The sequence below is a fragment of the Trifolium pratense genome, linkage group LG3 (assembly GCF_020283565.1).
Source record: "Trifolium pratense cultivar HEN17-A07 linkage group LG3, ARS_RC_1.1, whole genome shotgun sequence".
In the NCBI taxonomy this organism is placed as follows: domain Eukaryota; kingdom Viridiplantae; phylum Streptophyta; class Magnoliopsida; order Fabales; family Fabaceae; genus Trifolium; species Trifolium pratense.
The window spans coordinates 43,898,450-43,968,783 of NC_060061.1; the positions used below are offsets into that span (position 1 = coordinate 43,898,450).

The 70,334-nt window shown below is 34.7% G+C and overlaps 9 protein-coding genes, 1 long non-coding RNA gene and 1 pseudogene across 12 annotated transcripts in view; 4 read left to right on the top strand and 7 right to left on the bottom strand.

Moving 5' to 3' along the window:
• Positions 1-3,156: 3,156 nt before the first annotated feature.
• On the top strand, positions 3,157-9,282 carry LOC123917381 (kinesin-like protein KIN-12F). Its single transcript, XM_045969081.1, has 15 exons — positions 3,157-3,499; positions 3,585-3,707; positions 4,265-4,348; positions 4,473-4,598; positions 4,692-4,751; positions 4,863-4,916; positions 5,025-5,117; positions 5,298-5,393; positions 5,472-5,596; positions 5,897-6,046; positions 6,344-6,467; positions 6,553-7,359; positions 7,444-7,542; positions 7,619-8,437; positions 8,600-9,282. The coding sequence occupies exons 1-15, from the start codon at positions 3,278-3,280 to the stop codon at positions 8,849-8,851; spliced, it is 3,234 nt and encodes a 1,077-aa protein (XP_045825037.1). The 5' UTR covers positions 3,157-3,277; the 3' UTR covers positions 8,852-9,282.
• A 236-nt stretch (positions 9,283-9,518) lies between these two features.
• LOC123915176 lies at positions 9,519-12,946 on the bottom strand (annotated as a pseudogene).
• A 4,261-nt stretch (positions 12,947-17,207) lies between these two features.
• LOC123918037 lies at positions 17,208-18,406 on the bottom strand. The gene is made up of 2 exons (XR_006812679.1): positions 18,044-18,406; positions 17,208-17,262 (listed from the first exon to the last, which is right to left on the bottom strand). It is a non-coding gene; the product is annotated as an uncharacterized LOC123918037 (long non-coding RNA).
• A 3,633-nt stretch (positions 18,407-22,039) lies between these two features.
• On the bottom strand, positions 22,040-25,364 carry LOC123915867. Its single transcript, XM_045967137.1, has 4 exons — positions 25,013-25,364; positions 23,101-23,229; positions 22,772-22,956; positions 22,040-22,636 (listed from the first exon to the last, which is right to left on the bottom strand). The coding sequence occupies exons 1-4, from the start codon at positions 25,229-25,231 to the stop codon at positions 22,240-22,242; spliced, it is 930 nt and encodes a 309-aa protein (XP_045823093.1). The 5' UTR covers positions 25,232-25,364; the 3' UTR covers positions 22,040-22,239.
• A 5,416-nt stretch (positions 25,365-30,780) lies between these two features.
• LOC123915177 (protein MAIN-LIKE 1-like) lies at positions 30,781-32,931 on the top strand. The gene is made up of 3 exons (XM_045966321.1): positions 30,781-31,278; positions 31,369-32,088; positions 32,179-32,931. The coding sequence occupies exons 1-3, from the start codon at positions 30,781-30,783 to the stop codon at positions 32,929-32,931; spliced, it is 1,971 nt and encodes a 656-aa protein (XP_045822277.1).
• LOC123915178 (protein MAIN-LIKE 1-like) lies at positions 31,160-35,673 on the top strand. The gene is made up of 4 exons (XM_045966322.1): positions 31,160-31,278; positions 34,046-34,581; positions 34,660-35,382; positions 35,479-35,673. Exons 2-4 carry the CDS (start codon positions 34,051-34,053, stop codon positions 35,671-35,673), a joined length of 1,449 nt encoding a protein of 482 aa, XP_045822278.1. The 5' UTR covers positions 31,160-31,278; positions 34,046-34,050.
• A 746-nt stretch (positions 35,674-36,419) lies between these two features.
• Positions 36,420-36,812, bottom strand: LOC123915181. Its single transcript, XM_045966323.1, has one exon. It carries the CDS (start codon positions 36,810-36,812, stop codon positions 36,420-36,422), a length of 393 nt encoding a protein of 130 aa, XP_045822279.1.
• Positions 36,813-37,128: 316 nt separating this feature from the next.
• LOC123919075 (PKS-NRPS hybrid synthetase cheA-like) lies at positions 37,129-42,083 on the bottom strand. Its single transcript, XM_045971299.1, has 3 exons — positions 41,739-42,083; positions 39,591-41,410; positions 37,129-39,487 (listed from the first exon to the last, which is right to left on the bottom strand). Exons 1-3 carry the CDS (start codon positions 41,770-41,772, stop codon positions 38,453-38,455), a joined length of 2,889 nt encoding a protein of 962 aa, XP_045827255.1. The 5' UTR covers positions 41,773-42,083; the 3' UTR covers positions 37,129-38,452.
• A 711-nt stretch (positions 42,084-42,794) lies between these two features.
• On the bottom strand, positions 42,795-46,360 carry LOC123912838 (disease resistance protein RPM1-like). 2 transcript variants are annotated; one of them, XM_045963415.1, is made up of 2 exons: positions 43,253-46,360; positions 42,795-43,066 (listed from the first exon to the last, which is right to left on the bottom strand). In XM_045963415.1, exon 1 carries the CDS (start codon positions 44,730-44,732, stop codon positions 43,287-43,289), a length of 1,446 nt encoding a protein of 481 aa, XP_045819371.1. In that variant the 5' UTR covers positions 44,733-46,360; the 3' UTR covers positions 42,795-43,066; positions 43,253-43,286. Both variants share the same exon structure in this region, with proteins under 2 accessions (XP_045819371.1, XP_045819372.1).
• A 1,512-nt stretch (positions 46,361-47,872) lies between these two features.
• LOC123916830 (disease resistance protein RPM1-like) lies at positions 47,873-51,120 on the bottom strand. The gene is made up of 2 exons (XM_045968392.1): positions 48,324-51,120; positions 47,873-48,050 (listed from the first exon to the last, which is right to left on the bottom strand). The coding sequence occupies exon 1, from the start codon at positions 51,118-51,120 to the stop codon at positions 48,358-48,360; it is 2,763 nt and encodes a 920-aa protein (XP_045824348.1). The 3' UTR covers positions 47,873-48,050; positions 48,324-48,357.
• A 14,696-nt stretch (positions 51,121-65,816) lies between these two features.
• LOC123914367 overlaps positions 65,817-70,334 on the top strand; it is a 4,668-nt gene continuing 150 nt past the window's right edge. Inside the window, exons 1-6 of one of the 2 annotated variants that reach the window (XM_045965490.1) lie at positions 65,817-66,232; positions 66,527-67,021; positions 67,545-67,700; positions 67,802-67,858; positions 67,978-68,411; positions 69,439-70,334. The exon at positions 69,439-70,334 is cut by the window's right edge and continues 150 nt beyond it. In XM_045965490.1, the coding sequence (XP_045821446.1) occupies positions 66,166-66,232; positions 66,527-67,021; positions 67,545-67,700; positions 67,802-67,858; positions 67,978-68,411; positions 69,439-70,026 (1,797 nt within the window). In that variant the 5' untranslated portion in view covers positions 65,817-66,165 and the 3' untranslated portion in view covers positions 70,027-70,334. Of the gene's footprint in view, positions 66,233-66,252; positions 67,022-67,544; positions 67,701-67,801; positions 67,859-67,977; positions 68,412-69,438 lie in introns of those variants that run through there. The other variant, XM_045965489.1, reaches the window with a different exon arrangement.

The window sequence follows — 70,334 nt, forward strand, 5'->3', positions numbered from 1 at the left end:
TGTTGTGATTTCCAACCACAACAAGGAGTAGTAGTTTTTGCTGTTAAGGCAGAAGATTGTAATATATATGAATTATTTAATATTAAATTTAATTGATGGTTGAAATTATTTTATTATTTAAAATTTAAACCGTTTGATTTTAAATCAATAATTGAGATTTATATTGCGGTGTGAATTCTTATAGAAAAGCAATATAAGAATAGTTTTATTGTTAGTCTGTTTACTTCTTAATAATGAAGAATTTAAAAGTAATCATTAATCATACATGCAAATTATGGTAAACAATCTTTGTGTGTTTGTTCGGAGAATTGCTCTTCTAAAAATTTATTGATAGATTGATAGTTGATTGAAGAACTACTTTCTTCTTCACGTTTAGGTAAGTTTTGGAGTGAATTGGACAAACAAATTTATTGTGCTTTGGTTTAATTGTGGATTTGCTTCACACATGGTTCTAGATTTGTTCTCGGTTGATTTTACTTTTGCTTAATAAGTTGTTTAGTTTGGTTGTCCTTTGTTATTTGTTCATATTTCTTGTTTGATTCACAACAAGAGTGTTTGAATTTAACACAAGTGGTGCCATATAATCAAAACAAATCTTTCAAGTGAGCATCATAATTACTAAATGGAGAATTGAAGGTTGAATTATTCTTATCTTAATTAGTATGATTACTTGAAAATAGTGGTGGAGCAGTTTAGGATGCATGAAGTTAAGACCGTTAGTACTCTTTTGGGTTATCACACAAAGCTTATAGAAGCTCCAAAATCAAAAGAAGAGGAAGATGGAGAGTACTACTATGCTATTAGGGTATGAAATCATATATGAAAGTATTTAGTCTAGTTGTTAAGATGTAAATTTTAGTTTGTTATCACTATATTGTCTATCGAAAGTTTTAAATGTATTTTTAGTGAGTATTTAGGTATACATCTCTTATATTGAGTTGATGAAATTTACTTTTTTATTTTTTTACACAAGTTGATGAATTAAAACCAAAATATTAGGAAAAAAAATGCCTTGGAGGCTCTAAATAGGTTTTGACCTAACAATGTCTTTCCTTTATCGATTGGAGAAAAGATCGTCATATCATCTTGTCGTTGGGTTGCAGTCTCTTATGCAATTTGCAATGCATCACATGAAGCCATAAATCCATTTAGCCGCATGTCATCACTCACTATGAGGCAAATGTAATTGAGAAATTAATCAAATTCAACATGTAGATCACGTGTGGTCATGGATTCATATGGGTGTGACACATCATTGATTTGAAGGTGTTAATATCTTGCTACCTCAGCTAAGGTATTATATTAAACCATATCTGTCAGAGATCAGTGGGTTGCTTTTTGTGTATCCTATTCGTGGTTGGTGCTCTTAATCTTTGTTTCCATGCTTGCTTATAGATATGCATGTTTCAAAGTTTTAAGATTTGCTTCCATTGTGTCGGTGCCTTCTTATTATTTGTATCAATCCTTGTGATTGATTTCAGATTATTTGCATGGAGTGGATGATACGTGAACATCTTTCTGTATTGACGATCGATTTATTCATCATCCAGACCGAGATGACTTTATTTAGGGGTCGTTTTAGATTACATATATATATATATATATATATATATATATATATATATATATATATATATATATATATATATATATATATATATTTTAATTTACAATCGAGCTGAGGATCGAATCCAGAACCTCTAGCATATTATTCAAACTCATCACCACTGGATCAATCCTCTAGCATACTATTCAAGCCCATCACCACTAGATTCAAACCCATCACCACCAGATCAAACATAGTTGTTTGAATTCCCTACGCTGTCCCCACCCCTCAATAATGCTCTCTCTATAATTTCTCATGGAGCGTTTTACTTTTCATTTGTTGTTCTTCTATTTATTATGACTAAGCAAGTAGTACTAATTTTAAAAAAGTTATTTTTAATTTGGAGTGGCGATTTTGAATTAAAAAAAGTTATTTTTATTTTCTAAAAAAAAAATTTTATTTTCTTTCACATAAAAGAGAAAAGGCTCATGCACCTAAGCTAAAATAAGATTTAAATTGGTTTCTAGTCTTGCAAATATACTATTTTTTTTTTGTTAATACTATTTTTAAATTTTAATCCTTGTAAAAGTATTTTTTGTTTTGGTCCTTAATATTTTGTTTTAAAGGCAACATACAAAAATTAAGTACACAAATAAAAAAAATACATCTCATGAAATCATTCAAACAACCAATAATCAAATGTTCTACTCAACTAGGCAGTAGTGTATATTTAATTTGAGATTTTTTTTCTAACAAGAGAGAAATTTAGAATGTGAGATTATCTTTAAGTGTGTTTGATCAGCTAAAAAATGAGGGATTGAATATGATAATTTTACCTGTACTGTATTTGATTTTAAAATTGTCATAGGACTGAACAAACAGGAGGCCAAAAGATTGGACAAAAACAAAAATTATTGTCCTCAACTAAAGCATGAGACAACTTTTTTATCCTATGCGCAAATTTTCTAAAATATCAAAATAACCTTTTGTCACCAAACTTCGTACAAGATAAAATTTGTTTAATATCGTAAATATTAGTCTTGTGTTTTCTCTCCTCGATTGTTCAATTCAGTACATAGATTTTGCACATCAAACATATCATTTATTTTTTTGTCAAATAGCCTACTAACTAGAAATTTCACCCTTAAAGTGGAGAAGTGGAATGACTGAAATTCGAACCCCGACTCCCTGCATATATAATGCAATGTCCTGCCAAACTGAGCTAAGTTTACGGGACCATTTAAATACCAGTTTTTATTTTTTATGTGAAAATTTGCTTGTAATTTTTTTTTGAATTTTCATTTTTTTAAATTTATTTGGTCAAATTATCTAGTAACTATTTATTTATTTGGTAAAATAATTTAGTGACTATAATAAGGAGATTCAAACTCAAGTATTACGTTTCTACATCCAACCAACTAAACCCACAATTTTTTTATTAAATTTAATTTATTTGTGAGGAACAAAAACATTATCAAACTTCCTTCAAAAAAAAAAAAAAAACATTATCAAACTTAGCTAAACTTTGTTTATTAAACTTTATTTTATGTATTTAGATAGAAACAATATTTATTTTTTGACTAAAAAAAGAACAAATTTAGAATTTCAAATAAAACTTTCATAACGTTCATCTCACTTCAACAGCTGCAAAAACACTCTTCTTCTTCCTCTTCCCTCTCTTTCCAACGTTTGAATCTCTCTCTCTCTCTCTCTCTCTCTCTCTCTCTAACAATGAACATGAAGCAAAAGAACAACAACAACGTAGATAATGGTTTCTTCGGAACCTTCACTTCCACTTCAATCAAAAACCTTCTTCCAATTTCATCCTTCCGCAAAACCATTTCTTCAAACCCAAAATCCAATCTTGAAAACATTCCCCCAATCAATTCAAACATACCCAAAATTCAACCAAACCCTAAAACCCCATTTTCTCATAACAACCCTCATGTCAAGGCAAGTTCAAATTTTTAGTTTCCAATTTAGTTTCATTTCAATTTTCAATGTCCAATTTATACTGATTTGTGTTGTTTTCGAACAGGTTGTGGTGAGAATTAGACCTAAAGAGGGAGATTGTGTAATTAACAAGGTTTCTTCTGATGCTTTGTGTGTTGGTGATAGACAGTTCAATTTTGATCAAGTTTTTTATGCTGACTCAAATCAGGTAGTAGATAGAGAACTTAGCTTAGATTTACAGTGTGTGTGTATAATTGAGATCTTCAATGATTTTTACATGATTTTGAGTAAAGGGCATGGTTATTAATTCGAGATTCAAATTGTGAATTCCGAATTGTGAATCGGATCTTATTATGAATAGTAAATTAACTTACTGATAAAAATGGCATTTTTCAGTAAGAAAAAACAATAGCAAACCTACAAGCTTCATTAGAATGAATCAATTGAGGAAAAATGCAGTTGGCTAGACTAAGTTTAGTTTGTGAATTCATCATAGTGAATCGGGATTCAAAATAAAGTTGATGTCCAAAATCGATACAACATAGAGATTGATATCAATCAGGTCCAATTTTGTATTGAATTGAGATAGGACTTAGATGTTTCGTAAGATATTGATAACCATGGTAAAGGGTAATTGGAAATTTATTGAATTTGCTGTTAAAATGAAGTAATAAGTAAATTGATTCATTTGGTTTAATTTTGTTGCTTCATATACATCAGAGAAGATCAACCATTAATGTGATTTATGGGCTGTTGTTTGTTCAGGAAGATGTTTTTCAGTCAGTGGGTGTTCCCTTGGTTCGAAATGCTTTAGCTGGTTACAATACTTCAATTCTGTCATATGGCCAGGTACATTTGATGCATTGCTTGATGTATTTTTGAATTTTCTAGTGAACAAATGGGTGGCATTTTTTATGAAATATTAAGGTTAATGGTTATCTCCCCCTCCACTTGTACCGTACTTTTTTGCTAGTCTGGAAGCGGAAAGACTTATACAATGTGGGGTCCGCCGAGTGCCATGGCTGAGGATCCTTCGCGTAATAGCCACGAGGGAATTGCTCCTCGGATCTTCCAATTGTTATTCTCTGAGCTTGAAAGAGTATGTAGTACTTCCTACATTAATTGTTAATGTTAGTAAATTTATTTATGCATTATGGTTTTTTAAATTTATTAATGCTTTTTGCTAAATTAGGAGAGACTTGTGTCGGACCAGAAGCAGTTCACATATAAATGCCGTTGTTCTTTTCTTGAGGTAAGTTTGAACTTGAATTTCATTACAAAGCTCCCAAATGTAGTAGTGAGCTTGTCCCTTAGAGTTGCTAATGCATATTTCTGCTCTTTTTTTCCCCTTGTTTTGTAACAGATATATAACGATCAAATTGGGAATTTACTCAATCCAAGTCAGAGGAATCTTGAGGTAGGTGTTTACTGCCATCTTTTGTGGTACAATTTTAATAAGTACCTTTGGCATTTTTCACATATATTAAGAAAAGTACCTTTGGTATTGGTCCGTATTGTATTGCAGATGAAGGATGACTCCAAAAATGGACTATATGTTGAGAATCTGATTGAGGAATATGTCACATGCTACGATGACGTGGCACAAATTCTGATTAAGGTAGAGAAGAATCCATGTATTTACTGTTGAAAGTCAGACTTCTCTGTGCTACTTATAAGAAGCTGAATACTTGTTTATGTTAGCTGATGTATTTTTCAACCAATTGTATGCATTTGCCTTTGTTTTTTTGTTTAATTTATTTGTTCAAATCTTGATCAGCTATATTGATTCGTGCTGCAGGGACTTTCAAGCAGAAAAATTGGAGCAACAAGCTTAAATTTTAATAGCTCTAGATCACATATCATTTTCACTTTTGTCATTGAGTCTTTGTGTAAGGTAATGCCATTTTTTATAACAATTCTACCTAACTATGGTTATGACGCTAAATATGATTTTCATCAACTGATGCTTCAGGGGACCACAAAGGGTTTCAGTAGTTTAAAAGCTAGCAGAATCAGCCTTATTGATCTTGCCGGATTGGATGTGGGTAGTGTTGACGATGGAAGAAGACATGTACAGAAATCATTATCTCAGCTTGGGTAAGATGCCATGACTAAATGACTTCTTAGTTTGTATTTATATATCTTCTACTACAACCTATTTCAATGGGTTTGTCAATAGGTTCAAACCTAGAAGTAATGCATTATCTTAGTTTACTATGTCAAACTGTTACTTGGCTAGTCATATATAAGTATCTTTTTTGTTCTTCTTTGAAATTGAAGAGTAGTGTCCTGCTACCTGTGAATTAGTTGCTTATATCACTACTCACTAGTTAATAACCATGTACATGACCATGATTGTTTTCTATTTGTAATGAGTGTTATATTTGATTGGTGTAGGCATTTAGTGGATGCTCTTGCTGACAAATCCCTGTCTGGAGAAAATGAAGAAATTCCACCAAGAAACTCATCTTTAACTCAATTGCTACAAGAATCACTTGGTGGAAATGCCAAACTCTCAGCAATATGTTCCATCTCCCCTGATAACAAGTACTACATCCGTCACTTTTTATAAGTACCTTTGGCGTTTTTCGCATCTATTAAGAAAAGTTATTAGTGTAATTAATGTGTATATGTGTTACTAAATTATGAAATTGCCCTTTGTGATATGTGTTAAATTCTGTCTTTCCATCTTCCAAGACAAATTACTAAATTGCCCTTCTAATAAATGTATCTATTACAGACAAAGGTAGTATTTACCTAGATCAAAGAGCATAATTTGTTTGTCTATGGAGTAATAGGAAAGTGTTGAGTTCTAGCAATAAAGATTCAGCTTTTTGATTGTAGGAACATTGATGAAACACTCTGCACACTCAGATTTGGGGAGAAAGTAAGATCCGTCAGAAACAATCCAATTATTAATGTTATAAAGGAGGCCGACGATTTGAGTGGTAAAATCCGACACTTGAAGGTAAACTCCTGAACTTTTACTTGAAACAGATTTAGAAGGATTAGACTGATCACCGATGCAAGTCTGTGTTTTTTCTTTGGTTCAGGAAGAACTTGTTAGAGTAAAGGCTGGTGATGCTCATAGCTCAGTTGGGGGTAACAATGGATGCTTCCAAGGACATAATGTGCGGGAAAGCCTTAATCAGTTGAGAGTCAACTTAAACCGTTCTCTACTCCTATCTAACTTAGATAATAATACCGATAAAGCTGTAAATGTCGGCGAGGATGACATAAGGCAATTACGCCAGCAAATTGATGAATATAGTTCATGTGAAGGGAATCTGAAATACATTTCTGTCAGTGAAGATCATGTCCAGTTTGATTCTTTTGATGAAAATTATGATGATGCAGACACAACCATAGGTGAAGAAAATTCTGTTGGTGATAGCATTTCAGTCATTTCATGCAGCAAATCTCCAATACTTAACGGACCAGAGTTGTCCGAGTCTCCAAAATTCAGCAAGAACCAAAGGAAAAGCGTGGCTTTTTCATCGAGTTATCTAGGAAGTAGGAACAACATTTCAGATAGTTCAACTTTTGGGAATGACCTTTCAGGAAAATCAGTTAAACAGGGTGAGCATATGCAGACTTCATTACAGTTAGGCAAAGTTGAGTCCTTGGCAGAAAGTCTGCAGAAGGGATTACAGATAATTGATTATCACCAACAGAACTCCGCATTGAACAAATCTTCAAGTTCCTTCTCCTTTGGCCGTTTAACTTTGACACCTTGTCCAGAAATCAACAAGGTTGAACCTTATGATCAAACAATACAGCATAACATTTCTAGTGATGAAGTCACTTCCTCATTCTTTTGTGCAACTTGTTGCACAGATTTAACAGATGAAGCTCCAAAGGTACGTTTCTACTTAATCTCTACAAATTTCTCTTTTAAAAGTGCTTTTCTATTGACGTTATTTTTCCTTTTTTCTCTCTTAAAGCATTTGGAAAATGTATTGGAAAAAAGCAAGATGAGAGAGAAGGAGCTTGAGAATGTTTGTAAGGAGCAAGCAGCAAGAATTGAGCAACTAAATCAATTGGTATTAAAATTCAGCCTTCCTGATTTATGTTTGCGATTGGTTTTTACATTTACTGACAATGTGGATTTGTCTCCAGGTTGAGAAATTGAAAGGAGAGAATAATCTGAACTCTGTCTCAGGCACTTCCGCAAATGGTGACACACCATATATCATAGAGGAAAAATGTGAAATTAAAGAAGTCCAAGAAGAGTTAGCTCAGAGAGACATCTTTTCTGATTCAACTGAGAAGGAGTCACTTCTCTTGGAAATTCAGAGTCTAAGGAGAAAGCTCCAATTATATAATGATGGATCAGTAAAAATGTCTACAGACAAACTTCGATCTTCTTTGATGTCTAGATCCATGCAACTGCAAAAAAGTGGTATATTTTCTCGTGATAGTAGTAATGAGGATCTGGAAAATGAAAGACAGAGATGGACAGAAATGGAAAGTGATTGGATTTGCCTTACTGATGAACTTAGAGCTGACCTTGAGTCGTACCGCCGGCGTGCAGAGAAGTTGGAAACTGAATTGGATTTAGAGAAGAAAGGCACAGAAGAGATGGATGATGCACTAAAAAGAGCTGTTAACGGTCATGCTAGAATGGTAGAACACTATTCCGATCTCCAAGAAAAATACAACAACTTGGCTTGTAAGCATGATGCTATGATGGAAGGGATAGCAGAGGTGAAGAAGGCAGTGGCAAAAGCCTCGAAAAAAGGTAAAGCACGCTTTGCCAAATCTCTTTCTGCTGAGCTTTCTGCCTTGAGGTTGGAAAGGGAAAGGGAGTCGAAATTATTGAAAAAGGAGAACCAGTGTTTGAAAATTCAACTTCGAGACACTGCTGAGGCTGTTCAAGCTGCCGGGGAACTACTTGTTAGACTAAGAGAAGCTGAACAAGCAGCATCTGTTGCAGAGGTAAATTATATCTTACAAAGAGGATCTTCAATCAACGCATCATAATATGCGCGTGTTAATTTTGATTCATTATATTGCCGAAACCGTTGAGAATATTCAATAAATTTTCTATTGAATGTTTCTGATTCATTTTTTGATTATTACATTTCTTATGTTATACAGGAAAACTTTGCAAATGTGCGACGAGATAATGAAGAGTTAAAAATGCAAGTGGAGAAGCTGAATAGAAAACACAAGACAGAGATTAATACCATGAAGCAGTACCTTACAGAGAGCAAATTGCCAGAGTCTGCATTGAAGCCACTGTATCAAGAGAATTCTGACACAACACACAATGATACAACTTCTTCCTATGCTTATGATGATCAAGCATGGAGAGCAGAATTCGGAGCTATATATCAGGACCATTACTAATTCACGTTGTTAGTATGATTAGCAAATGATCAGTTTGACATCTGATATTGTTCATAAGATCATACTACAACCACCAGTTTGTCTGGAAGTCGATCCTGCTTGGATCGAAAGGAACCCGTAAAAGTAATTTTTAAGTTGTGATCTATCAATCAGCACTGTCTATGGGAATTTTAACTCTGTGTGATGTATACTAATACTATAAGGTAATATAGTAGTACCATTGAATTCTTTTTACCACCTTGAATTTTCTTGTGTAAGTAAAGCTTTCTTCTTAGAAATGCTACAACTACAAGATGTGAACAGAAAGTTCTGATTTTTTTCTGATTCAGTGAGTAAGGAGTGATTACAAATCATATATATGCATGTAATCCAATTTAGTAATTACTAGAGTTGAACATATCATATCTAATCATATGCAATTCGTCCTTCTACTATCTTGTCTTCTCCCCTTTGTCTTTGTTGCAATTATGAAGTTCTATGTTATACGCCTTGTCTAAGTGAAAGCATTATATAAGCAACTAAATTACAGGAATATTTTTTGTCCTTATTTCAAAATGAAGTACATTTTTATTCATGAAAGAGAAATTATCATAACATGATGCAAACATTATATTTTACAAAGGAATCAAATATCAAAAAGCAAAATGTCTCGAATCACTTTCATCTGTCAAGAGATTTCATGATGCTCTTTTTTTGAAGATTGAATCACCAAAGCAGAAACTTAAATATGCAATGTAATCTTTGTTAAAGGCAGCAAGGAGAATCTGAATTAGCACCATGTGTTCCTACATATTCAAAGCACAAATATTATCAATAATATAGAGCATTACAAAGGAGAGACTGTTATTTATTTATTTTTTGACAAAAAGGAGACTGTTATTAATTATATATAAAAGGAAACAAGTTTAATTTTGATTCATTGTCAGTGCTAAATATTTTACTCTGTCAACAAATCACAATCAATCATACATTTAACTTTAGAAGTTGTCAAACATTTTTAATGATATGATGAATATGATTGAGTGACAATAATTTTTTTTATACCGGCAGTGTATATATTCAAACTGAAAAAACACATACCTTTAATTATCAAACAAGTTACACATTTTCTGGTGCCCAACTTCTATCAACTATTCCTACAAATGGAACGGTCTCTATGATCCATTGTTGTTGTCCTCTAACACGATCAACACTTTGCTCAAATTCGTCAGGCATGTTTATAATATGACAAAGTTGAAGCTTTGGCAAGTTGTAGACACCAGAAGGTACCTCCATCAGTTGAGAAGACAATGCTCCTTCACCAATTTTGATGGAATTCAAATTATACAACCTCCTAAGTACTAGTTGCTTGAGGCTCTTAAAACCTTTATCAGGAAAATGTAAATTTTCACTTTCATATGCACAATAGAGCATACTAAGGTACAACAAATTTGGAAGATCTTTCAATGATTTCAATGGATCATGTGTTAACATGGAGTTTGAGAAGGACAACTTAACAAGGTTTTGAAGCTCTCTAATCCAATATGGAAACCTCTCTAACTTCCCTACAAGGCGAAACTTCTGAAGTTTATGTAATGATACATCAAAATCCAAATCAATGACTTCATGTTCATTTATTGCAGCAATGTAAAGTTTCTCCAAATGTTGCTTCTCACTAATTGAAGAACATATAGCTCTTGTGTATTCCTTCTTAACATTAGTCAACCCCAACATTTTTAACTGCTTCAGCCTCTCAAGTTCTGTAATCAGGTTGACTCCACCATGATCTGCTTCGACTTCGCGTAGTGTCTGTAGGGAAGCTATGTCTCCAATTCCATGATTCATTTGAATTCCATATCCAACACCTTTAAACATATCATAAGCTAGAAGGTGTCTTAACTTTGTAAGCTTATTAATCTCTTTTGGTATCTCACACACCAAAGTCCGCCTTAAATCTAAGGTCTCTAGGTTGTGAAGCTTACCAATAGATCCAGGAAGATTCCTTACTTTTGTATTTCTAAAGCTTAAATATCTCAAATGGAATAAATCCCCTAAATTTTTTGGAACGTAATGATGCAGTGCAACATCTTCAAAATCAAGTACTTTTAGTAAATTGTACTTCGAAGGGATACTTGTCACAAAGGAATCTGGTAACTCTTCATTTCGGAAAACATGCAGTGACCGAATGTTCGAGCATTCAGCATTTCTTGACTGTAAAGTGCTGGAACTGGATGATATTGTTAGGCGACGAGTCATCCAACCTAGAACTGATTGGTCATCATTTTCTCGAGCAAAGTGGCAAAAAACTAGATCCTGAATTTTATCAAGGATCATTTGTCGTATTAAATCATGAACACGACTACTTCTATTTTTTCCATTACTTGCAAAAGAAGATACATGAACCAAACTTCTATGGATCAACTCTGCTAAATATTGTTCCGCAACTTCTTCCACTGTTTTTCCTGGTTCCTCTTTGACAAATCCCTCAGCTACCCATTGCTTAATTAGTCTCATGGTGTTAACTTCACAGTCCTCGGGATATATTCCGAAGTATAAGAAGCATTTTTTGAGAGTGTAAGGTAAATCATGAAAACTAAAGCCTAAAATCTTTGTTACAACATTTAAACGGGATTGTTGTCCAAGCCTCAACTTAAATTTTCACTATAACATTCCCATTCAAGTGAATCTCTTTCTTTAGTAGATAAATGACCACCAATAGCCCACAATTGCTAGCGGCAAACCCTTACACTTCTCAACAATTTCAGAAGCTACATTCATAAGATTTTCAGGACACAGTCCATTCAAGTCAAAGAATGCCTTCTTAGAAAAAAGCTCCAAAGATATTCATGATTCAAAGGTTTCAACTCATGCACTTGAACCAAAGAAGATCTCCTGCAAGATGTGGCAACATTGATCTTTCTAGTTGTGATTAGTATCCTACTTCCTTTTTTACTATCAATCAAACAATATTCAAACTCATTCCAAAAGTTTCCATCCCACGCATCATCAAACAAGATGAAATACCTTTTATTTTGCAAGAAGCACCTTACTTCATCAATCAACGAATCTCGATCCATTTCAGAAATACTTGGAGGAGGATTGTCCCCTTTTTGTTTGTAAAACTTTTGCAACATGTCCCTCAACAACCCATCAACCGTGTATGATTGAGACACTGTGATCCATAGACGACAAACACCAAAGTGTCCAATGACTTTCTCGCTATCAAAAACTTTCTTGGCAAGAGTTGTTTTACCTTGCCCTCCCATTTCCACCACAGATACGACAGTGCGCTCTTCTCTCCCCCTTACCAACCAACTAATCAAGTCTTCTCTCGGGGCTTCAAACTCCACAACTTCTTCAATGTAAAATGGAGCCTTTCTAAGGTTATTCAGTGTTGTTTTTCGATTTGCTGCAGAACTACTCGATCCTTCACTCGGAAAAGATTGAATTTGAAAACCATGACCTTTTCCAGTAGTATCCTCCATTGCATTAACTAGTGACTTAACATTCTGAATCTTGTAAGCTATTTGTAGACGAGCACTCATGGTTTTGAGAAAGTCGCCGGTCTTGGGAAGTAAAGCTGCACATCCAGGATCATGAGGTTGTTCTCCCTCACATATGATATATTCATCAATGACATCTTGTATGCGAAAAGAGGTTCTCTTAGCTGTTTGACCTTTGCTAATTTGATTCCACCATGTGTGTTATCTTCTTCAGCTTCTGCCATTCTATCTGCACAGTTGATGAATTCTTCAATTTCTTTTAGTTCATTTTTCATTTCTGCAACTTCTTTGGGGACACCTCTTATCATATTGGTTGCTTCCTTTAACAGTGGAAACAAATGATCACGAGCTATCGGAAGCAACTGATAACGAGCAAAAGAAAGCACAGTGTCACACGTCTCTCCATCTCCTTGTCGATTTCAATCTCGTTATCGACAGCGGTTCTTTGCAAAACAGATTTTTGCTTCAACTTTTGCCCGTTCTCCCCAAGCTCAGGAGAGTAACCAGAGCTACCATGGACGTCACCATCCTCCCTCCCCTTAGTCGGCGATCGAACATGTTTTGAAAGTTCTTTGATATAACGCTTGATCATGTCATTGTTACATACATCCATGCTATCAAGATAGATGTTGAGGTTCTAAAATAATAAAATGATTTACTTAGTTTTTTTTTTTATAAGCAAAAATTGAATTATAAGGAGTACGAGGGTTACCCAACCCTTACAATTCTTATAGCAACCATTACATGCTAATAATGCAATTTAAAGGATCCTTACACCAATCCGAAAAAACACAAGAAGACTTACTAGCTATTTTACCTATAAACCAAAACATGAAATATAAATAATCTTGTCTTCTAAGGCTTTCCAATTAATAGCTTCTCCTCTAAAAACCAAATTATTACGCGCACGCCATGTACACCAAGTGGTGGCCAACCAAATAACGTGACGAGCTTTTTCACATTTCTTATTTTTCAATTCTACATATTTACTTAGTTCTTTTTCAATTCTACATATTTACTTATAAAGACACAAAAATGGATTGAATGAAAACACACAAAAATGATTTACTTTGTTCTTTTTGGATGCTACGTATTCATTTATAAAGACACACAAAAATGGATTCAACGAAAACAACTTTTGATAAACAGATTTGTACCTCTATAGCATCCATTATGTCCCTGAGAGTGATGTCTGTCGTAGATCCAGCATGTGCAATATCTTCAGTAACATGAATCCTCACGCTCATGAACCACCTGTAACAAAAGTTTATTAAAATTTGTGAAACTCGTGATATTTCATAAAGATGACCTTGATTAATCACTAGAACTTTTGATTTAATCGCTAGAACCTTTGATTTAATTACTAGAACTTATTATACGGCCATTACATTGTCATCCATAGGTTCAGTTGAGGAAATATGCATGACTAAGCCAGTACCATCGTTTTGAGGGTGGATGCTACACAAACACTTTTTTTTTTTTTGAGGGTTGAGAGCTTTCAATAACCCACAAATACATTACCGAGACTTAAAAACTTTGGTACAATCTCCTTGTCAGAAGACATAGCTGAAGGATCCAAAGTGAATAAAAGAACAATTAGTAAAGAAACTTTTGTTCGCACCGAGACACAACCAAAGAGGGCGAACAAACACGTAGGGTATTTATCAAATCCAGTGAATGAGGATGATCTCACGAAAGCTAACGATGATAGTCAAACTTACCGACCATTCAACAGTGACTACCGGAGATGTGGCAATGACAAGGTAAAAAACATTTGCATGATTAAGTAATGAATGTAAATTAGCATGTAGATAGTACATAAAAGTTTGCTTGATGTTTAATGTTATATTTACAAATTTAAATTATTAATGAAGGGCACAACACTGAGAAGTGCAACGACAATGCCGAGAAGACTGAGTTTTACAATGACAATGCCGAGAAGGCTGAGTTTTACACCTAGTGAATGCTCAATGTAACAACCCAATATTTTACATGCTTGATTTTCTTAATCTATTATTTGTTCAACTATTTATTTTGTATATAAAGAATTTAGATTTAATTATTTGATAAGCACCTTAATTTTATTTATTTTCATTTTAACTATTTATTGAGTATATGTAATTTGACAAATTTATATTGCGACTATAATTAAAAGGTTATTCTTTACATTGACTTATTCTTATCACTTGATGATTCATTAATTAATTGAGTAATCATTTTTATACTTATCATTCGGTGATTTGTTTTATTTGAAGCAATTGTCAATTTATTGTCAATTGAGTAATCATTTTTATACTTATCATTCGGTGATTTGTTTTAAATGTTTTCTCTATGAGCTACATATTGATCCCATTGATCAATGAAATTTACGGAGCAATTCACTTTGGGAAAGCACACGGCAATAAGCTACATCTCATCCATTGATTAAATCCGGCCGTTAAAATTTTTGTTGTGTATCGGTGCGAGACTGATTTTGCCTGCGCACCGTAGTCGGATCATATTATTCAATTATAAAATTTGATAAATCAAACCGATATACTAAATCTAAGAAGTTACAACCCTGTTATTTAATCATTGAAAATTAGTAACAGGGTCTTATAATTATGGACGGAGCCGGAGGCAACAATAGATCAAAATAAAAGTTTTGACTAAGTTGTGTAATCATGTGTGGGGTGCGTTGGGTATAGGGCGGGTATAAGTGCATTAAATGTGAGTGTTAGTTTTGATTGATTTAATGCTTTCAATTGCATACTTAACTAAGCATAGTAGGGAAAAATGCTACTTGACTTTATAACACAAAAGAAGGAGCAGAGCAAACCATAGTACTATATCTGTTATTCATCGTTTCCACCAGCTTTTCTTCTTCCGTCCTCCAACAATGGATCTCAACAACAAATACATTCTGGTCTCCAGCCTTGCAAGAGGAAGCAATTCGTAAATTCATAACCAACTTTAACTTTCATTTACACGATTTAAAGTTGATAACTTTATCTATATTCCATGATATTAATAAAGAAAAATGTGTTTGTGTAGCATCCACCCTCAAAACGATGGTACTGGCTCGGTCATGCATATTTCCTCAACTGAGCCTATGGATGACAATGTAATGGCTGTATAATAAGTTCTAGCAATTAAATCAAAGGTTCTAGCGATTAAATCAAAAGTTCTAATGATTACTCAAGGTCGTGTTTATGAAATATCACGAGTTTCACAAATTTTAATAAACTTTTGTTACAGGTGGTTCATGAGCGTGGGGTTCATGTTACTGAAGATGTTGCACATGCTGGATCTACGACAGACATCACTCTCAGGGATATAATGGATGCTATAGAGGTACAAATCTGTTTTATCAAAAGTTGTTTTCGTTGAATCCATTTTTGTGTGTATTTATAAATAAATACGTAGCATCCAAAAAGAACAAAGTAAATCATTTTTGTGTGTTTTCATTCAATCCATTTTTGTGTCTTTATAAGTAAATATGTAGAATAAAAAAGAACTAAGTAAATCATTTTATTATTTTAGAACTTCAACATCCGTCTTGATAGCATGGATGTATGTAACACTGACATGATCAAGCATTATATCAAAGATCTTTCAAAACATGTTGTTCGATCACCGACTAAGGGGAGGGAGGATGGTGATGTCCACAGTAGCTCTGGTTACTCTCCTGAGCTTGGGGAGAATGGGCAAAAGCTGAAGCAAAAATTTGTTTTGCAAAGAACCGCTGTCGATAACGAGATCGAAATCGACAAGGAGATGGAGAGACTTAAAAACTCTGGTACAATCTCCTTGTCTGAAGACATAGCTGAAGGATCCAAAGTGAAGAAAAAAACAATTAGTAAAGAATCTTTTGTTCGCACCGAGACACAACCAAAGAGGGCGAACAAGCGCGTAGGGTATTTTTCAAATCCAGTGAATGAGGATGATCTCGCGAAAGCTAACGATGATAGTCAAACTTACCAACCATTCAACAGTGACTACCGGAGATGTGGCAATGACAAGGTAAAAAACATTTGCATGATTAAGTAATGAATGTAAATTAGCATGTAGATAGTACATAAAAATTTGCTTGATGTTTAATGTTATATTTACAAATTTAAATTGTTGATGAAGGGAACAACACTGAGAAGTGCAACGACGATGCCGAGAAGACTGAGTTTTACACCTGATGAATGCTCAATGTAACAACCCAATATTTTACATACTTGATTTTCTTAATCTATTATTTGTTCAACTATTTATTTTGTATATAAAGAATTTAGATTTAATTATTTGATAAGCACCTTAATTTTATTTATTTTCATTTTAACTATTTATTGAGTATATGTAATTTGACAAATTTATATGCGACTATAATTAAAAGGTTATTCTTTACATTGACTTATTCTTATCACTTGATGATTCATTAATTAATTGAGTAATCATTTTTATACTTATCATTCGGTGATTTGTTTTATTTGAAACAATTGTCAATTTATTGGCCAAGAGGAATATATAACATTAGATTAGATTTAGAGATAAATCTTCCCTTGGCCTTCTGATCGTGTGTCTTGCAAAGTTGACTTTCAATCCAATGTTTACTCCAATACTATGTTGAATCATTCATTGTCACAATTCATTACAATTAATTCTATGATTCTCTCATTATCTCCCTAATCATATTTTTATTTCTTACACACATTCATATCCGTCTTTTTATTCCATCTAAAATATATTCTCTAAGTTCCCCAAGTAATCGTCTCTCGGTACCGACAATTGTTCTTAGTACAACCATTAGTCTCAAAGAAACAATAAGTACTCGATCGTTCGGTTGACCGTAGGATATCGAGAGTCAACATCGTTGAAATGAAGTTCTTCAAGTAAGGGTTTTATCCCCATATATTCATGCTACTTTTTCCTGTCCCAATGTTCGTTCCATCCCATCCAAACCTTGTCACAATAAGCTAGTAAGAGCATCCACAATGGAGATACTCATTTTTGAGTACTTAACTGGACCCCACGTGTACACATCACTTATTTATAATTTTTTAATAATAGTACCTAATAAGTACTCGATCCATCCAACCAAAATCTCTTAAAAAGTTCTAAATAAGTCCCACCAATAACACATTCCACCAATAACTATTCATCATTATAAATGGGACCCACAAAAACAAAATAGGTACCACTTCTTATTATAGAACCAGTACCTATTAGGTACTCTTTGTGTTTTGCTCCAATGAGAGTACCTATTAGATACTAGTACTTAAAAAAATAAGTACTCACCATTGGAGATGGTCTAACATTAGTCCAGTGACACCAATTTAAGATAATAAAAAAGTAGTAATTTTATATCGAAAACAACACTTTGACTCTGTTCGGTAAAAAATAGTGGATGATTGATAAGCTAACTTATAGCGGATGAGCTTATGGTGGATAACTTATAAGTATGAAATGACATAAAAAATAAATATTTAATTAATATTTAATTTTTTCAAGTAAGATTGTACGGGTAAAATTGGGAGAAAATATGATAAGCGATAGATTATAAGCTACTTGAAATAGTGTTTGAAAAATAAATTATAAACTAGTAAAATAAACTATAAACTCTTTAAAAAATTGTTACTAAATAGAACTTATAAGTTATAAGCTCAATATTTCGTCTTACTAAACAGAGCCTTTAAAAACAAAGTTTGAAATAGATTTAGAATAGATTTACTATTTAGTGTACCTTTTTTGCTGATGAAGAACTGGATGAAGATGAATTGGTAGATTCAGATCTTTTTTTTTTTTTTTTTCTTTCTTTCTAATAGCGCAGGGGCACAGCGATAAATACAGTGGAAAGAAGATTGATTGATGGCTCATCACAGAGCAGAAAACTTTTTCTCTTAGCCTTGGGAGTATACAAGCCATCAATACACTGTCTACCAAATCTCCTCTGTGGGATACGTTGCAGCAGTAAACCCAATCCTTTGTTGGACTTTGTAATTAAAATTCAAATTAACAGTCAAAAGGACCATCATAACAAAGTACTATAATTAATAGACTAATGCATAACTGGTTCACCGTGATCAAGTGATATAACGAATACGAATTTTATAAAAAAAAAAATTATTGGATTGAAAGTTTATATTATATAGATCATCCATAAAAAAATGAGGAGGGTTATATTGACTCCAAGAGTAACTTTAAAGAGTTACTCCATATCCCCACCCTTGATTTTGTTTAGATCTAATGGACTAAATTTTATTCTCAATAATAATCATAGACCTCATCTTCCCTAATTATTCTTCACAACATTATGATTCCCTATTTGTCAAAATTAATACATTCCTTTTCTTTTATTCTATCAATTAAGGAATAACATAGGTCCCTAGATCAAAATCATCAGGAAGTAGAAGAGAAAGGTTCTTGACATATTCTTTTTTAGGGTTAGGTTTAGCATATATAAGATTACAATTAATCTTAAGGAATGACACTTGACATTCTTGATAATGTTTACATGTCCCTATATAAAATCATCAACAAATTCAATATGTTAAAAAAATCAACAAATTCAACTTGTTATTTATAGAGAGATGTAATGTCACTTGACACATTCTTTTTGCTTTCATGGTTAAGAAATCATTCTTGCACAATACACATGAGATTCGAAAGAATATGTGGATATTGTTTCTTCTTTTCTTATTTTAACAATTATTAATTGTGGTATAAAAAATATGATTAAGGAAACAATGAATATTGAGTATAATAAAAGGAAATTATAAAACTGTAAAAAAAAAATAATCATAAATGTGATGAGAAATAATTGGGGAAGATGAAGTCCATTATTATTAATGAGAATTAATTTTAGTCCATTAGATTTAAACAAAATCAAGGGTGGGGATGTGGAGTAACTCTTTAAAATTACTCTTGGAGTCAATATAACCCTCCTCATATATATATTGTCCCTCTATCCCAACATTAAGTTTCTCTACAATCCCTTCGTCACAAATAAAAATCACCTATATATTATTCCTCCCTAAATTTTTTTCATTAGTTTAATTTTCTTTTAATGTATATATTGCCCCCACATCATAAAATTTCTAACTCCGTCACTGCTCACAAATGTTTTAATTAAGTGTCATGCTAAACAGTGCTCTCGGGCACTCAGCCATACTGTTTGAGTAGCACAACTGGTTGCTGCTATATATTCTGCTTCTGCCGTAGAAAGTGCGACAACTGGTTGTTTCTTTGAAGACCACGAAATTGCTCCAGTACCCAGATGAAATGCATACCCTGACGTGCTTTTTCTTGTTTCTAAATCTCCAGCCCAATCACTATCGGTATATCCAACAAGCTTCACATCACTATTACTACCATAAAATATTCCTTCGGTCAGAGTACCTTTGATTTAACGAAGAATCCGCTTAGCTCCTTGTAAGTGACTAACACGCGGCTCCTCCATGTATCTGCTGAGCAAACCAACTCCATATACTATATCTGGCCTTGTTGCTGTCAAATATCTCAAACTTCCAATCAAACTTTTATAATAAGTTGAATCTACTCTTTTTCCATCATTCTTTCTTGTCAGCTTCAACTTTTCTTCAACTGGTGTGGAAATTGGCTTTGAATGCTCCATCTTGAATTTCTTCAAAATATTAGTTGCATACTTTTTCTGAGAAATAAATATCCCATCATTTTGTTGAACGACCTCAATGCAGAGGAAATAGGACATTAGGCCCAAGTCTGTCATTTCAAATCGTCTAATCATAGCCTCCCTGAATTCTGCAATCATCTTTGAATTATTTCCGGTGAAGATTAAATCATCAACGTAAAGGCATACAATAAGAACATCTCCGGGATCAATGAATTTGATATAGAGTGTGTGCTCAAACGGACATCTCTGAAAACCATTCTGCAGAAAATAAGAATCAATCTTCTTGTACCATGCTCTCGGTGCCTGCTTCAAGCCATACAATGCTTTCTTTAATCTATAGACTTTATCTTCTTTTCCTCGAACTACATAACCTGCAGACTGCTCAACATACACTTCTTCTTCCAAAGTACCATTAAGAAATGCAGACTTAACATCCATTTGATGTATTTTCCAATTATTTTAAGCTGAGAGTGAAATAAGCATGCGAATTGTATCTAACCTTGCAACAGGAGCAAATACCTCAAAATAATCAATACCTGGTTTTTGTTTGTAGCCTTTAGCCACCAACCTCGCTTTGAAGCGATCAATCTCACCACTAGGTTTGTACTTCGTTTTGTACACCCACTTCACTCCAATAGGCCTTTTGTTTGCTGGTAATTCTGTCAGCTCCCATGTTTTATTTTTCTCAATTGCATTGATTTCTTCATCCATTGCTTTTATCCAATTTTCATCACCCGAGGCTTCTTCAAAATTCAATGGCTCACAATCTGCAAATAAAGCAAAGTTGATAATCTCTTCATCCGATGGGTCGTTATCGTTCCCCAAAACACAATCTTGCAGTCTGGCTAGTAATCTCCGCTGCCTTTGTAGTCTATTAGATGTTTCTGGCTCATCGGGTGTTGGATCTACATGTTCAGTCTCTTGCTCGTTCTCCTCTTCGAAATCATTTGATGTTACTACCGGCTCTTTTTGTGACTTTGAGGACCAATTCCACATTCCTCCTTCATCAAAAGTCACATCTCGACTGATAATCACCTTCTTTGTCTCTGGGTTGTAAAGTTTGTAGGCTTTTGAGTTTGGACTATATCCAAAAAAGATACATATTTCACCTTTATCATCTAACTTCTTTCTGAGTTGATCAGGTACGTGAGCATATGCTATACATCCAAAAACTCTGAGGTGCCGGATCGAAGGTCTTCTTCCACTCCATGCTTCTTCGGGAGTCTTTTCTCGAACAGTTTTTCTTGGACACCTATTCAAAATATATACTGCGGTAGCAACTGCTTCTGCCCAAAATTCTTTCGGTATTTGTTTTGCTTTGAGCATGCATCTCACCATATCCATGATTGTCCTAGTATCTATGGTTTCTGTTATTTAATGGTGAGATGATTGATGAGGAGATAAACTATCTCATATGTCATTCAAGTTCTCAATATAGTGTTAAGTCCATGGGAGAGGAAGACATTTTTGCTCTGTCACTCATATATATTGAGCAACTTGAAATCTTTCAAAGTTACACAAGATAAAATACTTTTTGTTTGGTTGAGAAAAAAAGACAATTCTTTAAACTTTTATTATTGAAAATGGTGATATGTTGTCCACATTTTTTGATTCCTTTGTTAATGATGAGTTTTGTTTGATTGTAAGTTGTAATTAATTTACATTCATCTCCACCATTCCAACATATATTGAGGCCTAAGATGAATTTTAAGGATAGTTAAAGTCATAATATAGTATTTTAGTAAACTTATTGTATTTTTGACTTAAAATTTAAGATCAATTATTTAATTATTGAGGTAGTTTTCTTAACATTTACTTTTCAATCAATAATATAGTCAATTCATTAAATCTGTGGAGACAATGTTTATTTTAAATAAAGATTTTATTAGTTTTAGTTAAAAGTTAAAACATAATAGAATGCAGAATGATACCTTCTGGTTAAGTAATTTCTTTTAAACCATGACGCTACTGCCTTGGTCGCCAAGCCGTTGGGCCGCCAATATTGTTGTGCTTGTTAGGACTTTGAACTAAGAATTGTCAATGTGAGCACACACGCCGCGCGCACACACACTTTAACCACTATTCATATAACACTTTATAGATAACTCATTTCCTTTAATCACTATTCATATTACAGTATGTGACTATGGAAAGAATCTGAAGTTTTTATGCAATTAGCAGTAGCACTTGCTACTACTACACATGTCAAAATTCAACCATAAGGCTTGGTTTTATTACAACAATTTAGGTATCTACAGTTCAAGCTTTGTTGAGAAAGACAATAATTATCAAAAGGGTGAATCATGTGCGCTATGCAATTTAGTTTCATTCTTTTGACTTGCGTCACCGGAAGAAGTGCGGTAGAAATCTTCCAGGTAAGCTAAAGCTTCTGAGTTGTTGTTACAAACCTTCCACAGTGATGCAACCTCTCCTTTAGAGACAGTTCCCCAATCCTCACAAACATCTAAAAAGTCGAGCAGTTTTGAATAAAACAAATCGTAGTTCATCAACAGGAAGGGAACAGGAAGCTTTGATCCAATCCGTTCTAGCTGAATTAATGCCAGCATCTCGAACACCTCATCTAGAGTACCAATCCCACCTGGAAGAGCAACAACAGCAGTTTTATCGAATGAATTGTTCCTCACTACAGCATCAACCAGCCCGTGCTTCCTTGCAGAGAAAAACCTGAACTTAAACACAGTGTGAGCAGTCAAATTTATTTTGGATCACCAATTTGAATGTAACGATATGATCATGGGTTGTACACGGGTTGGGTCAGGTTTGACGAAAAAACATGCGAAACCAAGGGTGGTGGATCACCTGCAAGTAAGGTAATTTTCTGATGGTAAGTATGGATGAAAGTTGGATGCTGTCCATTCTCCAGCTTCTTTTCCTATCTTGAATCCACCAACCGGTTTCTCCGCTAGCAAAGCGCCTTGAGTAACAGCGTCCATTAGTCCTGGTCCAGCCCCTGACCATGTAGTGCAGTCCAAAAGATTTGCTATCTGCGAAGAAACTTCAGGAGAAAAAAAATAAGAATAACTTATAAAGAACTTTTTCACTGTCTCAATTGTTTGTGCCAGGAAAAACATTATTGGTTAATAAAAAGTATGAGTTCATAACAGAAGCTATTGTAAGAATTTACTTGCCTCTTTAGCCAATTCTTGTGCTTGCACATAATGTGAATGGCCCGAGCCCATCCTAGAAGAACCTAGATATACAACTCCTCTTCCTATTCTGTTTATGAGTTCATAACATTGTTTGATCTCTTCTTTAACCTGCAATGTAATATAAATAAAAGAAAAAACTGAGAACTAAATAATTATTTGTATATAGTTAGATGCAATCATGCAAAGGAATTGGTTAGATAGAACTCCCCGCAGAAAGAATTTTCTAGAGAACCGATGTTATAAGGTCAATTACGAGCAAAGTTTTGAGCTATGATTTCGTTTTCGCTTCCTTTAGTGTTGTTGAATATCGGCCATGGCAGATTGTTTGACACCTGCCATGGCCAATTTGCAAAGGTATGGCATTCTATGGTGCTTTAAAATGGCGGATTTTTGGCTTTTCTCCATGTCCGCCATCAGCGACCAAAAACATTGCTCAAAACTAAATATAATACACCCTAGGTCCCGTAACACTGTCCATCATAAATTGCATCTTGCATTGCTGAAAAAAACCTCACCAAAATTCCAAATGTGGTTTATCCATGGCATTGACTATCATCAATACCACCAAGTGCAATGTAAAAAAAGCACAACATGAAAATGAAAATAAATTTCAGAAACAATACATTTCATAGCATAAAATTATCATATGAATCCTAGAAGCCCGTAACTATTTCAAGCCCTATTAAAAGAAATTAAGTTTCACAACTAATCAATAAGAAATGAACCCTTGTATAAATGTGTCTTATCTTAGGTTACTCTATAAATAATTTTAGCAGATATCAGTTCCCACTAGAGGGAAGATTATATGTAAGATTTCTAGACAGGATGAAGATTTGTGTTTATATACACAACTTCTAATTAAATATTATCATATGAGTACGATTTTTCAAAAATTAGGTCCAAGATAAGGTGAAGAAAAATGCTAAAGTGTCGTCGCAAATTGGCCATCTCATTAAAATTCACCAACTATTATCATTTCTAGCTTCCACAAAAGAAACCTCAGCAAAGACCCCACTATCATCTTCACAGATTTTGATTGCAACTACTTCCTTAACGATCTAAGGTCAATTGCACAACCTTACTCATTACAATGCCAAAACCCACACACTATTTTGTCACTTGTTTCAGCTTCCCTAACCGAAAATCTTAACACATGCACACTAACTAAAAAAAAAAAGAATATCCACTGCAAATGTAATCAGGGATGGGGTGTTAGCTATATTGTTCATTTCTGTTTTCTTTTCTTTAATTCATTCAATATAGGTACTAGTTTACATCATATACATATCCTTTGCAAGGTTTTAATTAACAACAATTGTGATCGTGTTGCAATTCTTGGTATTACAGAGAATTACAGGCAAATATAGTTGGTGCAGACTCAGTGGTGGTTGCAGCTTAACTTAGGAGACATAAAAAATCATTACGGTGCTGCCATCACGGTGAAGGAGCTTTATTCATTCAAAACCCTATTTCAATGCACTAAAAGTTAAAACACAATATAGCTAACAGTTTAGTTTACATTGATTTCGCCTCCAAAATTGATTCTACTTGAAACTAGAAATTGTAGCTTCTCATTCTAGAATTGATTTTTACACTCAAATTTATTGTTCAACACACTTTTATATAAATGTATTGAAACATAAATCACTTTACCTTCAACTCAATTTTAGTCAAAATCAATTTTACAGAACCCATTCACTCAAAATCAATTTTTTCTCACCCCAGAACCAAACATACACGCAGCTAGCTACTCTTGAGTCAGTCCAACAAAACACAAACAAATGGGTTTCCACATTCACAATTTTCATCACACATAAGCAAAAAAGTACTAATCTTTTTAGCAACTGTATGAAAAAAAATATAATTATAAAAATGGGTGTGTTAGTGTTACCTCATTTGGGCTCTTTCTCTCATCGAACTCAATTGATTCTTGCTTGCTAACAAAAATTGCTGTGTGATTGGTCTTTTGGTTTGAGAGGTTGAAACCAACGCTGTTCTTGTGTTGTGTTTTGCAGAATAATAATTTGGAGTTGATTAATCTACTGGTTTGATTATGAGTGGCTCTGAGCACAATATCTGAACCAAATGAAACTGTTAAAGAGAATCCCATAGTTGATATTCTCAAAAGGGTCAAACAATGTTACTTTACAAGGTTTGTGTCTTCTTCTGTGAACTCAAACAACACATGAATCATCATACAGAGGTTTTGGAGAAAGCATATGTTTGCAATAACAAGGATTTTTTTGATATTTTCTCGTTAGGCACTTCATCTATCTTTTATACCTCCAAATATTTCAATTTTGTTCTTGATAAAAATTTCGATTCGCAGAAATCGAAGTTTTTTCTAGTTGAAATTCAGAAAAAATTCGGTTAACATAAACCAGATTTTTTTTTTCAAGGCAAAAAAAATTTGGTTCCTAGAAACCGAAATTTTTAATGAAGGGCAAATAAGTAAAATCCAGAGGGGAAAAAGAACCGTGAGAACCTAAAGAGAAAACATTGGATTTTTTTTCTTCATTTTCTAATGGGAATTTTTTTTTCTACCCCAACATTTGTTCTTTTACCCCAACATATTTTAAAATATTCCCATTATACCCTTAGTATATTTTTTTTTCTTTTTTACTATGCCTCTTCGAACACTGTTCCGGTAAGTTTTTTCTTTTCCGGTATGTTAATTTTACCTGAACACTTGATATGCAAATTTTTTTGGAATCGTTCTCGTTTTTTTTAAATCGTTCTCGTTTTTACCGGTTTGTATTGTTGGGTCATGAAGGGGTCCGGGGGATCATCACATCGGGCCTTGAACAACTACACAAGTGAGTTAGACACCACACTTTAACCCAAAACCTTAAGGTGTTAGGTTTATGGGTCCTCTCACTTATAAACCATTCAACATTCACTGTTTCATCCGATGTGGGACTCAACCCACACTTGAAATACCAACATCTCCCCCTCAAGTGTGAGTCCATCCATTACTTTATGGGCATGCTCCCCCTCGAACGGAAGCTTTTTCATCCACTTGTACCGTCGTTGCTTAGCCTCAACGGGAGGCGCCGCCTGAACACCTTGTCAGGAAGTCTTTCGACACAAGGAGCCGGATCAACTACCATCGGCTCTGATACCACTGTTAGGTCATGAGGGGGTCCGGGGGATCATCACATCGGGCCTTGAACAACTACACAAGTGAGTTGGACACCACACTTTAACCCAAAACCTTAAGGTGTTAGGTTTATAAGTCTTCTCACTTATAAACCATTCAACATTCACTGTTTCATCCGATGTGAGACTCAACTCACACTTGAAATACTAACATGTATTAAGGTGTTCTAGTTAACACTAGAGCGCCTCAACAACCTCTTAGATGCAATCGTAACTGTTGTAACAACTTTAATGCTAATAGCTTCGACGAGGACGATTTCAATCTCAACTGTAACACACATGAATCAGCCACAGATTGTGCTGACTTGCTAGTAAAATTCAAATTCAGTTTCAGAATTTCAATTTTAGTTTTAAGTTTCAATTTGAACTCTATTTTGATTTTGTGGATTTTTGTAGAGTTTGATTCCTTGTGCAAGTGTTGAAGAGAGGAATTTATTAGCAGATGTGGCGAAGATTGTTGAAAAGAATAGCAAGGTAGCCACCGATCTTTCTATATATGTCCTGATTTGTGACAATAATTACACTCAATATGCTTAAATCAGGGCACCTACAAAAATATTGTTTTCTTGCTTCGAGTGTAAGAATAGAGCCACATCAATAATTTTATATTATTTCTAACAGTTATCTTTAAAAATATTTACCTTTAAATATATTTACTCCATAGGCAGAACCAAATTTGTATATATGATTATTAAATAATAGTACACTTTTAAAGAAATATTCGCTTACTTACATTTTTGGTCCCTTATTTTTAATTTAGGTTTCAAGTTGGTCCCTTATCTTTTCTGCCGTTCAATTAGTTAGTCCATCCCGTCAATTTTTTTACTATTACCGTTAAATTTGGACACATATCATCAGTCTAAGTGTGGTTTCCGTTTGCCACAAATAACATTGCTCTTAATATATTTGCCGTTTAAAAAAAAAGTACCATCAAAGTAAAAGCATTTAACTATAATCATCATCCAAATCTTGGTACACAAACAATTGGCTATGTTTTCAAATTACTATGGATTGAACAATAAGCTAGAAAAGCATATTGAAAATTACATAAAACTTCAATTTTATTACACCAAAACAGAAAGGAAATCAACAGAGAAAAATAAGGTCTCGCAATTCTTGAAAGGCAAGCTCAAATAATATGTTGCATACATGATATACTACAATTACAAATAAATCAATCATCAAATCAAAAGTAAAACAATTAAGCATATAACTTTTTATTGAGAAAAAATAAATGTAAAAGGTTCAATTAAAATAAAAAAAATTGAAAAAATGGTCTTCACATCAGTTGACGTACAAAAACATAGGTAAAAATGTAGATTTTACATCTGGCGTGTATCAAATGTAAAACGTTTATACTTACTATATCTTGTGCGTCTACATCTGACCTTGGCCAGATGTAAAATGCGTTTTTGGCCAGATATAAAAAATGTTTTTTCTACTAGTGCTCCCTTTGTATCTGTGGGGTGCAAAGAGCTTGAGTAAGATTGAGAGTGCTTTGGGTACTCCGGTTGTTATTGATGAATGCACTGCTAATAAATTCCGAATCTCCTATGCTAGGATATTGATCGAGGTCGATATTACTCAAGAACTGCCCAATGAGATTACCATTACCGACTCAGAAGGGGGAAAAATGAAACAGCCGGTGGAATACGAATAGAAACCAACTTTCTGTAATAAATGTCAAAAGTTTGGGCACGAATATGGAGTAAAGAAGAATCTAGTGAAAAATTGGGTACCCAAGGCCATGACAAAGTAAGTGACCGAAGAGCACAAAATTGCAACTCCGAAGGTGATAACGCCTACCCAGCCAATAACTAAAACCTCTACAGTAGGCATGACAATAAAATCCATACCCGTGGGTATCCGCCCAAACCCTACCCATTTCGACGGGGAAAATCCAAGTTGACTGGATTTGAGTTCGGGTTTGGGTTTTCCCCGATTTCAAAAGATGAGTTTGGGGCGGGTAATGGGCACATTGATACCCACCCTGAACCCGTCCCCGAACCCTCTCCGCTTATACTAAAATTAGATTTTACCTATTTTACATTAGAAACCCTCCAACAATCTCTTAAATTACATTCATATGTTTATATTTATTTTTAATTTGAGTATTAAACAAACTATTTTCTCTATTTTTTCTTTATTTAAAAAAATATTGTTGAAACAAAATAATTTTGGACAATTAACTTCTTTTTTTGATAAAAAAATACTAAAACACAATTCAAATTCATATGAAAAGATGCGTAACGGGGATATCCGAACCCCGATGGGGATACCCGATCCCCGTTGGGTATGGGTTTGAGGTTATACATTTTATCCCCGCTCGAAATTGGGATGAGTTTGGGTTTGGAGAGGGCAATATCTGTCTCCACCCCATTGCCATGTCTACTCTACGGACACTGACCCAAATAATGGTGAATGGACGAAGGTGAGCAAAGGTGGACGAGACAAGGGGTAAAAACCAACATCAACATCAGCAGTCATACGTGGCAATGGGTTTGAAAGACTTGGTATGAATGCCATAGTGTTTCATGAAGACGTTCCATGATTATAGCCTGAAATGTGCGGGGGCTCAATAAAATGGGGAACGAGATTGAAGCTTCGAGGTAAGTATTTAGATAATTACAATAAACATGCTAATGGTAGAAATCATTAGTAACGAGAATCTCATCGTTGACGAGTTCAGATTCTCAGCAGTACAGTGAGTGAGTAATACAAGGTACGGTTTTGAGAAAAAAAAGTCTTCCTAACCACGAGATAAAAATGCATGCGGTTCGGTTTGGTTCGGGTTTTTAAAAAGTCATCCAATCCAAACCAATACGGCTAGGGTTGGTTCGGTTTGTGCGATTTATCACGATATAAAAAATATGACAATATTTCCAACTTATTACAAAATAAACATAGGAAATTTTAAGGGAGACTGGATGTTTTGTTGACAGCTATCTACACACACAATAAACTAGAGCAAACAAAAAGGTTATGGAATGACATTGAAACTATCCATAACCAACAACAGGGTCCTTGGTTTTTTATGGGCGATTTCAACAATGTGTTGAAGAGTCGTGACAGAATTGGTGGTAGACCTGTCGCTGAATCTGAATATCATGACCTAAGCGCTATGATGAACAATACTCAGGGCCGCTCCCGAGGATTTGGAGGCCTGACTTAAATGTTAAAAATGGACCCTTAGTAAAAAAATAGGATTTAATTGATATGCACCGACGGTGTAAAATAATTTTACATTGTCAACAAATACCAATCATGTTTTCCGCCACATCATCCCACTTCACCCCACTTTCTTGACATGACATGACAAAATTATGGTTATTCATTGGACGATCGTGTAAAACTATTTTACACCGTGTATATCAATTAAAAGAAAAGAGATAATTAGCAATTCTCAAATAAAATCACAAAATAACAAACTAATAAAAAAAATTAACAATTAGAATAGAAGAAATACTGAACAATTAGTAAACTAACCTTAAATTCAAAACAAGATTTTATGCTTTTTTTCTTTTTAGGTTAGTGTTGATTTGTTGTTTGCGGTGGTCGGTGGAGTGAATGTGTTCTTGAAATCCTAATTTTTTATTTTGTTACTGTGCGTGTGTGCTCTTTCCTATTATTGTGCGTGTGTGCTCTTTCCAATAGCCTTATGCCACATGTTGTTGCTTAATGTGTGTTGATTTAGTTGGGCCATTTTTTCCCTTGAACATAGCCATAAATTATTACTTAATAATGCAGTATAAAAAAAGAAGTTTTCTCTCCCGACCCCCCTCATTTCTTTTATACCCCCTGAATTTCCGTTTTTACCCTTGGGGGGTACTGCGGTTTATAAAAACCGAAGTCTTTTGACATCTTGAAACATTTCGGTAACTGCGAACCGAACGTGGTGTTGACATCGTTCGGTATCCACGAACCGAATGTAGGGTTGCTTCGGTGGATATTAACCGAAGGGTTGATTCGGTTAATATTAACCGAAGTTGTCTTACATATGAACAATTTCAGTAAGTTCGTTTTATTTTGAAAAACAAACCACAAAACTCCTCTCTTCCTTTCTTCTACACATTTGCGGCCAACTTCAACATCCAACTTCAAATCACATTTCATCAAGTAAGTTTCTTTCCTTTATTTGTCATTCTATGCATTCCTCATGACCATGACATTTCAAATTCATTTTTTGTTCTTCCGTATAAAAATTCCAAAATTTCAATATCTGATTATTGAGTTAAATTGTTGATTATGTTGTTTGAATCGTTGATTATTGGTTAGTTGTTAGATTGGTTACATACTAGCATGAATGAATGTTGCTAATTGAGTTAAATGTGAATATGAAGCTAATTGAGTTATAGTGTACTCTAAGTGTTTGTCAAAATGTACGAGTGAATATGAATGCATGTTTCCATTTGAATTATGTTTCCATTGTTGCAAGAATCATGTGTTCGATTGAATTATAAGTATTGTATTGACTGTGAATTTATTTATCTATGTATAGATATGGAAGAAAATCTACCTAGGGGTAGGCATGGAAAGGCAATCAATGCACATGCTTCCGCTCGTAGAGAGCTTGCTGCAAATCATCCGTCCAAACGAGGTCGTCGCAAAGGACCAACTCCGGGGCAAGGTACACATGATGCCGAGGCGGGTGGGTCGCATACACGTGGACGGACACGTCTAGGACAATCATTGGTGGTGCAAGATGAATTTGATGCCGACCAATTTTTAAATGCGTGTTTTGATTATGATGATCTTGGATCACCACAAGTCTCACCACAAGTCTCACCGCAACACTCACCGCAAGATGAACCGCAAGACCCACCGCAACAACCACCTCGACAACAACGGCGCAAACCAGTACGCCGAAAACCACCAAAGTGTTCACGTAATGATGATGAAGTAGGTTTTGGAGGAGGACCGACGGATTTGTCCTTGTTAACGGAGTACGATAAGCATATGGCTATTCCGATATGGTATGCAGACCCAAATGACAAAGAGGTAAACCAATTTAAAATACGACGATTATTTTATTAAAAATGTTGTGATTACGTTAGCTCGATAATTTTTTGTGTTATTTGAATTTTTCAGATTTTAGCGGTAAATTTACGTTGCATCGCCAGCGGAAAAAAAGTTATTAATATACAAAAACCGTCGCGCCGCACGGACAGATGGTTTTGGGATGTGGTTGAAGCATCGGGTTTGGAGCCGCTTACCCGGACTAATTTTAGCGTGCTTGACTACGGGCTCCTCTGGGCATTTGTTGAAAGATGGCATACGGAGACGAGTTCATTCCACATTCCATTGGGTGAGCTGGCCATCACATTGGACGATGTCCAGTGTCTGTTGCATATTCCGATCGAGGGAAAGTTTCTGAACCATGGCAAAATGTCAAGGGATGAAGCGGCTGACATGGTTAATTCATTTCTAGGAGTTGATCGGAATGTTGTTATGGGTCATTTTGCCAAAATGAACGGGCTCCATCTGAAGCATTCTGACGTGGAGGATATCTATAGTGTTAACCACGGATTAGCTGATAAAGCTGTTGCTGAAGGTAAGTCGGCGCATGAGATTAAGCTGTATAGGGACAGGTCCATACGGGCTTTCTTGCTATTTTTGGTCTGTTGTACCATATTTAGCAACAAAAGCAGTTACTACGTGGACGTAGTATACCTGCAGTATTTTCAGGATTTGTCGGCTGTCCGTGAATGGAATTGGGGTGCTGCTGCTCTGGTTCATTTGCAACATTATCTGGATGATGCGTGTTTGGTGACAGTGAATCAGATGGCTGGGTACATGTCTTTGCTTCAGGTAACATAAACGTGCGCTTACGAAAATTATTCAACATGTATGATACGTAATGTCCGTCAATATAATGAAACTTGTTTGTCATGCTTTCAGGGCTGGATAATTTCTCATTTTCCGGGACTTAGCGTGTGGGCGCAGGATCCTATCTATTCTGAGGGCATGCCTCGAAATGCAAAGTTTGTTCCCGGAGCTGGACATAGGGAACCAAGTAGCTATAGAAACAGTTTGGATAATATTCAGACGTATGACTGCGTATTCAGTCCATATGATGATCACCGACACGTCCGCCCTTTGATAAATTCATGCTGGTTTTCTGGATGGTTGAGATGTGGTAATTTGAAAGCAAAGCATTTGCCTGAACGCGTGCTTAGACAATTTAAACATGTTCAAGGCATTCCTAGAAAACCGGATTTGTCTGCGACTCCGGGGATGAGCCTATGTGAGATTGATCGTGTTTTTATGGAGGAGTTGGATTTGAGGATGATTGCTGAAGAGATGAGGGGTCAGGCTGTGGTTAGCGCATGGGACCATGAACCTGGATACATGACATGGTTTTACAAAGTGTCGCATCCAGTTATGCGACCCGTACAAGCTCCGGTGTCACCACCAAGGCCACCTAACTTAGAGGTGTTGATAGAGGCCGCGGAAGCAAGGAATGACCCTAACATGCTTCAGGTATGCCGTGGTGTTAGGGATGAGGTGGAGAGGTCACTTCGCGAAGGTGAGGCGGTGGAAGGAACTCCTGTTCATGGTACTTTGCGGAGGATTTTGAATTTGCTTAACCCTGTTTTGACGTGTCGGCGACTTAAGCGGGGTAGAGGGAGACGGTACAACACTCGAGAGTAGGCTTAGCTAATATTGTAACTCAGTTGTTGTTTAATGTAATTTTATTATTTGAATTTGTCGAATTTGGATGTAGTCTGATTCAAACAATTTGGTGTATTTGACTACGTTTAATTACCCGTTACCTTTTTTAAATTTCCGTTAACGTGATGTGTCTAATACTCAGCTATGTTATGATAGTTTATGATGTTACATAAACGTGCAAGACCCAAAAAAAAAAAAAAAAGAAAATTATGCAATTCATTTCGGTATCCAGTTACCGAAATCTGGGTACATTTCGGTAGATATATGCCGAAACGACCTAATTCCAGTGAACCAAAGAAAATTTCGGTATCCAGGTACCGATATATGGGTAACTTTCGGTACCTGATAACCGAATATACATTTCGGTAAATTTCTGCCGAATAGATCATATTCCAGTGAACGAAACAAAATTTCGGTATACACGTACCGATATCTGGGTAAATTTCGGTACCTGGTAACCGAAATAACTTTCGGTATATTTATGCCGAATACGTCCTGTCCAGTGAACCAATGAAAATTCCGGGGGCTAATTACCGAAATCTGGGTGATATTCGGTACACAAACGCCGAAAACGCTATAGTTCGGTTCGCATGTACCGAAATTAACTAATATATTAGGAAAAACTTTAAACGTTCACCATTTGCGCCAAAACGGTTTGCAACAGAGGCTAGGGCGATTTTGGAGGTTTCAATCGCAAATTTAAGGTTTCACCAGTAGAACGACAATTTCTCTCTTCTAAACATTCAATTTCTCCCTGATAATCACCAAGCTCATCTCTACAAGTAAGTTTTCAAACTCAACTCTCTCATTTTCTTGCTTTTTTTTTAATTTTTTTATTTTGATTTGTTAATGCTCGTGATTATTGTTTTGATTCCACTAAATTTGGGGTTGTATTTTAATTTATGGTATATGATTGGACTTGTATAGGGTAATTTATTTTAGGGCATATGAATTGGATTTGTATTCTTGTTTATGTGCACCAAGTGTTTGACAAAATGCTTGTATGAGTATTGATTTATGTATAAAAATTGTTTGAATGAGTAACCGATGAATATTGATTTCGTAGATACTTATGGTGACTGTTTTCTTGTAGGAATCATGACGGACGACAAAGTTGGCCGAACAAGACGTGGCGGTGCAAGCAAAGCACATAGCTCTGCACGTAGACAGGCTGCGGTCAATGTAGATAAAATTCCAAGTCGAGCTAAAGGGAAAGCAGTTTCAACCACGATGGATGAGCCTCGACCGGAGGATGCAGAATCGCAAGAGGAGAATGAAGACGTGGAAGAAAATATTTCTGAAGAAGGGGAAGAGGAAGGGGAGGAAGGGGAGGAAGGAGTGGATGAGGAAGCGGAGGAAGCGGATGAGGAAGCGGATGAAGAGGGGGATGATGATGGGGAAGAAGAAGTTGATGAGGAAGCGGAAGAGGAAATGGAGGAGGAAGAGGAGGCTGAACAACCACCACCAGAACCTAAAAAACCACGGAAAAAGGTTACACGAGTAACACAAGGAAGGAACCCACCACGAGTTAAACCACCACCAGTTACATGTTATGATGGTGGTCCGTCTGACTTGTCTTTGTTGCCGGGATTTGGAAAACATGTTGCTGTACCGTTGTGGAAAGGAGAGGTAAGTTACGATTCATATAACACTATTTATTTTCGATGTCGATTGTTATGAAGTGTAATGAAGTGTAATGTTTTGCAGCTCCAATCCCGGTATTTGAGGGTAATGAACAACGGGAAAAAAATCAACAATTTCAAGATATGTCCGAAAGAGTACTCGTGGTTTTGGAATGTCGTTAATGCGTCCGGACTCGAAACTCTGCGGCGGACAAATTACAATCACACCGATTGGGGTCTGTTGACGGCATTTGCAGAGCGATGGCATCCTGAGACCGGAACTTTCCATCTTCCTATTGGTGAGATGACTATAACCTTGGACGACGTGTCCTCATTGCTTCATATTCCGATTACCGGAAAAATGCTCGACCACAACGGAACGTCATGTACAAAGGAAGATGGTGAAGAGATGTGCGTAGAGTATCTGAACTTCCCTATTAGTAAGTGCAAGAAAGAGTTTCAAAAAATGAAAGGAGCACATATAGGGTTTAAGGCGTTGAAGGATTTGTATCTCGATAATTTGAAGGATGCCTTGAAAGCTGAAAGGTTAAAGAAGCCTGCTGAAGATGTGGAATTCCTCAGGGAATGCACCATTAGATGCTATTTGCTCTACTTGATCGGTGCAACCATTTTCACCAACAAAAGTATGCAGTACGTGGACGTCATTTTTCTTACCTACTTGCGAGACCTCAGTTTAGTTAACACGTGGAATTGGGGTGCTTCTGGGCTGGCATATCTGTACAACTACTTGGATGCTGCAAGCCGCCCGAGATGTGGAAATCATGGTGGTTATAACTGTCTATTTCAGGTATACATACAAACTCAAAATGCGTTTTGCCTTTTAACTGAATGTCGGTTGTTATAATTAAATATTTTGCTTACCCATATCATGTGTTTTCAATAGGCCTGGATTATGGCGCATTTCAAAACTTTTGGTGGACGTTTTGTTGATGAGAGATACACCCACGACAATCCCTATGCGGCAAGATTTTTGCCTTTAAAAGGACCAAAATTTCCAGGGCAGCATACTTGGTCGAGCGGATTTGAGGAAAGCGCTCGATGGTCAACTCAATTTGGCCGATGCTTTGGTGGTTATTGAAAAAGCCTACACTGATTTGGAGCCTGTAGATGCATATTTGGTGCGACGGAAGAGGAAAAGAGACTCGGGTGAAGGAACAAAGAAGAGGAAGAAGAAGAAGAAGACAACAACTGAAGATGCCGGAACAAGCAGCTTGTAGTTTTTTATTTTTTGTTTTCGCTATGTTTTATTTTTTTTTAAATCCTGCCGTGTACAATGGAACAACTTGTCCGTATAATTTCGTTTTGCTTGGGATGTATGAACATGGATTTATATTGAATGCGGTTTCCATTTAATTTGTTTTTTTATTGGATTTGGATTGGAATGTATGAATTTCATTTGAAATACGATTATATCCGAACAGGTGATTTCGCGTGGATATGATCCCACGGGTGATACATAGTTTAAAGTCATTTGTTGGGAAAAGATATATTTCGGTAAAAATATGCCGAAACATACTAAAACAGTGAGCCAGACAAAAATTCGGGAGGATATTACCGAAATCTGGGTAATATTCGGGTTGCAGTTACCGAAATTACTAGTTCGGTAAAGTTTTGCCGAAATTACCTATTTCCAGTGACCGAGTCAAAATTCCGGTACCTAAATACCGAAATCTGGGAAAGCTTTGGTAAGCTTTTACCGAAATAGTATTAATTATAACTTCAAGAAAATGAAACACACTTAGGCAAACTAAAAATCACAACAAAGATGAAAAGGAAAACACACTTAGGCAAATTAAAAAACAAAACGATAACAACACGGTCGCATCACTTAGTTTGCCTATTTGGGTCTTCCGGCCCAACAAGACAAGCAAGGATGGCTTCAACTGATCTTGTCAGTGTCGCATCTAGCTCGATAGGTCCCGTGGAGGAGTACTGCTCGAAGATTGAAAACATAGTTTCAACATCATCGTTGTTTTCAACAGCCATACGAGTGAAAGCAACGCGTCCGTCAGAACCAATTGATGGCTTTCGATACAGGAGATTTGATACCGTTCTATTGTCGTTCGGGTTGTTGACGGTGCGATTCAGTTGGTACAGCTGCTGTTTCAGACCTTCGAACGTTTCACCGTCATTGATTCGAAACAAATGCGGTTTTCCATCGCCGAAGTAAACTGCCGCAAGAGTAGATCTCATTCGTTGTGTGAGTGAGACATCCATTTTCCCGTTATTTTTTTTCTGTCGAGTGTTGAATTCAACAAAACACGTGAATTTAAAGATGGGTTTGGTGCACATTATGGCGGTAGGTGAGCGTTAATGAGGTGGATTGGTAGTTAGCGGAGTTAGGTGGGCTTAAATGCGGTAGATGGGTGTTGATTCGTTTGGCGAGCGTTTAGAAAATTTAGATGGAGCATAAAAAACGGGCAACATAAAAGCATTCATTAATTAAAAGGTCACATCAACATAACTGAAAAATAAGCGATAACGTAAACGAAAATGCAACGACAACATAACTGAGAATTCAACAACATGAGTAACCAAATTTCAGTTTGTAACTACTAAGGTAGCATACAAACGTGGATACTTCGGATCAACTTCTACCCCATTGAACATGTCGTTCACATCGTCATCATTTTTCAACTCCTTCCACTCGTATTTTCGGGGTTGCTCATCATATCCACCGACATTATCACTGGCCAGATCGATTGTCGATTCGTAATACGCAATTTTTTCTATTTTGATTTGTCTGCCGTATTTGAAGCGATACATGACTTCGATCTGGCGTTTAAGAGCTTGAATAGTCGTCAAATTGTTCGACAGGTCAACGCAGAACAACTCGTTGTTACCGCGAAACTTAACTGAAAATGCATGAGATGTCGCCCTATTGTTATTAACAGACCGATTTGAAGCACTCATTTTGTGAAATTGTTCAAACGTGTTTTTCACAACTATACACATACGGCGGTTTTATACTACATTCAATCTAATTACGGCCACATAATTTCGTCGGTGTAATTTTAACCACAACTAAATGTCGGTGTAATCTTGACCACAAAAAAAAAAATTAAATAAAAATAAAAATTGTCGGTCCAATCTCAACCACAAAAAGTGTCGGTGTAATCTCAAATATAAATTATTTGACGGGTTCGTATCGATTAAGTTATTTATATGATTTTTAACAAGTTTTCAGGCATATGCTTACATCTTTTCTACCCCCCAGTTTTCTTTTATACCCCCAGTAAACAGTTGTAAATTTAAACACATTTCGGTTCGCATTCCCCGAAGTTTATGAGTTCGGTTAATATTCACCGAAGTTGACTGTCATACCCCCTTATTTCGGTACCAAGCTACCGAAAATTTCAGTGGTTCACTGGAATATGTAGGATTCGGCAGATGTTTACCGAAATTATAGTTCGGTAACTATTTGCCGAAATAACAGCATACTTCGGTACCAATCTACCGAAAATTTCGGTTGTTCACTGGAAATAGGCTGGTTCGGCAGATATTTACCGAAATCTGGGTAAATTCCGGTACATAGTTACCGAAATATATTTTCATGACAACCAATGATATTGTAACTCACGACCTTCCATGGAATGACATCCACGCGAAATCCACTGTTAATGCTGTTCATCCAGACACATTCATATTGGAAAAATTATTCATACAATTACACAACATCAAGATTACTTCAACCAATATCATTATATTGACACAAACAATTACACAACACCAAATCACTTCAATATATTTCATTACAAAATGGATGTCATTACATCTCGATTCATATCATTACAAAATGGATGTTCTTTACATCAAAATATATAACAACGTAAAATACATTAAAATAGGCCAAATGATCAGTCAATCACCAACGGAGTTTCTCTACTGCCTGCACCAACTATTTGGATGGGGACAACGTTCTCGGTGCTCATCATCTCCTCGAACCTATGTTGCGCAGCTATGAATGAATCTTCCCAACCCAAACTTTGTTTAGCACAATATTGCTTCCACGACTTGTTTGATTTGGGTATCGGACACCCAACTTTAAGCTTTACCAAAACATAGTGATCCGGTAACGCGCCAAGGCAAATAACCCTTGAAGACGGGTTTGGTGACGGAATGGAACGCAATGGGAAAAAAGTTTCACAAGGCCCATTTTGAAGTATGGAGAGCTGAACAACTACTCTATCCAATATGGTGGCCACGATATGTCCCATATCCGGCAACGTGAACCATTTATCCATCGGTGCAACACTATTCCTAATACTAGTACGTTGTCTCGTCCTCGGGGGTGGGAGTAGTGCATCACAGATATATTGGTAACGCTCCTCGCAACCAAATATAGCAACATACATATCCTTATTCAATCGCAACTCCCTGCTCATGTTGCACCGTATCAGTTCAAAATCATCTTCGTTGCCTCTCTGAGCCAATGCAACGGCACGGTAACCACAATAGCCGTCGCCGTCCACGTTGATGATATCTTCAATGAAGGGATGCATGAATTTTGGCATGTGGTTAATTCCAAAAATTTGAGATGATGAGGTTAGTGGCAATGGGTTGGACACAGTGAGCGGAGCTTCAGACACCGTAGGCATAGGGTTTGATGCGGTAGGTTGTGATGATGATGGCCTTGAGTGGGACGGAATTGACGGAGACGGCTTTGACGATTGCGACGCTTGTGTCTCCGTGAAATATTCTTCAACATGCTCCCATCGAGACTTATCTCTGCTGGTGGATCTTGTTCCACGGACCACCTTTTTCTTTTTAGCCCCTTTTGATTTTACATTTGTGGTCGGAGGCTCCACATCGGTGGTTGTAGGATACGCAATCTTGCGGAGTTGATCTCGGATCTCATTTTTCATGCTTACATCAGCTGTCCTCAATCGTTCCTAAAACAAACAAAAAAAAAATATGCCATTAAAAATTAAAAACCAACGCATAATGATCGTAAAATCGTAAAATAAGTGTATTATGCCTTTAATAAACACGCACCTGAATTGCTTGCCACTCTGCCGTGCACGCATAATCGTCCTCGACGTCGCCACCAACTTCTTCATCTTGGAAACAAATTATCTTCCAATGTTTGTAAACCTCATCGAGTCTAATAGGCCTATTGTGGTGCAGTTTCTTGGCAATCAAACACGCACATGGCAGCCCGTAGTTAGTCCTCATCAGACAACCACACTTCATGCTATCCATACCAGTAAACTCGACTCTTTTTGATTCAGTGTGGATGTATCTCATTGCACGTCTAGAGATTTTAAACATCAAAGTCGAGTAAAGTGTTTTCTTCCGGTATGTGTGTCCATACACAGACATGTTCTGGCCAAATTCAGTTTGCACTTGGGTGAATTGATTGCCTAACATTCTGTGGATCGATTCCCAACCCTTCACCAAATCACCGAGACCGTCGGTCAAGTAACTTTTCAAAACACCGTGTGCGCTTTCGGCTCTATTTGTCGTATGGTTGCCCATGTGCATATGCTTGTCCACCCATGCACTCACGAGCTTCTCTTTGTCGGTGTCCAAAATTGTCTCTTCAACGTATCGAACAAATTTTGGCCACCTCTCACATAACTTCCTAAAAGCCATAACATTTTCAGTATACTCGGCCTCAGTAGACGAATCTAACACATCCTCGAACGCCAAACAGACTCTTTCCCTCATGTCCGCCGCCTTGACCTTTTCCCCATCCCTCACCTTGACCAGCTCGACTGCCTTGGTCCTCACATTCTTCTTAACATGGAACCGACAAACCAACGCCGCCGCTTCTGGAAACACAGCCGGAATAGCATTCATCAAAGCTAAATCTCGATCCGTCAAGATAACCTTCGGCAAATTTGTCTCACGCCTTAACAAACAACGTAGTTGTTGCAGAGCCCATATAAAGTTGTCTTCCTTTTCGTTACTGAGCCAGGCAAAAGCAACGTTGAATGTCTTCTCGGTCGAAGTGAATCCGACTATCTCAAACAGCGGCATTTTGTACTTGCTGGTTTTGTATGTGGAGTCCATCATCAGCACAGTATGGAAAGAGTTGAATAAAGTTATGGACCTCGGATGTGCAAAGAATATATCTTGAAGATGTTCTACTCCATTTTCAACAACCGTCCGATACTTGTAGTAGTACTTGTTATCATCAAGCTTCTTGCATAAGTGTTGCATCTCAGTCATGGACGCCCTCATTTTAACTCTGTACCTATGACGAGCGTTGTACACTTGCTTTGCAGAGGTCTTGTTTTCCGGATCTCTCTCCTTTAATGTGGACAATATGTTTTTTGGAGCCACCGCATTCCTTGTCATCTCGTCCATAAAATCCTTCTCTTGTGGTTTCAAACGCCCCGCCACGAGATGCCCTTCAAGCCCTTTGTCCAACTCGTGGTTATGCATACCGTTGACAACAGTCAAACGCCATAGTTTTGTTGCCTTGTTGTAATACCCACGGAGTCGGAAAGGACATTCGCATTTTCTTGTTCCGGAGGTATCGGATTTCAACTTCTTCTTGGCTGGAACATACTTCCCACTACGTTCACACTCTAACACCAATTGAGCCTTTCTCTTCTCGCCCGAATCGGATCGCCTAACTATAATTGCGAACCTTAAACTTTGCGACACGCTTCGAGCCCATTTGATCAACTCATCTCTGTCGTTCTCTTCCCTATCAGTCGCAAAATGAGACGATGTGTCAATTTCTATCGGCTGCGGCACATTAGGAGGACTTCTTGGTTGACCAGCTGGAACAATGCCCGTTGCAAAAAGGCCAAGCACAACAGGTCGCCTAACTTCGACAACTTCGTTAATTTCGCCTTCCGTAACTACAGCATACGCAAATGAAAAAACAATCAATCAACCACACATAATATTTACAATCCTATAACAACACTAATTAAACACATAGGACACTATGAAGTCAATATGAAGCCAAAATAAAGCCAAGTCAATATGAAGTACAGTTTATAAGTCAATATAAAGTCAAGTCAAGCCAAGCCTAAGCCTAACGCAGAGGATCAACATTTCGGTTCGTATAAACCGAAGGTCACATAACCTGACTTCGGTTTATATTCCCCGAAGGAATACTGTCAGAAACCTTGCGAGAACAGAGTCTATGATAGCAAGAAAAAACGAATTTAAATCGGTGGTTACCTGAGTTTTGTGCTTTGGTGCGTGTTGAATCCATTAGATGATGCTTCAATCTCGATTTCAAGCCTCAAATGCGTCAAAAGTTGATCTTCTTTCCGTAAGATTTTCAAATTCTCGTTTTGTGAATAATAAGAACTGACAGCAGAGTATTTATATATAGAAACACTTCGGTTAACATTAACCGAAGTAATTCAGCGAGTGGTTTATATAAACCGAAGTCCATGGCCTGCGGTTCGTAAAAACCGAAGTCCATGGCCTGCGGTTCGTAAAAACCGAAGTCTCTTGACAAAATTTTTTTATACCGCAAAGGGCAAAATGGGATTTTCGGGGGGTATAAAAGAAATGGGGGGGGTCGGGAGAGAAAACTTCATAAAAAAATTTTGAGGCCCCTCCGGTTTGGAGGCCCAGCGCTGTTGCACATTGTGCACTTGCTGTTGGCCGGCCCTGACAATAATAATCTGTACATAATAAACAAAGTGACTGTGCTATTTACTCCAGAATTGACAGAGTGATTGGTAATATAGATTGGTTTCAGAAGGACTACACCCTTACTGTTATGCACCCTAGTGTTTCTGACCATGCACTGTTTTGTCTGGAAAGTGTTGGAGGTCCTCATAGAAGAAGAAAAACCCAGTTTAAGTTTCTTAATGCTTTTGCTGACTTGGATTGTTTTCTGCAAGCAGTGGCTACTAGTGAAGACAAAGGAAAACCAATATTCTTGTCAAATAAGACATTCAAAGTATTTGTTGTATCAGATGCATTAGCTAGCCTTCTTTTGCTCAATGACTTCTCTTCTGATGTTTTTATCAGCCATAAATGGATGCTACGCCGAAGGAGACTTTATACTTGGATTGCTTCTGATGTTTTGTTAGCTTTTCACTCTGTTAGTGCTTTGTTTGGTTTGGATTTTCTGTCCTTTGCAGCAATGGCAACAATGGTAGCATTTATTACAGCTCTGTCTATATATCTAGAGGGGAAATTTAAATATTTTACACTTCATTTCTTTACATGCTTATTCCCCGAAGGACTATGTTTGAACAATAAGCTAGAAAAGCAGAATGAAAATTACATAAAACTTTCATTTTTATTGCACCAAAACAAAGGAAATCAACAGAAAAATAAGGTCTCACAATTCTTGAAAGGGAATCCCTCATAATATGTTGTATACATGATATACTACAATTACATATAACTCAAACATCAAACTCAAAAGAACAACAAATCAAACATATAACTTTTTTATTGAAGAACAACAAAAGTTCCAAAGTGTTGCAGTAGAAGTCCCTGTGGAGAATCAGAGTTGCCATTGCACTTGAAATTGAACCCAACACCTAACAAATCACATCAAAATGAATTAATTAGACTCTTTCAAATGAGCATAATTGGTAGTGCTAAGTTAAAATAATAGAGCATATTACAGTGCTTGTATTTTGATGACAGGATTTATTTTAAACACTCTAATACCTATAAAAATAAAATAAAAGGTAAATATTAAATTTTAGGAAGAAAAAACACACCTTTTTTCTCCTTGATTATGGTAAATCATGATTTCTAACTCCTTGGGATTAGAATACGCACTCCATACCAGTTAAAAAAGTCTACAAGGGGCACATGCTGAATCGAATTCCAATCATCAGTAGAAATGTTCTGAAGTTCATACGATGCAAAATAAATACCAAGAACTTCAAGCTTCTCCAAGTGTTGGATACCGGTGGGAATATTATTCGTCAGTCTATGAACTCCATGTAGACACAGCTTTTTCAAAGAAGACAATGCTCCTTTGTCGATAATAATATCTCTCAGTTCATCTGAATATTCAACATGCAGTTCCTTTAGTTTCTGAAACCATCCATCTTCAAAATGCAAACACAAACCTTCAAAAGCAGATTTCTTTATCGAGAGGAACAACAAGTTTTGCAAACTTTTTAGTGATTTCAATGGATCTTCAGTTAAACGGGAGTAGCACAACGTCAACTGAACAAGATTTTGAAGCTTTGGAATCCATTCGGGAAACTTCTGTAGAATCCCACTTAGCGTAAGCTTTCGAAGCTTAGTTGGCAATGAAATCAAATTCAAATCAATGACTTCATAAGAGCGCTTTTCATGTCTTGATACAACAGCTAGTCTTTCCAAGTGTTGCATTTCATTGATTGACGAAGATAGAATGATTCCATCTTTTCTACGAACATTAACCAACCCCAAATCCCTTATCTGCTTCAGCTTTCCTAACCCTGTAATCATCTTTTCTGCTCCCTCCATATGTAAATCAACATTTCGTAGCGTTTGTAGGGATGTCATCTCTTCAATACCATCCTCTAATTCAATCAAATACAGGTGCATGCCAGTAAGATGTCTTAGCTTACCAAGTTTATTAATTTCTTTGGGCAACATAGCTCTTGTACTCTCTATATTGAAGGTCTCTAGGTTACGGAGCATTGCAATAGATTTTGGGATTCCAAATACTATCACTAAAGACTTTCCCAAGCTTAAATACTTCAAGTGGATAAAATTTCCTAAATTCTCAGGAACACTCGTCAATGAATCAGAGTTACAATCAAGAACCCTCAACAGCTTGAAATTTTTAGGGATTTTAACCTCAAAAAATATTTTTGATTCTTTATCTGTGATAACAAGCAGTGATCGAACATGTGAGCTTTCAATACATTGAGTTAAATTATTAGAAGTGGTTATTATTGATAAACGCCGAATTATTCCATTTAAGGATGACTTGCCATCTTCACTAATTTGAGTACAAAAGTTTAAATCCTCAAACTTTTCAAGGATCATCTCACGTATTTGATCATGAACACAACAACCTTTAGCTTTACCATCTTTTCTAATTGAAGATACTTGCACCAAGCTTCTATGGATCAACTCTGTTAAATATCCTTCTGCAACTTCTTCCAAAGTCTTCCCGGTTTCCTCTTTCACAAACCCTTCAGCTATCCATTGTCGAATCAGTCTCTTTGATTGAACTATGTAATCTTCTGGATACATTCCAAAATACAACAAACATGACTTGAGATAGTAAGGCAAATCCTTGTAACTTAAACCTATGATTTCTTTTATGCCAATTAGATGTGTATCTTTCTTTAGCTCTGAACTTAAATTTTCTCTAAATCTCTGTCACTCAAACCCCTTTTTCACTCTTGTAGACAAAAGACCCCCAATGGCCACAATTGCAAGTGGTAAACCCTTGCATTTATTAACAATCTCAATAGTTATACCACTGATCTCTTTCAGACAACATCCACCGGAGTCAAATTTGAATGCCTTCTTATTGAACAACTCCAATGATTGTTCTTGAGTTAAAGGCTGCAACTCAAGGACCTCAATGAAAGAAGATTTTTTACAAGATACCACAACATCTAGGTTCCTTGTTGTTATCAAAATCTTACTTCCATTTTTATTATCAATTACAACAAATTCAATATCATCCCAAAAATGCACATTCCAAACATCATCAAACACGACAACGTACCTCTTTTGCTGCAAGTAGTTTCTCACTTCATTTGTCAATGACTCTCGATCCATTTTATAAATACTATCAGGAGGATTGCTGCCTTTTTGTTTGTAAAACTTTAGCAACATGTCCTTCAACAACCCTTCAACATTGTATGATTGAGACACCGTGATCCATACAACAAAATCAAAGTGACCAATGACATCCTTGTTGTCAAGAACTGTCTTTGCTAGAGTTGTTTTACCTTGCCCGCCCATTCCTACCACAGAAATGACAGTGCGCTCTTCTCTTCCCTTTACCATCCAATCAATCAATCTTTTTCTAGGCGCTTCAAAGCCCACAACATCGGCTTCATCAATGTAAAGAGCAGCCACTCGAGGGTCGTGCCATTTGGCATTTTTGCTTCCTCTAGAATTGCTCGATCCTTGATCCAAAGAACGTTGGAAACCGTATCTTTCACTTCTTTCCTTGATCCCACGTACCAATGATTTAATGTCTTGAATTCCAGACGCTATTTGGTGGCGTTGTTTTAAAGTTTTGAACAAGTGAGAAAAATTGTTGAGTAAAGCTGCACATCCGGGATTACGAGGCTGTTGTTCCACATGCATCATATAGTTATCAATGATGTCTTCTATCCGAAAAGCTGCTTCCCTAAGCTGTTTCACCCAGATTTTGACTCCTTCATCAGTGTTGTCTGCATCAGCTGCAGCTCTTCTATCAGCATCCTTAAGGAAGGCTTGGATGCTTTCCAGTTCATCCTTAATTTCTGCAAATTCATTGTGAACACCTTTGAGCAGTTTCACTTCTTCTATTAACAATGGAAGCAGTTTGTCAATAGCAAATGACACTGCCATTTCTGCCATTTTGAGAATTTTTTTGTTTTGTTTTGAGATCTGTGTGTGTGTGTGAGATGTATACTACACTGTGTGAGATGAAGATGATATGGATGGAAATTTGTTAGATAAAGACATAAGGGAAGGCAAAGTGATATGAGTGTATGGATAGGGATTATCTTTTATTTTAGAGATAAATAATTTCGTATCCAAAACAACATAAAGGAAGACCTTGCATGTCTGTAAAAGACCCTCTTGTGAATATGGCTTATCTATAAAAGTAGATGGCATTTAAGGCACAAAAGTTATGAAAGTAAGTTTATGTTAGCCCCTACCCATTGACCCTGACTTTTGCTCACTGTCACTGATATTTATTGAGCAACTTGAGATCTGTCAAAGTAGTTGCAAAAAATAAATCTTTTTGTTTGGTTTAGAAAAAAAAAAAAGACAATTCTTTACTCCCTTGATCACTATTATAAGTAAAAAAATCATTTTTTAGGTTTATTGAAAAAATGATATATTTGGTCCATATTATAAAACAAATATATCAATTTTAACATAAACCTAAAAAGTGTTTTTTTTATTTTTTTATTTTTATAATAGTGGCTGGAGGATGTATACTGTTATATATTATTGAAAATGGTGATATGTTGTCCACACTTCTTGACTCATTTGTCATGATAAGTTTTGTTAGGTTGTAAGTTGTAACTAATTTACATTCATCTCCACACTTAAGTCATGATTTGTACGGTTGAGTTAGGCCCGATACTCAATTCTAAAATATATATTTCATTTCTTATATAAGGAAGGCAAATGAGTGTTATTGTGCATATTTTCCTTAGCTTCTGCAGCTTTTAAGCACCCATTTGAATTAGTTTTCAGCTTCAAGAAGACCGCTGTCACTGAGTTCGGTATGATCTTTATTTCTTAATTTTCTTCACAAAACAACTATGGATTAGTAGAAACAGAATCATGTTTTGGATTATGATTAAAGTACCAAGTTTTTAAGAGAATTTGAAGGCAATCTCCTTAGTTGAAAATTTTAATACCAAGTTATAACTTAGCTATTCATTGTTAGTGAAAACAACAAATAAACTTAGCTATTCATTGAACTTCATATGTAAATTTAAACTTGATTCAGAAAACAGCTTCTACATTTTCCAATCACTTTAAAAACACATAATGCATTTTTATGAGTTTAGAACTACTGTAGTAGTTATGATTAAAAATGTTCTAGTTATATTTTCCTACTTTCATAAAAACTCATGTTGTTACAAATATTATTGCCAAAATTTGCTTGACGATTTGACCACAGTTACTATCAACCACTTCACTTGGCAATACTAAAAGGTGATTGGAAATCAACAAAGGCTTTTCTTGAGAACGATCCAAGCGCATTGACAGCAAAGGTTACAATACATGGCAGGACTGCACTTCATGTTGCAGCTGTAGGAGCTCAGTGGAAAATTGTTGAGAAGTTGGTGCAACATCAACATAATTGGATTTGATGGGATGCACTTGCCATCACTATGTTTGAAAGTGTAAATACTGCAAAGGCATTGGTGGCTATATATAAATCATTCTCTTACACAAGTTACTGATTTTAAAGGATTTACACCACTCATCTATAGCATCACATCTACAAGATGTAAAGAGATGATTAAGGGGTCAAATTTCTTATTAGCTTCACTCAGCACAGAAAAAGCAAACAAAAAGAAATTAACTTCTTGAGCGCTAGGAGAGGGACCGCCAGATTGAGGAGTCAAATTTCTTATTACACCAAAATAGAAAGCAAATCAACAGAAAAATAACGTCTCACAATACTTGAAAGGGAAGCTCTCATAATATGTTGCATACATGATATACTACAATTACAAATAACTCAGACATCAAATCAAAAGAAAAACAAATTAAACATATAACTTTTTATTGAGGAACAACAAAAGTTCCAAAGTGTTGCGGTAGAAGTCCCTGTGGAGAATCTGAGTTGCCATTGCACTTGAAATTGAAACCCAACACCTACCAAATCACAAAAAATTGAATTAATTAGACCCTTCCAAATGATATGATTACAAAAAAATAGCTTTTGGGGATCCAAAATATAATTGGCAGTGCTGAGTTAAAAATAATAAAGCATATTACAGTGAAAATAAAGCTTGTATCAATATAGTTCATATACATTAAATATACAATGAACCTTAAGAGTGTATTTTTGCTTATAAAGTGTCACGGAGGGAGTAGAAATTAATAAATAAAAAGGTAAATATTAAGTTTTAGGAAGAAAAAGCACACCTTTTTTCTCCCTGAGTATGGTAAAGCATGATTTCTAACTCCTTGGATGTGGAATAAGAATTCCATCACTGCCAGAAATTTGTACAAGGGGCACATGCTGCATTGAATTCCAATCCTCAGTAGAAATGTTCTGCACCAATTCATCTGATATATAAGAAATACGGAGAACTTCAAGCTTCTCCAAGTGTTGGATGCCAGTGGGTATATTCTCCAGTCCGAGGAGCCTGTCAAACTTTAGCTTTTTCAGAGAAAGCAGTGCTCCTTTGTCAATGATAACTTCTCTCAATTCTTTGGTATATCCAACATTCAGTTTTTTAAGTTTTTGAAACCATCCAACTTCAAAATGCAAACACAAATCTTTATAAGCACAATGCCGTATATTGAGGGACAATAAGTTTTGCAAACAAATTACTGATTTGAATGGATCTTCAGGTAAATTGGAGTTCCACAACCTCAACTCAACCAGATTTTGAAGCTTTGGAATCCATTCGGGAAACTTCTGTAGAATCCCAATTAGTCTAAGTTTTCGAAGCTTAGTTGGCAATGAGATCAAATCCAAATCAATGATTTCATAACCCTCGTCACCACATCTTGATCCAACAACTAGTATTTCCAAGTGTTGCATTTCATTGATCGACGAAGATAGAATGGTTCCATGTTCTCTACGAACAGTAATCAATCTCAAATCCCTCATCTGATTCAGCTTTCCTAACCCTTTAATTATCTTTTCCGCTCCATCCGAATCTAAATTAACATAGCGCAGCGTTTGAAGGGATGTCAGCTCACCAATACCATCCTCTAATTGAATCAAAGACAGTCTAGAGCCGATAAGATGTCTTAGCTTTATAAGCTTGCTAATCTCTTTGGGCAAATCACCAACACCAGTAGCCTTTAGATCCAAGGTCTCTAGGCTATGGAGCTTTCCAATATATTTTAGGATTTTACATTCCCCAATAAACCTCAAGCTTAAATATTTCAAGTGGATAAAACTTCCCAAATTCTCAGGAACTAAAGCAGATTTGCAATCAAGAACCCTCAACAGCCTGTAATTTTTAGGGATTCTATTCCCAGAAAATAATTTTGATTCTATATTTGTAAAAACAAGCAATGACCGAACATGCGAGCTTTCAATACACGGCGTTAAATCATTGGACGTGGTTGTTATTGACAAGCGCCGAATTATTCCACTTAAGGATGACTTACCGTCTTCACTAGTTTGCCTGCAAAAGTTCAAATCCTCAAACTTTTCAAGGATCATCTCACGTATTTGATCATGAACACAACAACCTTTAGCTTTACCATCTTTTCTAATTGAAGACACTTGCACCAAGCTTCTATGGATCAACTCTGTTAAATATCCGTCTGCAACTTCTTCCAAAGTCTTCCCCCTTTCTTCTTTCACAAACCCTTCAGCTATCCAGTGTCGAATCACTCTATTTGGTTTAACTTGATAATCTTCTGGATACATTCCAAAATACAACAAACATGACTTGAGATAGTAAGGCAAATCATCATAACTTAAAGCTACAATTTCTTTTATCCCAATTAGATTTGTATCTTTCTTTAGCTCTAAACTGAAATTTTCTCTAAATCTCTGCAACTCAAACCCAGTTTTCGCTCTTGTAGACAAAAGACCACCAATGGCAACAAGTGCAAGTGGTAAACCCTTGCATTTATTAACAATTTCAACAGCTATACAACTGAGGTCTTTTGGACAACATCCACCATAGTCAAATTTGAATGCCTTCTTGTTGAACAACTCCAGTGATTGTTCTTGAGTTAAAGGTTGCAACTCAAGCAACTCAGTGAAAGAAGATTTTTTACAAGACACCACAACATTTAGGTTCCTTGTTGTTATCAATATCCTACTTCCACTTTCATTATCAATTACAGCTTGTTCAATATCATCCCAAAATTGTACACTCCAAACATCATCAAGCACAACAACATACCTCTTTTGCTGCAAGTAGTTTCTCACCACATCGGTCAACGACCTTTGATCCATTTGATTAATATTCTGAGGTGGATTTTCTTCATTTTGTTTGTAAATTTTTAGCAACATGTCCCTCAACAAGTCTTTAACATTGTATGTTTGAGACACTGTAATCCATACAAGACAATCAAAGTGTGCAATGACATCTTTGTTGTCAAGAACTTTCTTGACTAGAGTGGTTTTGCCTTGTCCTGCCATTCCTACCACAGAGATGACAGTACGCTCTTTTCTTCCCTTTACCATCCAATCAATCAATACTTTTTTTGGCGCTTCAAAGCCCACAACGTCAGCTTCGTCAATGTAAAGAGCAGCCTCTCGAAGGGGGTGCAGTTTGGATTTCTGGATTCCATTAGAACTGCTTGAACCTTGTTCAAAAGAAAGTTTGAAATCATAACTTTTACTTCTTTCCTTGATCCCACACATCAATGACTTAATGTCCTGAATCTCAGACGCTATTTGATGGTGTTGTTTCAAAGTTTTGAACGGGTGAGTGATCATCTGGAGTAAAGCTGCACATCCGGGATCTTGAGGTTGGTGCTCTAAAGAAAGCAAATATTCATCGACTATGTCTTCTATGCGAAAAGCTACTTCTCTAACTTGCTTCACCCATATTTTCTCCATTTCACTGATATTGGGTGCTTGAGCTGCAGCTCTTTTATCAGCATCCTTAAGGAAGGCTTGGATGCTCTCCAGTTCTTCTTTAATTTCTGCAAATTCCTTGTGAACACCTGTGAGCAGATTGACTTGTACTGATAACAATGGAAGCAGTTTGTCAATAGCAAAAGACACTGCTATTTCTGCCATTTTGAGATTCTTTGTTTTTCTGTGAGATGTATACTACACTTTGTGAGATGCAGAAGATATGCGTGGAAATGTGTAGATAAGAGAAGGCAAAGTGATTTGAGTGTAGATATTCGCATAGAAGTCATGTGCACCAGAACTTTGTGGAAATGTGTCGGATATAAAGAGACGTGTACTACGCACTTGGTGCCAAAGTCACGTGCACCAGATTTTGCCACATGTTATATATAATTTACTATTTTGAATTTGGTGCCAAAGTCATTGCGCATTTCATTGTCATTAGTAATCTCTGACTCTCATGAAAATCTAAAATACTTTCGGATTCTTCAATTCTTAGTCATATTAGTTTTTAACGTCTATTTCTAGCGTTAAGTAGTTATATTAAGATAGTTTATTTGATATTTAAATTGTCATTATATTATTATATTTTAGTAGAAAATTTAGTTAGAATAAAATATTTAAAAATTTGTTATAAAATATTGTATAAATATAAGTGAAACTATTGTGTTATTTCTTTAAAACTTATTAAACAAATAAATTTGTTTTATCAAAATTATTGACATGTATACATTTTAAAATTTTTTTTTTTTGAAAACTTGGTATCCGGCCCTAGAACCGACTAATTCAATGGACCAATCTCACCGCCTACTTGCGGGGCCCCATTTAAAGCCAAAGTTTTTGTTTGCTCTGTATGGACTTAGCCCATCAAAATTGACATCAGGGGAATCGAACTTGAGACCTTGAAAGGAGTATACTCCAAGGACCTAAGCCAATACCACTAGACTAACCCCAAATGGGTTACATTTTTAAATAAATTATAATTAATATGTTCTAATTATTTGAATTTTATTTAAAAAATATTCAAAAGTTAATAAACTTAACTTATTATTGATATGTGATAAACATATGTCCAGTGATTTTTGTTTTAAATTATAATTATTAATGACAATCTTTTTTTAAATGGGAAATATATTATATTATATAAATATAAAAAATGAAAAAAGTATAAGAGAAAGTTGAGAAAATCAAAAAGTACCATAAATACACTATACTAGAACTTAACAATTTCTTAAGTAAGATAAGAAATCAAACAAGAAAATAAAATAAAGAGGTACACCACCAACAAAATAGAACCCTCAAATTATTAATTAATGACAAATGTTTAGTCATTTTCTTTTATGTATCGATGAAAACTAATTCTTCTGTTACTTAACAAATATTTGAAATACACATTGTCGTAATTTTTTTTAATATTTAAGTTTGATATTATATTAAAGTAACCTAACTTGCTCATATGTGACTTGTTAGACAATGAAGATTGGAACTTATATAAACTTTATACTAATCTTTCTTCTTTTTAAGATTTTGTATGCGTAGCATTAGCATTGATTACCATTGATCATGACATGGATGATAAATTCATTTGGAGTAGTTCCTCTAATGGTATTCATGACATGGATGATACAAATTTAATTTATTGGTTAACGATTGTTTAGTTCACTTGCTAAATTATTTATCAGTGGGTTTGTGTTAACCGTAGTGTATCACACAAGTTAATATAGGTGGGGGTTGGCAATCCAGGCGGCCCTCCCCATTTAAGTTCTCAATATAGTGTTATGTCTGTGGGAGAGGAAGACATGTATCCATCATATGTATCCATCATTTCTCTCTTAATGATTGAGGGTCATTTTAGAAAGAAAGCGTACATCATTGACAAAAAAAAATTTCTTAAATTTTTGTGTTTTTGTCAAAGATGTCTTATATATAATTGGAATAAGATGTCTTATATATAATTGGAATGAAGGTAGTATAAAAGTAGGTAGCATTTAAGGTACATGTAAGTGATAGCATAAAACGACATAATGTCTATGACAAAACCTATAATTGATAGGACAAACTTCAAATGTCCGGAATAATCATGTATCAAGATCTCCAACGTTGATAATGCTAAAGTCATTTAATATGCATTTAATTTGGATCGAAATAAACCTGCAAATCTGAACAAAAAGTAAACGCATACCAAGACAAGACAAACATTGTACTAAGACGAAAATCAAAACAAAAACTTCGCACTAAGACGAGATTAAAACAACACCAGATAAAAAAATCACAAAAGAGAAAACAAAAAAAAATTAAAAAAAATTATGTGAATATCACTTATTTAAATAAATAAAAAAATAAAAAACAATCAAGAGAAGTGATTTCCGATCAATTTCCTTAAATCACCCCTCTTTAATTGATAAAAGAAAATCAACAAAAATGGCCGATGCTTGTCGGTTTTGACTTTATTAGATTTGAATTTATGTAGGTGGGGGTTGCAGGTGGCCCGCCCCATTTAAGTTCTCAATATAGATAGAGAAGAGGAAGACCATAGAAGCAATTTTTTTTTTTGAGAATTTCTTTTCCGCGTCTCTTAAAATTATCAAAATATTTCTTCTGCTATTTAAGTAGTGAACGCGTAAAATCTTAAAAAACTTATGTTAGAGGGTGTTTTTGTCTCAAATTTCTTATTTTTATAACGTTCGCTACTTAAGTAGCGAAGCGAGAGTAGTGAACTCGGTTCGCTACTTAAGCGGCAGACATGTAAAATTTTGCTGTTAGGGTTTTTTTTCTTTATTTTTTCATTTTTATAATGTCCGCTACTTAAGTGACAGAAAAGTAAAATTAGAAATGAGAAGGGCGCACAAGAAGTATAGGGACACCAAAATAAATTCTTATTTTCTATGTGAGAATTATTTTTGTCACTCTAATGACTAATCACGTGCCCTATGTATTTCCCTTTTTGCCCTTCCGCTACTTAAGTAGCGAACGTTGTAAAATGAAAATTTTTGAGCGAAAACACCTTACGTGAAAATTCAAGATTTTTACCAGTTATCTACTTAAGTAGCGGATTAGTTCTCTACTTATGTAGCGTAAGTTGTAAAATGAGAAATTTTGAGCGAAACACCCTACATGAAAAATCAAGATCTTTACCAGTTTTCTACTTAAGTAGCGGATTTGTTCTCTACTTAAGTAGCAGACGTTATAAAAATGTGAAATTTGAGAAAACAACACCTCCTATTTTTCTAAGAAAAAAAAAACCTTCCTACCATGAAATTTTCAATATTTTAAACGTATAATCCGCTACTTAAGTAGCGGACGGGAATATTTTGATAATTTCATAAGGCACGCCCCAGAATCAGTAGGGTGGCAAAAGTAAATCAGTATTATAATTTGAGCCATTCATATTTGGAGTTGGGCCCAAATGGCATCTATAATCGACAGCTTGACGGTGAGAATATTTTTTTTCCTACCCCTACATTTATCACTATACCCCAACAATTTTTCAAAAATGCCCATTCTACCCTTATCTTACTCTATTATATTTTTTTTACTAAATAATATTTTATTATTTTTTACTTTGTCCTTTTATAACTTTTCCGTAGATTGGTTCCGCAAGACTGTTCCGATACGTATTTTTCTTTTCGGTACATTAAATTTACCGGCACACTTTGAAAAAATGTTCCGGTTTGCAATCATTTTTACCGGAACACTTTAAAATAGTATTCCGGTTTGAAAAGTGTGCAAAAATTTTCTAATTACATACCGGAACACTTTAAAAAGTGTGCCGGTATTATAAACGTGTGTTCCGGTATGATGTAAAGTATGCCGGTATTATAAACGTGTCGCAGAAAATAGAAACTCATTTTCTGAAGTAAGCACTTTATAGACACCCAAAACAAAGAACTTGTGTCTTTGTCGCAGAAACTCAGGTACACATCGTACCTCTTCCTGTTTAGAGCATTGGTGGTGGTGGTGATAGATTTGGGTTCAAATTTGCGGCGTTTGTAGAAGCAGGAAATGAAGGAGGACATGGATGAATTTGATGAATCTGAAATTCAATTCAACTGAAATGTTGAGGCAAAAATCTCTTTGGAATCTATGTGTGTGAGTACAATAATTGCACATGGAGAGAAACATACAAAATGTTATGAAAATAATTATTAATTGAAACGAAGGAGTAAGTAATGTCCTGCTTGCTTTATTGTGTGATTGTTATTGCTTATAATACCGGCACACTTTTCAAAGTGTTCCGGTAATTAGAAAAATTCTGCACAGTTTTAAAACCGGTACACTTTTTTAAAGTGTTCCGGTAAAAACGATTGCAAACCGAACACTTTTTCAAAGTGTGCCGGTAAATTTAACATACCGGAAAGAAAAAATACGTACCGGAAAAGTCTTGCGGAACCAATCTACCGGAAAAGTTATAAAATAACAAAGTAAAAAATAATAAAATATAATTTAGTAAAAAAAAAATAGAGTAAGATAAGGGTAGAATGGGCATTTTTGAAAAATTGTTGGGGTATAGTGATAAATGTAGGGGTAGAAAAAAAAAATTCTGACGGTGAAGGGAGATTTGGGTCTCTTTAAAATTGAGATTTACTTTTTCCACTTTACTGGTTACTCACGCGTCCTACGCATATCCATTTTTACCCTTACTTATGTAGCAGACGCTGAAAGAATGAGTAATTTTTGAGTAATTCCTCCTACCGTCCGCTACTTAAGTAGCGGATTCGTCGGTGGTCAATTTCTATACATCATTCAAAGGCCTGCCAAGTGGCCTATTTTAATTGGCCACTAGGGATGTAACATTTCTATAAATAGGGGTGGCCTCAGATGTTGAGGTCTCACACCTCTCTTTCATTTTTTCTATTTTTTTCTTGTTGTAGTAATGTTAGTTTCTTTATGTTTTATTTATTTCGTGTGTTAATATTTGGGTACGGTAAGATTAGTCGAAGGATTCAATGGTGATTCATTGAAACATGGTAGTCGATCCAATGCCAACGCACCGGTCCAACCGAAGCCAAATTCTGTGAAAGCTGCCAAAAAATCATGTCAGGTTGTTCTACGTTAGGTGGAGCATTGTTGGCATGTGGTACCTTCTCATCCTTTTGTTTATTAGCATTAATTTTTAACGTTAATTCGGGAACTAATTTTGTTTAGTTTATTTAATTAGCTGTTGAGATTTCGGATGTAATATTTAAATTGATGTAATTTTCGTGTCTAATGTTTTAATAAGAGAAAGCTATGTGTTAACATCCATTTTTCTGCAACACACCCATCCGCTACTTAAGTAATGGACACCCTACGCAGTGTAAAGATGCAGAACCAATAGCAGAAAAACCTGCAACCCGAAGGTCCCGAACCAGTCATTTTATGGACTTGTTTTGTGTTTTCGTCAACCGTTTTCATCGAAATAAATTATGTGTGATAATCCAAGCATAACAGCACAATAATGCAAACATAAATATATCAACATAAAATTATCCAAAATTCAACACAACAATATTCATTACAAAATATCCAAAATTATCCAAACCAAAATATAAAATTATCCTGACATAACAACAACAAAAACTACTGAGTCATAAATCCACGATCACCAGCCCTCCTCGCGTACTGCCGTGCATAATGTCCAGCTTCCCAAATATCCAGCACATCTCTTCGGGCACGTAACGCCTCCGGTAACTCCCCGCTAAATTGAGGGACTGATGCCGTTGAATTCTCTACAACATTTTAAAACTACCTTCAGCGAATGTCTCCAAAAGGTAACTTGGTTGGTGAGTTGAGGAACGCCGAAAGAGTTTTAAACACGAGATTCAGAGAAGTGGGATCGGTAACTCGACTAGTTAAGCTAGTTAAGCTAAGAGTTAAGGAGTTCGAGGTCAGGGGTTCAAGTTCTGGCTATTGGTTTGACTGTAATACAAGCTATCTATCTGGCTTCAGAGGTTCTGAAGCGGTGAAGCCTCTGAGGCAGTATAGCCTCTGAACCTCGCAGTCTCTGAAGTTGATATAGGTTCTGAAGTATAGGAGGCTCTGAAGCCCTGTTTCGGTTCAATTACGTTTTTCTTAGGTTTTAGTAGTTAGTTAGTTTTTTGTACACTTATAATTCAGTTAGCCTTTTTATTTGTCCTAGGTAGTTATGCAGTTGCTTGCATTTTGAAGCAAAAAACTCTTGTATATAAACTACTAGGTCCTTTTTGGAAGAATAAAATTTTCACTTTTACTTTAATCATTTTTTCTGCTCATTCAATAATCATCTTCTCTCTTAGATTTCATTCTTCATCCCTCTTTCATTTTTTGTGTCCTTTGTTTTGGGATTAAATCCCCAACAAAGTGGTATCTAGAGCAAGCACGATCCAAGGGAATTTGATTCAATTCTTTCACCAAGAAAAGAATCAAAGGTTGCAGTGATTCAACCATGGCTGGGAAAAACAATTTCCATGCGAATTTGCCCATTCTTGATGGAAAGAATTGGGATACATGGGTCAAACAAATGAAGGTGATATTCAATGTTCAAGAAGTGGATGAACAAGTGAATACGGTTCTTGATCCATTACCAGCCAGTCCAACAGAACAACAGAGAACAACATTTAGAGAGGCACAAAAGAAAGATATATAGCAAGGCACTATTTCTCATTCATCAATGTGTTGATGCCAAGGTGTTTGATAAGATTGCAGATTTCACAACTTCCAAGGAGGCTTGGGACACCTTGCAGAAGAGCTATGAAGGTGATGAAAAGGTCAAGAAAGTGATATTGCATGCCTTGAAGAGAGAATATGAACTGCTGGAGATGAAAAATGATGAGACAATTGCAGATTACTTCACAAGAGTGGTGACTCTCACTAATCAGATGAAGAATTGTGGAAGTAATCTTGCTGAACAAGAAACAGTGGAAAAGGTACTTAGAACTTTAACTTCAAAATTTGAGCACATTGTGGTGACAATTGAAGAAACAAAAGACTTAAGTGAAATCAAGATTGAAGACTTGCAGAGTACACTTGAGGTTCATGAGATGAAGCATGGTGGGAGAAACCATGGCAAAGAAGAAGAGCAAGCTTTGTTTGTAAAGTTCAAAAAGTACCAAGATGACAAGAAGAAATGACAGAAAAAGAAACAGTCCAAGAAACGGAAAGAATGTGTTGAAGACAAGCCTGAATCCTCAAAAGAAGGAGGAGGGAAAAAGAAGAATTATTCAAAGAAGGATAAGAGCATCATTCAGTGTTACAATTGTGACAAATATGGTCACTGTCATACCCCAATTTTTGACCTAAGATCCCACCTCATATTCTCATGCATCATTAATAATAATAATAATAAAAAAAAAAGATATCTTGTTGTGCTTGCCTCTTTGGTAAGACATGAGTTTGAATCAAGAAAGTCAAGAAAAGGTTCCAAAAATCAAAGACTAGGGTTTTAAAATTTTTCTAAGTATAGAAAATTTCATGTTCATGGAGCCAACTTTTCAAGATCATATCTTCTTCCTCAAGTATCATAAATTTGCAAACAACGACTCTTTGGAAAGCTATCATGGCATATTGAATTTTGGTAAAAAGATTTGAAGTCAAAAGGATCTTTACAATGCGTAAAGTTGATGACCAAAGTTGATTCTCCAAGTTGTTGAAAATCTCAACACTTGGAAATTTTTTCTAAGTTGTTTTTGACCTTATCAAGTGCATGACTTTGCAAGCTTATAACTTCCAATCCAAGCATCCATTTTGAGAACACAAGAGCTTCATTTTAATATTTCATATGATACTATATCATGGTGAAGAGTTTGGATTCAGAAGAGTTCCTGAATGGCTTATAACAACCAGGAAACATGAGATGTCAAATTGTAAAAACTGTCAAAAACACTTGGAATTGTTTCTAAGTGTCAGACAGCTTTAAGTTTGAATATTGGTGGCCAGTTTTCTCTATGATCCCAATGTATTCAGGACACGTGATCAACATCAAAGTTGTAGAGGCGGATTCCAGCTTTCCAATGACACCAAGAGCATGAATTTATCTTTCTTGAGAACCACGTTTCGAAGGGGAGAAGTGACCATGGTGAAGCTGATTTATAGGTCCATATTCATGACAAGTTTCTTGATCAAACTCAAATCCAACATTGTAATCTTGCTTAACAGGCCTATGTTGCTTCTAATCTCAACAAAACTGGTGTTTTACACAGACTTTTGGTTCATTATCCAAGTGTTTGAAGCATTGTCCAAATTACATGTCTTTTTTGGAGCAGTTTTTGCATAAAGTTCCATTGACATTTTGTAAAGCTTGTTTTTCTCCAACAACTCATGCATTGAGCTTTGTTATTGTTTCTTCTGATCACACTCCATCCTATAGCTTAGAAGCAACCTCCTAAACTCAGAGAAAGCTTCCCACATTGCATCCTTGTTCACTCCATCTCACCTTGGAACCATGATGCTTTTGAACCACTTTTGTAACTTTGGAGACAAACCAGCATTGAGATGCAACTAGAGTCAATTCCATAAAACTCGCAACCTCTATAAAAGCCCCTCAAGCCTCAGAACTAAGACATCAACAACATCCACAAAAAAACTTCATTACTACACTTTCAAAATCTTGATTTCGAAACTTGCATTTCCTCCAAGTTTTCTCTACTTTTTCTATTGAATCATCATCCATATATCATAAAAAAACTTCTGTAAGCATTGATCATGTAACCCCTCCATTACCATCTCCCAATTCCCACTTTTGGTGACTTTCAACTTGAATTGGGTAGAACATTTCAGAAGGTTTAAAGGAAAAGTAACTAAACCATTACAATCCTGGGGACTCAAGGAAGCTAAATGTATCATTTTCTCATCTCTAAACATGAGGCATTGGACCTTGCTCCAATAGGTAAATTTTCGTTACTTTGAACTCCATCATACATGCATTATTTTTGAATTATTCGTGAAGAAACGATGTAGTCCATGATGTGAGAAGTAAAAGCCCTATACGCATAAGTTCTGATTGTGCTTAAATAATATTTAATTTGTGTTTGAAATTTTTACGGTTCTTACTTTAATCTGAAAATTAGAATTTTTCAGTAGTAATTAATAAAAGTTAAGTGTATATTCATAATCTTCATTAAATTATGAGCAAACTGGTATATTCACATGTCAAATTTGGTGAGACAATGAAGAAACGCGATTTTTTAACCATGGAAGTTGTTGTTTTGAGCCGAAGGTAGGGGACGATGCAGTGTGCATGATTTTCAAATTTTAAATGGCGAGTTTAATACTTATATAAATTGTAGGTGTTCCTCTAATGAAATACGCGCTGGCACAGTTGGTCTAGCTATTGGTTTGGTTAAGCGTAGGTCATGGGTTCAACACCCTTCTCTGCCCCTATTTTTTTATAAAAAAAAACCCTTTATTTTATTTTATTTCTTTTAGTCTCATATATATCATTAAAAATATCTAAAAAATCCCAAAAAATATATTTCTTTGTTTTCTTTAACAAAAATACAAAGAAAAATACTTTTTATTATTTTAATTTTATTTTGTCTAAATCCAAGGGAAGGAATTGTTTTGTTGACTTTGTGTCATTTTGCATGTTTACTTGTTTATCTTTGTTATTTACTTTCAAAACCCTAAACATTCAAAAAAAAAAAAAACAATTTTCAAAAAGAATCTTTTTTTAGAAACATTGACTTTCGTCAATGAGATTTTCAACTCTTTTTCAATAAATGCTTTAACACACTTAAGCATATCTAAACATTTTTAAAAGACAAAAAAATACAAAAACTCATTCAAACATTTTGCCACTTGGCTTCTACAATATATAAAAAGAAGATACATATGAAATCACTAATTTGCCCCTACTTCATTTTTTGACACATAATCATTTTCAAGGGTATTTTGTGTCTTTATTAAAAAAATTAGTAGAAAAATGCTAAAACATTTCTAACCAGGATTCGAGCACTTAACCTTTTAGTTACATTTTTTATTATATTTACCACTAAGCCATATGAATTAATTTGTTATATTTTTGGAATCTACAATATATAAAAAGAAGATACATATGAAATCACTAATTTGCCCCTACTTCATTTTTTGACACATAATCATTTTCAAGGGTATTTTGTGTCTTTATTAAAAAAATTAGTAGAAAAATGCTAAAACATTTCTAAGCAGGATTCGAGCACTTAACCTTTTAGTTACATTTTTTATTATATTTACCACTAAGCCATATGAATTAATTTGTTATATTTTTGGAACCAATATGAGTTAAATGCCCAATTGTAACCACAAAACTCCACTTTATTTGTTACTTCTCCCACGATTTTTTTCTTTTTATCTAAAAATCCAATTTTTTGTATGTAACCCAAATTCAAATTAAATTACGTCACTTTATATCTACAATATATGAAAAGAATATGCATATGAAATCACCAATTTGCCCCTTTTTCATTTTTTGAGACATAATCATTTTCAAGGGTGATTTCATATGTATTTTCTTTTCATATATTGTAAATTTTTGGAACCAATATGAGTTAAATGTCCAATTGTAACCACAAAACACCACTTTATTTGTTACTTCTCCCACAATTTTTTTCTTTTTATCTAAAACTCCAATTTTTTGTATGTAACCCAAATTCAAATTACCTCACTTTATATAAATTCAATTTTTTTATTAAACAAAAATCAATTAGCTGGGCATCGATATATCCTATACAATCTACTATATAGGCTGTATTAATTTTGTTTTAATTACTCAATTTAAAACATTTCTTTACCTTACAAAAAAATAAAATAAATAACATATAGAAATTCACATAAAATTAATAATTATGACCGATGAATGAATATAATGACACATCTACAATATATGAAAAGAAGATACTTTTTTTTTTAAGGAAAAAAGAAGATACATATGAAATCACAAATTTTCCTCTTTTTTCATTTTTTGACACATAATTATTTTCAAGGGTATTTTGTGTCATATTTGAGGTGGTTTCCTGATTTTAAATAATTTATGTTGGACCTAAATTTATACTCAGATATTAATGGGAGAACCTATTATTTTTATGATTTCTACGAGATTTATATTTTTAATCATATATTAATAAAGTTGTTCATTCTTCATAATTTCTACATGACATATATTTATACTCATATATTAATACAAGGATCTAATTTTTTGTGGGATTTATGCGAGACCTATGTTTTTACTCTTATTAATGAAGTTGTCAGTTTTTTACTATTTTTTGTGAGACCTATATTTATACTCATATATTAATACGAAAATCTACTATTTTTTGTGATTCTCAAAGAACTTGTGTTTTTACTAATATATTATGTTGTCTATTTTTTTTAATAATTTTACGGGCTATATTCATATTAATACGGGATCCTCTTTTTTTTGTTATATCTCCGGGCCTTATATTTTTGCTCCTATATTAATAAAGTTGTTTTTTTTTATAATTATACGAGTTATACTCATATATTTATACGGAGACATAATCTTTTGTGTGAATTGTGAGTGACCTATATTTATCCTCTTATTAATAAGGTTTCCTGATCTTTAATAATTTATGTAGAACCTAACTTTATACTCATATTTAATACGGTGACCTAATTATTTTGATGATTGTTGTGAGACATATATTTTCACTAACATATTAATAAGATCGCCTATTTTTTAATAATTTTTACGGGACTATATTCATACTCATATATATATATATATATATATATATATATATATATATATATATATATATATATATATATATATATATATATATTACAAAGGACCTAAGAAAACTAGATACATGTGAAAATCCCCTACTTAATAATTTGACACATCATCACTTTCATGGGTATTTTGTGTCATATTTGAAAGTTAGTAAATAATTTCAATATTTTAAAATTTTTCTTGAGATGGTTAATTCCTTTTTAATATTTTACTCCTTTTGATTTTTTATAAGTGTTCAGTTAGAATGATAACACTAAATTAAGAAAGTGAATTTTTGCACATTATCTTCCTATTATACCCTCATCTTAATTCACCAATAAATACCTATTTTTTGCACTTTTCCAAATAAATTTTAGTTTTCAAATTTTTACTATTTTTTTTAGAGCTATATTTATAATCATATATTAGTACGAGAACCTAATCTTTTGTGTGATTTCTGGGAATCTATGTGTTTTTTTTTTTGGGTACATGGGATTATGGGAACCTATGTGTTTTACTCATATTAATAAGTTTGTCCATTTTTTATAACATTTGCGGGACCTATATTTATTTATTTTTTTTGAAACAAAAACTTTATTATAAAAGAGAAACAAAAACCTCAGCCAGGTCTTATATCGTTTTGGATAAAGAGGGCTATTTGAGGGGGTACATTAGATAAACTTTCATAGGTATTTTGTGTATATATTATAGGGTTATATTTATACTCATATATTAATATGGAAACTTTTTTGTTGGTGTGGTTTCTACGGGACTTATACTTTTAATTATATATTAATTAAGTTGTTTGTAACAAAAATAAAATAAAAATTAAGTTGTCTATTTTTTTTTATTTTACAAATTTACAGATTATACTCATATTTAATACGGTGACCTAATTATTTTGATGATTGTTGTGAGACCTATATTTTCACATACGATTGCCTATTTTTTAATAATTTTTACGTGACTATATTTATACTCATATATTAATACATTGACATAAGTTTTTTGGTGATTTTTACAAGACCTATGTTTTTACTAATATATTAATAAGGTAGCCTATTTTTTTTCACAATTTTTACATTATCTATATTTATATTCCTATGGAGACCTAAAGTAGCAAAAGCAATATAAACTTTTCAAAGATTGATTTTGTTTCGGTACATACTTTTCCAAGATTTTATAAGAACATCTTTCGGCGTAACCTCCCATTATCGTAGACTTAATTAGAATCACATAAATGGATTAGTAGATACAAGATATATTTCTAATAACGACAATGACCAAGACCTCAAAAGTTTTATTTCTAATAACGACAATGACCAAGACCTCAAAAGTTTTGGTACAATACAGTATTCAACTATAAGAAAATAGTTTTCCTTTATAAATTGTTAATATTTTTTAGGAATTAAATTGAGTATTTAGTCTTTTGTTTTAGAAAATTAGGAGAAATAATTAAATTTAATATATGCTTTTAGTCTCTCCAATTTTGAGTTTGGGTAGTTTGTGGTGATAAGAATGGTCATGGTGGTTGATTTTGATTTTGCTTAATTTATAAATATGCTCTTTCATATTAATTTCCTGATAAGTACCTTGGTACACGTACGGCATGCTTTACCTACAATTTTGATAAACTATACTATAAAGTTGTTAAATAAATTCCATAATCTTTGAACATTGATTATTATACTATGTTATACTAAAGTTTTTTTGGTGATAATTTTACCATTGTTCTTTTTCTATTTTTTTTACCAAATATTATATCCCTTCTATTTTTCTTTTATATTTTAATCTACTTTCCAATAAATTTCATCTTACCAAATGAGGAGCGGCAACGCTGCGACTCCCGTGCGGACGTAAATTTTTCTCCCATTAATATCTGAGTATAAATTTAGGTCCAACATAAATTATTTAAAATCAGGAAACCACCTCAAATATGACACAAAATACCCTTGAAAATAATTATGTGTCAAAAAATGAAAAAAGAGGAAAATTTGTGATTTCATATGTATCTTCTTTTTTCCTTAAAAAAAAAAGTATATTCTTTTCATATATTGTAGATGTGTCATTATATTCATTCATCGGTCATAATTATTAATTTTATGTGAATTTCTATATGTTATTTATTTTATTTTTTTGTAAGGTAAAGAAATGTTTTAAATTGAGTAATTAAAACAAAATTAATACAGCCTATATAGTAGATTGTATAGGATATATCGATGCCCAGCTAATTGATTTTTGTTTAATAAAAAAATTGAATTTATATAAAGTGAGGTAATTTGAATTTGGGTTACATACAAAAAATTGGAGTTTTAGATAAAAAGAAAAAAATTGTGGGAGAAGTAACAAATAAAGTGGTGTTTTGTGGTTACAATTGGACATTTAACTCATATTGGTTCCAAAAATTTATAATATATGAAAAGAAAATACATATGAAATCACCCTTGAAAATGATTATGTCTCAAAAAATGAAAAAGGGGCAAATTGGTGATTTCATATGCATATTCTTTTCATATATTGTAGATATAAAGTGAGGTAATTTAATTTGAATTTGGGTTACATACAAAAAATTGGATTTTTAGATAAAAAGAAAAAAATCGTGGGAGAAGTAACAAATAAAGTGGAGTTTTGTGGTTACAATTGGGCATTTAACTCATATTGGTTCCAAAAATATAACAAATTAATTCATATGGCTTAGTGGTAAATATAATAAAAAATGTAACTAAAAGGTTAAGTGCTTGAATCCTGCTTAGAAATGTTTTAGCATTTTTCTACTAATTTTTTTAATAAAGACACAAAATACCCTTGAAAATGATTATGTGTCAAAAAATGAAGTAGGGGCAAATTAGTGATTTCATATGTATCTTCTTTTTATATATTGTAGATGAGAGAGTTAGCCTCATAACTTTTTTTTTTACGCAGAAAGCCTCGTGACTTAAAAGGTTAACTTTATTTCTTTTCAAGACAATATTTCATACTCCATGCATCTTTTTATGGGTATGAAGTTTTCACCTCCATTAGCGATGATTAATCTTCGTCGGGAAACTTGTGGGCACACAAGGTGTGGTCTCCCTCCCAACTGATATTTTCCATACACATGACATGAACCGGAATCAAACTTCTAACCACATGCTTAGGGACCACACAAATGTTCCAAAGGGTGTTATATTTATATTTGAAAAAGCATAATAAATATATTTAAAAATTTACAAAGGCTGTTATATTTAAGGACACACAAATGTTCCAGAAAGTGTCTTATAGTTATAAATAGTGATAGAAGGATTATAATTATTAAGAAGTCTCACCTCGGTTGCAAGATGACATGAATATATGTTTATAAGGTAGAGGTAATCTTCACCTTACAGTCGGATTTATGTTAAGTTAGGCCCAATACTCAATTCTAAAATTTATATTTCAATTCTTATATAAGTAATAGCCAAATGAGTGTGATTGTGCATATTTTCCTTAGCTTCTGCAGCTTTTGAGCACCCATTTGAATTAGTTTTCAGCTTCAAAAACAAAGACAAATTAGTTTTGTAATAGAAATGGCATCTGCAGAATCAAGTCCACTGAAGCCTTTTGATGAAGTCAAGACTGCTGTCACTGAGTTCGGTATGATCTTTAATTATTTCTTAATTTTCTTCACAAAACAACTATGGATTAGTAGAAACAGAATATGTTTTGGATTATGATTAAAGTACCAAGTTTATAAGAGAATTTGAAGGCAATTTCCTTAGTTGAAAATCTTAATACTTCTAGTTATGACTTTGCTATTTTCCACTCACTTTAAAAACACATAATGCATTTTTATGACTTTAGAAGTAGTAATTATGATTAAAAATGTTGCAGTTATATATTTTCCTCCTTTCATAAATATTTATGTTGTGACACTATTATTGGCAAAAGCTCTAGGATTTGACCACAATTACTACCAACCACTTCACTTGGCAATACTAAAAGGCGACTGGAAATCTACAAAGGCTTTTCTTGATAACGATCCAACCGCATTGACAGCGAAGGTTACGGTACATGGCAGGACTGCACTTCATGTTGCAGCAGTAGGAGCTCAGTGGAAACTTGTTGAAAAGTTGGCGCAACATCAACAGATGCCTGCAGAAGTCCTTGAAGAATTGGATTTTATGGGCTGTACTTGCCTTCACTATGTTGCAATGGGTCAAAGCGTAGATGCTGCGAAAGCATTGGTGGCTAAAAATCCTTCTGTTACACAAGTTATTGATTTTAAAGGATTCACACCACTCATGTATAGTATTACTTCTACACAATGTAAAGAGATGGTTGGATATCTTGTTTTGAATACTTCAGATGAAAGACCTGGCTGTCCATTCTCTGGTCCCTCTGCTAGTCAACTTGTTGCTTTGCTTACGGGAGCCGGATTTCATGGTAATTAAAATTCTTTCCGGCCCTTTCATGGTAGGATAGCTGGTTATAGGTGTCAAGCAGTAATTAACATCGTACCTCTCCCACATGAGGTCTAGAAAAGAAAGGTACGTAGTTGCTCGACCATAGGGATAGGGCTGAAAGTTGGCAAAACAAACAAAATAGGGCTATCTCTCGAGCTAAGAACATCATCTTCCCTCTCTGAAAGATCAGTTCAGTGACAAATAGGAAAGAAGCAAGTAGGAATGAGAACAAGCATTGAAAATTACATAAACAAACAACATAAGTAATCAGAATTCAGAACATCGCATCTCAGACTGTTTCTATCTGGCGATTGAGAAACTGACAGGCCCAATGAGCTCTCCAATCGTGCCTCGAAATGAGGCCGGAGAGCTGGTAACCTGAGATCAAGTTTCAAACCTGTCTCTTTCTTCTTAAAAAATATTGTGCTGCCTTACTAACCAAACATATAAAACACTATTTATTACTCATATGCTTATATACTTTTTGAATCTTCAATGTGCAGATATTACAATGCATCTTCTGCAGCGCTACCCTAACTTAGCCACTATTACTGATTCAAATGGAAGCAGCATTATACTTAATGTTCTGACAAAATTGCCATCACACTTTTATAGTGGAGACTTACTTTATTTTAAATTTGATAAACTCTGTTACAAATGTAAGTACTTATTTTAAGAATAATTATTTTCTGGTACAAAATGCTTGATTGTCCATACTGGTCGGCCTTACTGAAGTTTAACATTTCTTAAACTATATCAGGGGCTCCTGGGGAACTGGAATATGAAAATACAATATGGAATGCGCTTCAAACTCTTTGTATGTTATCCTTGTAGGGAAGCTCATCTCAGAGATTCTCTAGATGTATCATTCTCTTAACTTTTGTTTCTTTTTTTTCTTTTTTTCTTTATTAATATAAAATAGACAATCATTTGCAGTTCCTGGCTTAAAGATAATCAGAGATAAAAAGTTGAGACATCTATCTGCCGTGAAATTGGCTGAATTTGTTTTCTCACAAGCATCAACCATGAATGACTATCAATTCTGGCAATCTTTTGTGAGTCCAGAAATTCTATTCAGTGCAACATCGTCTGGCATAGTTGAGATTTTGGAGACTTGTTTTCAGTTTTTCCCTGATATGGTTTGGACTCGCATTCCCAATGAAGGGTATTTGGTTCAAATTGCCATCAAGAATAGGCAAAAACAAGTTTTTAGTTTTCTATGCAAGATGCCAATAATGTGCAAGCTTTTAGTGTTGGCGATAGATGAATCAAACAACACTACATCACATCTGGCAGCAAGGTTTTCTTCTCAAGTAGATTCAAATTTAGGTGCACCATTTCAAATTGTCAGAGAGTTACATTGGTTTAAGGTTTGTTTAATTTAATCTCGTGAGCACATATTTTGTGATTCTAAGTTAATTTAAATTCTATCTTTAAATATATATTTACTCCATTGAACCAAGTTTCATTCTTAATCCACTTCTATAACAAATTTGTGCATATGATTATTAAATAATAGTACACAATGTGAATTCGATTAAAAATCACACCAATAAAATACTTGATGTTTCCACTCATCTCTAATTGAATTCCCTACATCTTGTTTCCTCTCTCTCAATTTTTCTATGCGAATAGCAACCTCTATATATAGAAAAATATATGGCTAAATAACATAAACAAATCTGCTTTAAAATAAAATAGAATTAAAGTCAAATTTCCTCTAAAAACTAATTTTTCCAGAAAATCAGCAACAAGCCCATACACTTGTAGCCCTGCGCCCTGAACCCAGGAATTGCTAAAGCAATTGCGCCCCACGCAGCCCCTATCGATCCTCGTGCCAACAGTAGTGTGCATCCAGGATTTTTCTGACTTCCGTAACTGAGATTTCAAGGCATACTCAACACACTTAACACCACAATAAGCCTCTGGTTGACATGAGGTCACAATCTTAAATCAAAACTAAAAAAGAACTGGACTGGATTGCCTCCCGTGCAGTTTTCACTACAGGAGGTCGAGTGTGGAATCCAACCATTCACTTTTTAAATAAAAAAATTAAAATTGAAGGGATAATAAAATGTAAGGCTGAGATGTTACTTGATAGAAAACTGCACCGGAGAGGATCCTCTCCCAAAAAGAACTTATTTATTTTGATGGGCTACATATTGTAACAATCATTATGATGTGATTTAGATGTTATCTTGATGAAGTGAAGATGTAATTTACCTTCTTAAATGGTAATATAAGACTTTTGGTAGCATGCATATATCAAAGATCGAAAGATAAAGTTTCATCTTTATTTAAGTTTTTGAAAATTTAAATTATGTTAAAGAACTTCACATATAGTTTGTCTAAATTGTATAAAATTATTGATAACATAGCTATATGCATTACCAACAGGTAGTAGAGAAATTGGATCACCCTCTCCACAAAGAAGTCAGAAATATAGATGGCAAAACAGCTTGGCAAGTTTTTAAGGAAGAACATAAAACATTGATTAGAGAAGCGAGGAATTGGATAAAGGATAGATCAAACACTGGTATGTTAGTGGCAACTCTTATTGTGACAATCACATTTGCAGCTGCAATAACTGTACCTGGAGGTAGCAACCAGGACAAAGGAATACCAATATTCTTGACAGATAACAAATTCAGAGTGTTTATTGTGTCAGATGCAATAGCCTTCTTTTTCTCAATGGCTTCTCTTCTATGGTTTTTAGCAGCCATAAATGGACGCTACATCCATGAAGACTATGCGATGGTACTATTTGTTGCTAGATTCCTAGTCGGTTTGGATTTTTTGTCCTGTGCTGTAGTGGCAACAATGGTAGCATTTATTACAACTCTGACTATATTTTTAGAAGACAGATTTAAATATTTTATAATTTGTACTTCTTTACTTGCTTATTTTCCAATTATTGTATGTCTAAAGCTTAGATTTCCTTTTACAAAGTCGATAAGGCCATTTAAAGGTATTAAAATATTTTAGATTTTCTTATCCACAGAGACTTGGTAGTTGTTTAACCGTTCAAAATCAATGTATTATGTTCACATGATTCTAGTAGTTTCCATAGTTGCACGCATTATTTGTCTTAAATTCGATTATATTATCTTAAGCATATGAGATATATGAATGGAGTATGTATAGAGAAGACTCATTCTAAACTTTTGCTACAGAACAGAAAACTGGGTTGGAATTTGTTTTAGAGGCAACCTTGATGGACAAACTCCCACATGGGCAAAGCAAACCTTGATTGGAATTTATTTACTTTTTCTTCTGTCATTGTAATTGCGAAA

Coding starts and splice junctions, on each gene's coding strand:
- LOC123917381 (XM_045969081.1), top strand. CDS start 3,278: ATGAACATGAAGCAAAAGAACAACAACAACGTAGATAATGGTTTCTTC. Junction 3,500..3,584: donor ATAACAACCCTCATGTCAAG/GCAAGTTCAAAT, acceptor GTTTTCGAACAG/GTTGTGGTGAGAATTAGACC. Junction 7,543..7,618: donor TTGAGCAACTAAATCAATTG/GTATTAAAATTC, acceptor ATTTGTCTCCAG/GTTGAGAAATTGAAAGGAGA.
- LOC123915867 (XM_045967137.1), bottom strand. CDS start 25,231: ATGGGATTCTCTTTAACAGTTTCATTTGGTTCAGATATTGTGCTCAGA. Junction 23,230..25,012: donor AGAGAAAGAGCCCAAATGAG/GTAACACTAACA, acceptor ATTACATTGCAG/GTTAAAGAAGAGATCAAACA. Junction 22,637..22,771: donor GAAAATTACCTTACTTGCAG/GTGATCCACCAC, acceptor GTTTAAGTTCAG/GTTTTTCTCTGCAAGGAAGC.
- LOC123915177 (XM_045966321.1), top strand. CDS start 30,781: ATGGAAGAAAATCTACCTAGGGGTAGGCATGGAAAGGCAATCAATGCA. Junction 31,279..31,368: donor CAGACCCAAATGACAAAGAG/GTAAACCAATTT, acceptor TGAATTTTTCAG/ATTTTAGCGGTAAATTTACG. Junction 32,089..32,178: donor GGTACATGTCTTTGCTTCAG/GTAACATAAACG, acceptor TCATGCTTTCAG/GGCTGGATAATTTCTCATTT.
- LOC123915178 (XM_045966322.1), top strand. CDS start 34,051: ATGACGGACGACAAAGTTGGCCGAACAAGACGTGGCGGTGCAAGCAAA. Junction 34,582..34,659: donor TACCGTTGTGGAAAGGAGAG/GTAAGTTACGAT, acceptor AATGTTTTGCAG/CTCCAATCCCGGTATTTGAG. Junction 35,383..35,478: donor GTTATAACTGTCTATTTCAG/GTATACATACAA, acceptor TGTTTTCAATAG/GCCTGGATTATGGCGCATTT.
- LOC123915181 (XM_045966323.1), bottom strand. CDS start 36,812: ATGGATGTCTCACTCACACAACGAATGAGATCTACTCTTGCGGCAGTT.
- LOC123919075 (XM_045971299.1), bottom strand. CDS start 41,772: ATGGATTCAACACGCACCAAAGCACAAAACTCAG. Junction 41,411..41,738: donor CACCAAAGCACAAAACTCAG/GTAACCACCGAT, acceptor CGTATGCTGTAG/TTACGGAAGGCGAAATTAAC. Junction 39,488..39,590: donor CAGAGTGGCAAGCAATTCAG/GTGCGTGTTTAT, acceptor TGTTTGTTTTAG/GAACGATTGAGGACAGCTGA.
- LOC123912838 (XM_045963415.1), bottom strand. CDS start 44,732: ATGTATCCAGAAGATTACATAGTTCAATCAAAGAGACTGATTCGACAA.
- LOC123916830 (XM_045968392.1), bottom strand. CDS start 51,120: ATGGCAGAAATAGCAGTGTCTTTTGCTATTGACAAACTGCTTCCATTG.